This window comes from Symphalangus syndactylus, chromosome 10 (assembly GCF_028878055.3).
Source record: "Symphalangus syndactylus isolate Jambi chromosome 10, NHGRI_mSymSyn1-v2.1_pri, whole genome shotgun sequence".
NCBI lineage: Eukaryota > Metazoa > Chordata > Mammalia > Primates > Hylobatidae > Symphalangus > Symphalangus syndactylus.
This window is the reverse complement of record NC_072432.2, coordinates 130,090,370-130,162,458: the sequence shown is the minus strand read 5'-3', so window position 1 is coordinate 130,162,458 and position 72,089 is coordinate 130,090,370.

The window sequence follows — 72,089 nt, the reverse complement described above, 5'->3', positions numbered from 1 at the left end:
CCTCTCCAGATTCTTGTGAAGACCAAATTAGATAATGTATGTAAAATCCTTAGCAAAATGTCTGGCGTATTAAACACTGGGTAACAGCTATTATTGTTATCATCATAATTATTTTTGGAACATCTCAAGAAAGTTATAATCATTTCTGTGCAGACTATATTCATAAATGCAATTATTACAAATCTTGTTTGGAATGTGGAAGCAGATATCATCATATGCATATACATGTGTGTGTATACCTATAATGTATGTACACATGTGTGTGTATTGTTAATCATATACACTGTGCACACATGTATATGAAATATATGTATACATATGTGATAAGGAGATGTTGGAATGATTAGTGACCAAAGATAAAGATGATGAACTTTGAATGGTTTTCCATAGTATATGAATTTTAAGTGTAGTTTTGACAGGATGAAAAAAGTAGAATTGGTTAGGCAGGAGTGTTATTAGTTTGCATAAATAGACCAAAAAATACAGTTGGCTAGTTTGTTTAATTGATATATTTAGTAAAAACAAGCAAGGAAGCCCAGGAAGGGGCCTCAGCAGCTGCCTTGGCCTGGTAGAGAACCTGTATTTGACTCTCCTCTTTAGGCTTTGGAGACATTAGTGATGGAGGTGGCTTCAAAGTCCATCAGAAGTAGCCTCCAGTGACATCACCATGGACTTGTTTGTTAAACTCCAGCTAGAATCCAAAACTCCCAAGATAGAATCTAATGGGGTGGATCAGTTACCATTCAATATGGCACACCCTTATTGGGCAGAGTTCTTGGGCCAGGTCAGCTCTGAGGCTGTGGAGTTTCTCAGTTCACATTTGGCTGGAGTATTATTAGGGGTTGAACTGTGTTTGCCCAGAAGAGATGTGTTGAAATTCTAATGCCCCTGTTCCTCAGAATGTGACCAGATTTCGAAATAGTGTCTTAACAGAGGTAATCAAGTTAAAATGAGTTTGTAAGTGTGGGCTCTAATCCAATATGGCTAGTGCCTTTAAAAACATGAAAAATTTGGATACAGAGACAGACATACATAGAGGGAAGACAACAGGAAGATACACAGGGAGAATGCCCTGTAAGGATAGAGGCAGAGACTGAATTATGCTTCCATAAACCAATGAATATCTGGGGCTACCAGAAGCTGGAAGAAGGGATCCTCACTCCACAGATTTATAAGGGAGCAAGGCCTTGCCAACACCTTGATTTTGGACTTCTAGCCTCCACAACTGTGGAACAACATATTTCTGTTGTTCTCAACCACCAACTTTGTGGTACTTTGTTATGGCAAACCTAGGAAATAAATACAGGTATCCTTCCTGGTCTTGTTCTTTGTGGCCAGGGTGGAAGTTCACATCATCCAGACCATGCCAATTCCTGAAGAAGGAACAGCCAAAGTCAACTTTTCTGAGGAGGTGGTGCGTATTGCAGGAGCACAGCATTTTGTACACTGACCAACATAGATCTGATTTGATTAAGATGAGGCTTCAGCAAATGTCTGATGAGGTTTTATGCCTTGGTGTTTCACAGTATGATTCACTTATATTTAGATGTTCACTTACTCAATTATATGACTAGGTAATGTCCAACCAATAGACTGTGATGTCCTTGAGGGCTGGGATCATGTCTTGCTGTTGGCAGGCAGGGTTGTAGAGCGTTGTGGCTCTGGAATCACCCTGCTTGGATATGAATCCTAGCTCTTCCAGTTCCTTAACTTACGCTTACGCTTACGCTTAACTTACGCTTACGCTTAATGCTTACGCTTACACTTAACTTACGCTTACGCTTATGCTTACGCTTACGCTTAACTTACGTTCCTTTCCTCATCTATTAAATGAAGACGATCACATCATAATAGTACTAATTTCTTGATCTATGGATCAAGTGAGTTATTTCATATCAGGAAATTAGAATACTGCTGGAGACAAAGTAAATATCCCATCAATATTAGCTATTATATTAGTTTTCATATTTCCCAGAACCTATCATGGGCCACATAATGCATTATGAACTCAATAGATATTTCTTGAACAATAAGAAAAATCGTGTTGTTTTGAGTGAAATTATTACACTTGGCCAGGTGATGTGGGGGTGGACATACCAGGAGAGTGCTGGAGATTGTAATCGGCCTAATCTTTGTCTGCAGCATTAATCGCTGAGAAATCGAAATGTAGGTCCTTGTGGCCACAGAGCCTCGTGTTTTCTTTAGTGGAAAAATTTCTTTGGTACGGGATCAGGACTGAGACCCTCTGAGCTCTCACGTGTCCCTGACTCCTTTCTTGGGTGTCTAAGAGGCAAAAGACACAGGACAGGCCACTTAGAGGAAGCCTGCAACACCCCTGCTGGGTTCACAAAAGAGCCGTTAGCCACCAGCGCTGATGATTCATTGCCTGCAGAGTGATTTGGGAAAGAGGTTTTCAATCCAATCCAGCATAAGACAGAGGGGGAAACAATTAGCATTTACACTACTGAGAAAAGGAAAAGAAAGAAAAATGACCCATTACTTGTTAACAGAGTAAAGGGTGTGGAATCTTTCTGCTTTTTTCTTGCAGGAGAAAAAATAGAAAGGCAAGATGATTTCCTTACTAGGTAATGTCCAACTACTTTCCTCTTCCCACTGTTGTTTCCAAACCATTTCATTGACATTTATTCATTGCTTCAAAACTCACGCAACATTTGTTTAAACTTCTGAAGTGGTGTCAACATTGCCAGGCCACAGAGCCTCTGCCTAATACCACAACAAATTCATATGGACCCCTAGCCAAAACAGTGATATAGAAAGGCCTATTATAAAGCTAGGTGTTCCCTTCTGTTGAAATCCGTGGAGACTCTCCCCCTTTGTGAGCCTCCCACTCTCGGCACTATGTAGACATGAGTCTTTGCAGCAAGTCTGAGGTTTAAAACCTCGCCGTTCAGCAATACAAACACACACTTTTGATTGACAATTCTTACTTTTAAAGGGAATGGGGGAGGCAAAAACATATTCCTGAGTCCCTTTGCAAGGCACTTGTGATGTTGTATTTTTAGCCTGGGCTCAGCCCTCTTATTTAATGACCGACAGGTATGGAATCTTCCAGGTACATGATGCCATATCAGCATGACCGGCTCTGCCCCTGGTTACTACATCATCTCTCTCCCTGGCTGGGGTAGCAAGCATTCTCCCATCCTTAAAATGACATGTCAATGGCAGTTCACTATGTGCCAGTACTTGGGGTCTTGGCTGCAGACACCTTCCAGAGGACAGCACCCCAGGGACCGGACAAGAAAGAGCCATGTTCAGGCCAACCTGCTAATGCACCAGCCCCTTAGCAGAGGAAGTTCCTTTTTCTCGCCCTCATTTTTTCCTTCTGAGAAACTTGCCATCCAAAGTCAAGAGTGCCTCTAACACTTTCAGGAGATTATCACTTTCCTCTTTGTCATCTTTAAAATTTTATTATTGCCTTCAACTCCACCTCAGTTTTCAGGACTTGATCCCATTCTTTTCATTTTGAAAATAGCCCGGGGCCAAGATGGAAAAAGAAACAACCAGCAAACCAATTTTTAAGCAGTTTTTAACTTACCAAAAAAGTCAAGTTATTGCACCTTTTAAATCTCAATAGATCTATTTGTAGAAATTATACCAAAATCAGCAATTTCCTTGTTCTCATCTTCCCTCAATCACTTCTCCAATGAGTTTGGGCAGAAGTACCCCTGTGTCCAGGTGGCTGTGGGAGGCCCTGTAATTGGGTGTAATCAGATCCCAGAGGAGCTTTTCTGATGAGGCTGAGATTCTTTTGACAGGAACTTTTGAGAAGTGGAGTCGATGTAATGAAGTCCAGAATTTTCCAGACTCCTCTTAATATATCCATCATGTCCAGCTGCATCATTGACATGTTGACTCTCTTGTTTCTGATTTCAGCTGTCAGATTCAGTAAAATTGCCCCGGCAGCTTTAGCATATGTGGCAGAACACTGACAAGATGTTACTTACACCTAATTAAGGCTGAGAGCATCATAATGGTCCCGGCATCCTAGCAACCTGATTTCCTCTGGTTTCGAGTTTTCTGGATCTTGACCTCAGCACTTTGAAAGTCAGGAAAATTTGATACAGGGACGCTTAGGAATATTGCCATCACCACACTTTGACTTTTATATCAAAATGGAAAACAGCAGAAGAGAATTTGACAAAAGAGATGGAAACATCACACCTAGAGGGTCAGAATGGGATAGCTGACCTGATAAGAATGGCTGGATGGACTAGATGACCTTTGGCTCTCTCCTGCTGTTTTTACTTTGTCTCTGTGAATGGGGGTAAATCCAGCAGGACAGGTAGTAGATGGATAGTAAGAAAAATCACACACAGGAAAGGGAAAGAGGAAATGAATACTGGGCTTAGTACAATGACTGAATGTGACAGTGCTAAGCTTAATAACAAGCAATTGTTTCGAACAATCATTATTTAAAAGGCTATGGGATATACTCCAGGGAAAAGAAAACATCCCCAGTGCTTGAGTCATTTAAAAGACGTTTTGATGGAACCCTGTGCAGTGGTGTGGGCTGGAATTGCTCTTTTGTGGCCTGGGCTGGGGACTGGTGCCCGCCCCATTCTGACTCTTCAGCCTCTACCTTTGTCTCCTGCTGATGAAAGGCTGCTGTGGTGGACAAGCCGTTCCCTCACATGGCAGAGTGAGGTTACCGAACGCCCCAGGATGTAGAACAGCCTGACCTCTCTTCAACCCCCTCTCCCAACTCCCTGTAAGAATTTACAAATCCAGTTAAGGGCGAAATTTTGCCATTTCCTCTGTGGAACACAGAGGTTTTATGCGATGACAAGTGAATGGATTTCTTCTCTGCTGAAGTCTCCAATTCTCATACAGTTGCCAGAGGCAGAAAAAAAAAATCAGCACTTTGGCAGCAATAAACAGCCTTTTGCCTTCAAAAATGCTTCCAGTTTTTTTTTCTTCTCCTTTCTTTTAAAAAATTTCTTCTTTTATGTATGTGTGCCTGTAGGAGGGAGAGTGATATTTAGTTTTCTTTTGCTTGGTAGAAGATAAGGGAACATTTGAGATGAAATCACAAATTGTCCAGCTCCTTGTCGGATGGATCAGTGAGGTTTCTCTTCTCTTCCCTCTTTGCGAACTCTAGGGTCTCGTGAATTCCTTGGCAGGGGCCTGGTCTTCTCTTGTAGAGGGTTAGTTACAAAACACATTCATAATGTCCCTGGTTAAATGTCCCAGCCAGGAGTCAAGAAGAACTCAATTTCCTGGCCTGACTTTTTTGGACTCTGACCACTCCAGGTGTTGGGACTGCTCAGGAAATAAGAGGCAGAACATGTGTGCGTGTTTTTAAAAAAAGCACAGAGCGCTTGCTGGGGACCCAGATGCTTAGCCGGGCTGTTGGCCTGCAGCACAAAGTAGATCCTCAAAGAAAAAGGAAAGAAAAGAGAAAGGTTAATAATTATTGTAAAAATAAGATGGAAAGTTTCAGGGATTTATGTGATTTGATAGGAGAGGCTGTTTCTGAGCTTCCTATGAAGCCAGGAGACATCTCCCCTGGGCGATGCATGGATGGGTTATTTCAGCATTGGGAAGTTGGGCAGGATGTTTAATCAAAGGGCTAGATGTTTTGTTGACTTCTTCATGAGAAAAAAGATTAAAAAAAAAACAGGTTCATTTGAATGCTTAGCAGACCTAATAAGTTTACGAGAAAATGATTTTACCTTGGTAACAGCCAGGCTCAAATTAGTGCCCCTGAGGAACTGACTGTTATCTACTGGAGAATCCTGTGTTTTAAAATCTTCTTCCTTTCCTTACCTCAAGCTGGAACAGAAGAGTATTATCAAACACAAGGGCCTTGCCTAAGCTGTCCATATAGGGCAAACCTCTGGCTTTTCTGATTGGCACAATCTCCTAGCCTTGCTGGGAAGGCTGAACGTCAGGTCATCATAGAAGTTTTGAACTGGAAGGACTGCAGGGTTTATCTTGTCCACCATCACACTCCTAACCACCACCATTTAAGGGATTAGGAAACGGAGACCCAGAGGAGTTACATGACTGGCTGAAGGTTCGCAGGTGATTAGTGGCATAATTAAATTCCATGACCAGAGGATAATCCTCTTTATTCCTTGCAGAGTTCCTTCCCCTTTACCAACATTTCTTGAAGTGTGCACTGTGGAAGAACACCAATTCTACATAGTATGTTAATACATTTTATGCAAAGCAGCTGTGGGTAGGGAGGAGAGAGAAAGAGAAAGCGATCTTTGAGAATCTTGATTAAAGAACTTTAGAAAATGTTGGATTATGCTAAGTTAAACAGGTTTGTTTACAGTGATATTTCTCTCTTATAATTTGATAACTCTTTTGGTTGCAGCATCTCAAAAGTTACTTCTGTAGAACGCACTTAGGGTAATATTTTCTGGCATTCAGCTCAGCCCTTTTTCTGACTAGTTGAGTTAGCGAGTTTGTGTGCTTTCACTCATCTTGGCCTATAACTTTTCATTTGTCAACTACCAGGAAAAATGTTTTATTTTGGAATGAACATGAACCCTGCTTCCAACCTCAGTCCTGGCACATCTATTCGTACCTCCCTAAATCAACCATTAACCTCTCTAGGCCTTAGTTGTTTTATGTGGAAGATGATGATTTGGATTCTGTGATCCATAAGGTCCCTTTGACTAATTTACTCTTTCTGAGTTTGAAACGTGGTTGTTTTCTGTCTGAGCCTGGAGGAAACATGAGGGGAGAGGAGATATGCCCAGTCTCCCACTCAGGCGGTTGATCTTAAGCTTTCAGGTTCTAAGGGACTTTTGTATGGAATGATTGTTCTCAGCAGTAATAAACAGCCCAAAAAAGTATCCTAATACAAGTATGAGAATAATTTATAATGGATAGCCTGGAATCCTAAAATTCAGTTTCAGGTAAAAATTTCTAAAACATTTATTAGAAAGAAAAGGTATATCCTAAGTATTTGTATTTCAGAGACAGCAAAGGCACTGTGAATTCTGGACCGAAGTCTATGTTGGAGCTTCCCTTCACCACTGCAGTTCCCTCTGTTGCTGTTTCTAATCTGCACATGCCGTCTGCTCTTGGTATCTGGGCTGAAATTCTTTTTTTTTTTTGAGACAGAGTCTCACTCTGTCACCCAGACTGCAGTGCAGTGGCGTGATCTCTGCTCACTGCAACCTCCATCTTCTGGATCCAAGCAATTCTCGTGCCTCATCCTCCCAAGTAGCTGAAATTACAGGCGCATGCCACCATGCCTGGCTAATTTTTGTATTTAAGTAGAGATGGGGTTTCATCATGTTGGCCAGGCTGGCCTCGAACTCCTGACCTCAAGAGAGCTTCCCACCTTGGTCTCCCAAAGTGTTGGGACTACAGGTATGAGCCACCGTGTCCAGCCTGAAATTCTTGAGAGTGGCTGAAAAATATAAAGTATAATCTCAGTCCATTTTAGCAGAATATATGATTGCTTCCTATAAGTAAGAAAGGGGTATTTATAGAAAACAACAACAACAAGAACAAAATCGAATGCTCATCTATGGAAAATTCCCATTAAAACCTATAGGCGTTCCTCTCAGGTACTAAGATTCCTCAGGTACCTGCCTGAGGTCCTGGGGCATCCAGATAATCATAGATCATGCTTTCTCCTCACCAGTTTGCATGTTTCATTTAGGTATTCTCCAAGAAGAGAGGTCCTTTTAAATAATGAGCTTCAAGCATCCACTCTAAAAGGAAGATGGAGAAAGCCAGTGTAAGGCCTGCCTGTTGGGCATCATGTGGATTCGCCCTTGGCTCTTGTGTTCACTCAGAGCCCTCTGGTGTCCCGTTACCAGCTGGGCTGTGCATGCACCCTGGGGAGTCAGTGGAAGAGGTGACATCTGCTGACCCTCAGTCATTAATCAAGCTACCTGAGCAGAACCATTTCCCAGGCAGGGCTGCAGCTCATTGGCTCTTGGGAGCTGCTGAATCAAATGGCGAAAGGCAGGAGCTTATGTCCTGTCCCTGAGTTCTTGAGAGGAATGAGATGACGGGGAAGGAAGGGAGATGATGGTAGAAACCAGAGTAAAGAAAAGGGACTTAGGGGAAGCTGAATTGGGGAGATAGGGTGGTCCTTTGAATTGTGGGAGTTTTGGGGTACCCATTCATCATTCATACTGACTGGTCAGACTACAATCCATTGGCTTCAATACCATGTTCAGTTGAAAAGGACTTATCAGAAGACCTGTACCTTCAGCCTGAGGCTGCCTTGTGACATAGGGTGCCATCTGCCTCCTCCTTAACCCTAGAGGCGGCTTGACCTTGGCTGTTTTCTGAAGGAGACCTTTGAATCCCAAGGGTGGAGGGTGTGGCCTTTGAGTTGTAACTACCAAGTAGCAACTTGTTACTTAGTAATTTGCTGTCAAACACCTGTCTTGCTTCCAGGAGCAATCTGAATCCAGCAGTGCTGAGAAAACCCAAGAGCTACATGGCCAGCATTTCCCATCAGAGAGCCAACAGGCCAGGTAGAAAAGCCGGGTCCCTCCATTCTTAATGTTCCCATCTTTAGGGAACATTTGCATCATCCTGCAACTGGTAACAATTTTCTAAAATTAGAGCTTTTCTGTTTCATTCTCTCCCCTCTCAGGGCCCCTGGTTTTTCGTTCCCGCCCACCAGCCCTGGTTAATGGAGCTTTTGTTCTGCCTGATGCTGCCTTGCTAATCAGGGTGTATCATATGGGAGCTATCAGGAGAGCAGGGCCTGCTTCACGAAGGAACACAGGTAATCTATGAGTAAGCCTTCGTGGTTCGGTGACAGAATGACATCCTAAAGAGGGTGGATGGGGTCTATGGATGGACAACACCAAGAATAGAAACCTGTTAGCTCTCACTTAAGGGTTTTCAGTGGTTATATTAACCATGACTTCCTACATCTCTCGAATATGGAAATGTTTGTGGGTTTTTCCAGCTTCCCAGATCCCTTCCTGCTTTGAAGTGAGCTGTCATTTTCTAGATTGTTGTTGCCTGGGAAAGTGTGGCCCAGTTTTGGCCCCAGAAGGCATTTTAGTGGGCTTGAAAGACTTTCCAATTGCTACCCTTCCAGTAGGAGTCATTGCTCACAAAGCCGTCTCCCTCTAAACAGCTCCATTTCAGCACCAAAAGTAAATGAAGCAGGAGGCTGTGTTTACAGGTTGGGGCAGGTTCGCATCAAATATATTTTTGAAAAATACCTTGAAATTCAGTGTTTTGTTGTAATTTCCTAAAGGAAAGAAAAGCTATCATTCATTCATTCATATATTCAATACATGCTTATTAACACTGTCCTAGGTGCTAGTAACATATGAACAATATGAACAAACTCTCCAAGTTCCTTCAGACTCTCAGGAGAGTCAGACAATAAAAATACCCAGACAAATAAACAAGATGATTGCTTTTATGATAAGAAGCACTGTTTGAGTGCAGAACACAGTAAACTCGTGTCAGAGTGTTCTTTTCTTCCAAATTATGACAAAAATGAGACTTCTGTATTGTGCTTTACAACTAGCAAAGCCTTTTCATCTATATCATCCTGTCCTCACAGTGACCTCATTGGAGACACAGTGAGTATTATTATCATTTTATAGATGAAGCAATGGAAGCACAGAGAGCTTAAGGGACTTGCACGATGTCACATGTCGAATAAACTATGGACCCAGTACTTAAAGCCAGATCTTACTCTAAATTTAGTGCTCTTTTTTCCCTACTTTTCCACGTCTCCACATCTCCAAGATTATGGGGTTCGTGAGAGCTACTTTGATAACAGTCAGGGACTGATGATTGAGCAGAGAGAGGAAGGCAGGTTAGTGGGGAGGTCTGGGGAGCCCTTTAGCCACGAATGAGTTTTTCACAAGAGCAGGAAAGTTCCTTAAGTGGCCTTTGGCTTTGCAGAGGCTCTGCTTCATCTCTTCTTGACGTTGTCCCTGGGAAGAAGGGAGCTGGGGTGGATGCGATGGGGAAGGAAGGGAAGGTTGTCATTTCAATGTTGTCTGTTATTTATCCACATAGCCCCTGGGGCCCTATTTTCAGACTTGTCTGCTTGCCCAGAAAGGGGCAGGCCCAGGATTCACAGAAATTAGAAGCACATACACTTGGCCTGGCCAACATCGATGATGAAGAGAGATGCATGCCGGTTTAAACCAGTACCTTCAACGCTCAGGAACAGCATAGCTCTAGGAAGAGCAAGGAACTCTTTTCTGCCTGCTTAAAAGTGAAGGCCTCTAATCAGAATCAGAGCTTCATTGAATGTTAGAATTGCAATGAATTTTGGCCACGACAGTCCAACAACTTTGTTTCACAGACAAAGGACCGGGAGGTAGTGTGACTTGGCCAGAGTCATGCAGTGATTTAGTGAATACCAGAGCTGGGGCAAGGATGCAGCCCTTCTGACTCCTGACCCTTTCTCTCTCTTCCTCATCAGGTTGCCTTTAGAGCTGGCTACAAAACTTAGAGCTTGGTAATGGCTCAGGCACAAAAGAGCTGGCTGTACTTGAGGCTGACTTCCATTCTACCTGTGACTATTACGTTCAAGGTAGTGAATGCTTGCAGCCTCTGGCATCCCGATCCCATGATTACTGCAGAGAAAAGAGGTAAATCAAGAACTGCTTGGGGAACAGCATCATCATCAGTTCTGGCATGTGCATCTAAGCAAGGCCTGCCTCTCAGGAAGGATCTCACTCCCTGTTGTAACTGTATCATACCTTTTACAAAAAGTCACTTTGAGGTCACTTTTTTTGTCCAGTATTTCAATACATTAAATGCAATTACTTCATTGTTGATTTACCTGTCATTACAGGCATGTGTTTGAACATGATTTATTGAGTGAGTTTTGTGCCAGTTGACTTGCAATAGATTGCACAATATTCAAAGGGGCTCATTTGCTTGGCATTACATTAGAGGCATGATGATTGCAACACAAAGCAATGTAAATGAATTCTGAGAGGCTCCATCATTCATGTTGTCATGTACTGAATCCTATTATTATTTATTACCATAATTGTACTGTGTTTCCTGGGGCGATAAATTAGGACTGATGGGCCCCACTGACAGTCAAGGGCTGGACTCGCTCTATATAATTTAATAGGGATACTGTAGAGTCTGTGTGTTTGGAGGAGATTTTGGTAGTGGTTAAAAAAAAGAAAGAAATATATATATATATATATATATATTTTTTTTTTACAAAAAGTATAAAAACCTTCCAAAGTTTTTTTTCTCTCTCTCTGATGCCTTGGCTGCATTTTAAAGTCTTGATAAAAGCTGAGTTATAAGGAAGAAAAGTTCTGTCTTTCAACACAAGATGGTTAGAGCTCATTGCCTCATGCCACAGTCCTTGCCACATCAAACACTGGCAGGTGGCATTAACTCTCAAACAAACAAGGCATTATCATGCCTAAGGAATCTAGAATCAGCTGCAAACCCAATGGTCAGCGTGATGGCAGCCCTAGGAACTTAGCATATTACCATATTAAGTCTGACGGACCCTTGGGGATCTGATCTGATCTGACACACCAATATTTCTGAAGAAATTGAAGGGTCTGTTTTCCTAGGACAACAGAATAGGAGCATTGCAGATTATAGATACAAAATTGCTGTACAGGATAGAAATGTCTTTGCAAATACCAGCATAATGTGTTATTAAAATCACACAGTGGGGCTGGGCTTGCTGGCTCACGCCTGTAATCCCAGCAGTTTGGGAGGCCGAGCTGGGCGGATCACTTGCGGTCAGGAGTTTGAGGCCAGCCTGGCCAACATGGTAAAACCCATCTCTACTAAAACTACAAAAATTAGCCAGGTGTGATGGCATGTGCCTGTGGTCCCAGCTACTTGGGAGGCTGAGGCAGGAGAATCACTTGAACCCAGGAGGTGGAGGCTGCAGTGAGCTGAGATTGCGCCACTGCACTCCGGTCTGGGTGACAGAGCGAGACTCCATCTCAAATCAATCAATCAATCAATCAAATCAAATCAAATCATACAATGCAAGTGCTGGAAGGGATCTTAGAGATGACTCATGCCAACCATCTCATTTTACAGATGAGAAAACTGAGTTGTAGGGAGGGCACAGCCAACAGGAAAGAAGAGTTGTTGGGAATGTGCGCTGCACTCTAATTCCAGGAGAACTGTAATCAACTGGCCTTTTGATTTGAGTGATGTCTAAGGAGCATGAGGAGCCATGAAGCAGATACCTGGCCATTCCACAGGGGGCAGTCAAAAGAAAAGCCCTGAAACATCACTCTTTTGTCCAACTAGAAAGGAGTGTGACTGTTAATAAGGCACGGGAGTAAGTTGTTAGTCAAATGGTGTTGGCCAAGAATCTTTTAGAATCCCTGTTTTGCATATATTCTGTTGGATCAATTTTATTTCAGAAAATAATCAATCTGTCTTTGGGCCCTGGGTCAGAGGCCAGGGATTTCATAATCCCTGTGGAAATAAACTTTTTGACAGTTTACACATGTGCCTTTTGTCCTCTGTCCTTATCTATCAAAATCACAAATTTGAGAGCTTAATGTATGCAAAGAAGGGATGTCTGTGGAATGAAACTCGGAAAAGAAGTTGAATTCTGTTTAGGGAGTTAGGATATAATAGAAACCAAGGAAACCAGGGTCGCCTTAGCCTTATATACATAATCTCCTTGGTAGAGACACTATCTAAGTGGTTTTATTTTCTATTCCTCAAGAGCTTAAAGGAAAGATTTCATCCTGCTTGTCTACATTCAGCTGTGTTTATATGTGCCACTAAATGGTTTTATTCAGATTGATTCAGGCAGGGCCATAAAATCAATGCATTGCCACCTAGTCGATCTGATTGGGTTGTTAAAACAAGTGAACTAATCAGACCACTTCTTAAAAATCAGATCAGATCATCTGTGTGTGATTTGCCTGTCCCCTGGGCAACTGGCATGGTAATCGGAAATCAAGCCCAAACAAACTCAGCCAAATGCTTCATGGAGTTCTGGCCCGAGCTAGCCCCATCCTTACAGGTAAGGGACAAGAAACATCTCCATGTTTGACCAGTTGCATGCACAATCTGAGTGGCACCTCATGCACCCCACTGGGTTGGAAATGGCAGTGGACTCTGGGCAAGTTCGTGCCTTTCAACAGGTAGTAGAGTCTTTTGTTTTATGGGATTAAGTAGCAGTCTGAGGCAGCAGCAATCAAGACAAAGCAGGTATAAAGCCATTAGGGAGTAGAAAGGAGTGAGCTATTGCTTCTCATTTCACCCCCAAAATGGGGAGCTGGATTTGCAAGCAGACCCTCGTGCAGAGTGGGCCTCATCACTACTTCCTGGCTTCTCCAGGGCTTCAGTCAAGAGAAAGTCTGCATCTAGCTTCCTCACTGGCTGACAGTCATGATCAAAGGGGTCATGACCAAGAGGAGCCTAGTGATCATACCATTAGGAAGAGGAGTCTCCAACTAGGGCTTTTGGTTCTGATTCATGGTTTTTAAAAGACCCTGGCTTGTGGCCTAAGTGGATACAGTCAGTGTTTCTCCATCAAAAAATTGTTCTTGCTGGTGTCCCAGAATTTTGCAGAACTGAGGAAATTAACCAAGTGCTTTTATCTATTTATATCATGGTTGTGGCCATATTAGTCCATGAGAATAAAATCGCCGCTACCAAAACATGGACTGGATAATAGCATTATTAGGAGAGAAAGTCTCAAATTATTAGATAGTAATATTAATTATAATTTTGACATCAAAACAGAAAACCATTCTGCATTGTTTGTGAGATGATGTTCTGGGGTGCAGTTAGATTTCTGTGTGTTTATAGAGGAAGCCCTGGCCTGTCCAGGATCCAGAGGCTCAAAGCCATTTGCTTTGTCTTCAGGCCACTGGCCTGGGATTCACAGTTGCAGCAACTCACCAGACAGGAAAGGGTGACAAAACAAAAGGAGAGTAGTGACACTGGGTGACTATGAATACATTTAAGAAGATAAATAAGGCCAGACATGGTGGCATAGGTCTATAATCCAAGTGCTTTGGGAGGTCCAAGAGGGAGGATTGCTTGAGGCCAGGAATCCAAGACAGGTCTTGACTACTTAGCAATACCCCATCTGTACGAAAAATAAATTTTAAAAAAGAAGGTACATAATGTGGAAGATATTGGGGAAAGTCTACACTTGATAGCCAGTGGCATTGTGATGTGAGTTATTTATGTTCTAGACTGGGATGAATGTACTCCAAATTTACCCCTTAAACATCTTCTGGTACCATTCTTGATGGCTTGTGAAAACATAGTTGAAAATAATTAAAATGTAAACATTCATTGTGTTTAGGAATATTCTTAGCTCCCATTTCCTCTTTCCTCAATCCTTTCCCTCCTGCTAGCGCATGGACAGACACACACACACACATACACACACACACACACACAGAGCAGGAGAGACAAACTTGCTCATACTTGTATACAATTTTAAGTTTAAATCAAGCCAATGGCAGTCAAATGGAGGCCAGGTGTTTTCTCTTAGGTACTAAAATGATACAAAATAAGCTAATTTGCTTCAGGCAACAGGACACCACAGGAGCCCCAAACCTGTGGCCTTTCCCTTGGAAACTCCTGTCTTAGAAGCTGCCTGAGCTCCTGTCCACTGCACAAGCTGATTCCTTTCTTTGCATTCCTGTAAGGCACCTTGCTCCTAAGGTCCAGGCAATGTTTTGATCGGAAGTGCCCCTGCCAGCAAGTCTTACCAGCCAAGCAGAGGATGGAACTTCCCTTTGTTTCTTGGCCACCACAAGGCAAGTTTACTGAAATGCATCCATGCAGTTTTTTTGTTTTTTTTTGTTTTTTTTTTTTTTGCAGTAGCTGACATTGAAGATGGTAGCAGTTAAGGGGTCAGAATGCGGTAGGTAAGAGGAGTGGCAGACATGGAAACCCTGTGGTCAGCAGAGCGCATCTCAGGGCCTTTATTCTTGGAGGAGAAAGCTCTGATGTGGCCAGGAGTCCCAGTGGAGGAGTGGTTGGGCTGAATAAGCGAGCTTGTGTTTTGATAGAAACAAGCCTGCTTTAAAATCATGACTCTGCTCCTTGCTGTGAGATTTAGGGCAAATCAGGGAACCACTGAATGTCATCTTTCCTATTGCAGTGATGAATGAATGAAAGCCCCTGTCATCGTGTAGTTTAATACTGGCATTGCTCTTGGGAGCCAAGGAGTCCTAGACAACTGAATTCTGCTGTGAAGTCTGTAGCTCAGGGAGAAGATGAGACAGGTGGACTTGGAAAGAACAATCTTCCTTGGTTAGTAGAAAAACTGAGTTTTGACTCTGACATTTTGATGTTCTAGAACATCTCCATCCAGTAGAACTTTCTGTGATGATAGAAATGTTCTATATCCACCATTCCTCAACATAGTAGCCACTGGTCACCTGTAGTTATTGAGCCCTCGAATGTGGCCAGTACAACTTGGGAACTGAATTTTTAACTTTATTTCATTTTAGCTGATTTAACTTTAAGGAGCCATGAATGGCTATATGGCTAGTAGCTACTGTATTGGACAGCACTGTGCTACCACAGAGGTTCTCAAATCAGGCTGCACATCTGAATTTTTTTTTTTTTTTTTTTTTGAGAGAGTCTCACCACTCTGTTGCCCAGGCTGGAGTGCAGTGGTGCAATTATGGCTCACTGCAACTTTGACCTTCCTGGCTCAAGTGATTCTCCCACTTCAGCCTCTGGAGTAGCTGGAACTATAGGCACATGCTACCATGCCCAGCTAATTTAAAAAAAAAAATTCATAGAAACATGGTCTCACTATTTTTGCCCAGGCTGGTCTCGAACTTTTGGGCTCCAGCAGTCCTTCTGCCTCTGCCTCCCAAAGTGTTGGGATTACAGGTGTGAGCCACTGCACCCAGAGCTTCTGAAGATATTTCAAAGGTACTGGTGACTTGGTTTCACACCACGCCATTTAAATCTGAGTCTTTGGTGTGGGACACTTGCATCAGAAGTTGTCAAAGTTCCTCGTGTGTGAGTGTAATGTGCAGCCAGAATTGAGAACTGTGGTGAAGTAGGTGCCTGTGCTAACCATGGCTCTCTTGTTGCAGGACAGGGGTGATGGAGAATGGCTTGCTCTGGAAGATCTCTGCTTGGGTTTTCTCTGTTGAGAATTCTAGGAAGTTTGCTCTTGGGACAAATTCTGGGTGCCTTCAACTTGGGCAGGCTAAGAGATCATGTTTTTCTTAGTCTTGGATGTGTATTTCCCTTGGCTGATAGGATGAGGGAGGACACCTTAGTGGGGAGGGTGACAGTTTGGATGAGGGTAAGTGGAAGGAATGTGGACCTATGGTCCACACGGAGGATGAGAGGCTTTCTCTTCAAGTTCTGAACAACTTTCCCTCTTATACTTGCATTTTCCTTAAAGCTTTCCAAAGGAAAGTTTCATTTTATATAGGTGGTAGGAGGGCTTTCAGTTGGACACAGGGATGTCCTATACTTTTACCTCCTTGTAAAGAAACAGTATCATTGATAACTTGAAAGCCAATTAGTTCAAACAGGAAATGCCTTGTTGGGACTGGAGGAGCCAGAATGGGGTTTTAATGAAAAACACATTTTATTTCTAAAGTAATTGGCTTTATGTTTATTCTAGAAAAAGTCCTCAGGGTGCAAAGAAGAGGAATGCAATAAAATGATAATGAGGAGGCCCAGGACTCGCACAAGGGCACCACTGCAAGCAGGTACTCCGAGCAAACTTCCTGCTGCTTGTCCAGCCCTTGGTGGTGGTGCCCAGCAGCCCGTATTCTTATCCCAAAGCAATGTGTGTGGAGACGGCCCTGCAAAAGCTGAGAGATTGCGTGTCCAGAGACATGTTCCAGGAATGGAAACAGAGAGTGGAGGTGGGTTTCCTTCTCTCCTCCCGTCTTCCGCTAGAGTGGGCGGTCCCTTTGGTGTCATCGCACTGTCTTCATGAAGCCCACTGCGCTCTAGGCCTGCTGTGCGCCCATGGCGGTCTTAGACCACGAGTGAGCCATGAGCCCTCCCAAGCCCCAAGGTCAGGTCTGAAGCGGGCTGATGTGCGCCCCTGGCTTTGCTGCCCAGATCCTCACCACAATCCCAGCATCCCACCACTCTACTGCAAGACGAGACAAGGGAGGAGATGCATACCTCAAAGAAGGAGCAGATTTCATCAAAGCCCGAGGGAGGCCAGGGCTCCTGGTCCCGGACTCCGTGTCAATTGGTTCTTCCTGGAAAAGACAATTGGAGGCACCTTCACCTTGTTTTTACTATACGGGTCGCGTGGCAGTGCTGGAGAAAAAGACAATCCCCAAAGAGCACATCGTCCTAAAGGAAGAGTCAACACCCGCTAACAGTTTATCTTGTCATACTAAGCCTCAAGCCCTGAGCACCATTGCTCAGCTGCACTCACGGTCTTGGTACTGTTGCCTGGTGTAACTAAACGACTTCTGGGCTGATGACGCAAAAACACGTGACATATAGTAGCTCATTTAATTCTCGCAACTGTGATTATCCCCATTTCATGACTTCCATTTGACGGAAAGATTAAGTGGCTAATCCTACAACACAATTAAGTGGCTTGTCCCACAACTAGTGAAGAGATTGAGAATTTGAACTCCTCTGCCGAGCTCCGGAACCTGTGCTCCTAAGGGAGGAATGGGCTGGAGCTCCCCCAAGTGGTCATCATGTTAACCCAACACTTCCTACATTCATTGATTTCTGCCTCATTTACATTCCTCTTTTGTTAGTTGCTCACAAGTCCCTCCTCCATCCTCTTCTTCCCAAGCCCTGGTCATTAAAGTCAAAGTCTTAAATCTCGGATACCACTCTCCCCGCACCTGGGCCCTTATTTTCATCCCTATCCAGAGAGTCTTAACCTCTTGTCTTACGTTTGTCTAACTTGAACCTGTACGACCTATTCCTTGAGACTCTATATTTTAAAAACCTGCACAGATCTTGTCAAAAAATTACTTGTACCTCTTTCTGCTTCTACCACTAGGTGACCGTTGCCTTTTCTCTGAAGACACCGTTTCTCTTGTAATCTTCTCAACGTATCTTTCTCTTATTCCTATCCCTTAAGTGAATGGAAGTGGGATCGGCTTTTCCGTTCTCTCCAGTACTTCTCTCGCCCATTGTTTTGTGATTATTATCCAAGAGCTTTGCTCGTGTAGGATTCCATATAGCACTGTTTCTAACACTTTCTTGCTTTCCTGAGTGACCCCAGCATCTGGCTCACAGCCTTTCCTTTCCTTGCTAAAGTCCAAGCGCCTCGGACATCAAAATTGATCATCTTCCCAACGGTGTACTCAGGCAGAGTTCAAGTTCCACTTCCCCAGGGAGCTCTGTCTTGCTTCCATGGAGCTGTCCACCTGGCTGTCTCATTTTTAAACAGCTTTATTAAGACATCATCGACATATAAAAATGTATACATTTAAGATGTGCAACTTGATATTTTAGTGTATGTTATTAAATTATCACCACAGTCAAGCTAACTAAACATATCCATTACTTCTGCATAGTTGCAATTGTTTATGTGCGTGTGTGTGTGTGTGTGTGTCGTGAGAAGATTTAAGATCTGTCCTCTCAGCAAATTACTAGTATACAATATAGTTTTGTTGATTAACATGACCATACTGTACATTTGTTCTCTAGAAATTATTCATATTTCATAACTGAATCTTTGTATCTTTTGGCCAGTATCACCTTATTTCTTCCTCGACCAGGCCCTGGAAACCACGATCCTACTATCTGCTTCTATAAATTTGACTATTTTCAATTTCACATATAAATGAGATTCATGCAGGGTTTCTGTTTCTGTGTCTTGTTTGTTTCACCTAGCATAATGTCTTCCAGCTTCATCATGTTGTGGCTAACAGCAGGATTTCCTTCTTTTTTAATAGTATTCTGTTTTATATACACACATAGAGACACACACACACACAAACACACACCACATTTTCTTTATCCATTCATCTGTTGAAAAACATTTAGGCCATTTCCATAGCTTAGTTTTGTGAATAATCCTGTAATGAACACGGTAGTGCAGAGAACTCTTTACAATTGTGATTTCCATTGCTTTAGATACCAAGAACTAGGATTTCTGGATCATGTTAGTTCTATTTTTAAGTTTTTGGGGAACCTCCATACCATTTTCCATAATGGTTTTACTAATTTACATTCTCACCAGCAGTGTACAAGGGTTCTCTTCTCTCCACAGGAAAGCAGTCCCATTTACATTAGTAACAACAACAAAAAATAAAATACTTAGAAATTAACTTAACCAAAGAAGTAAAGGACTTACATCCTGAAGCTTACAAAGCATTCACGAAAGAAATTTAAAAAGATACCAATAAGTGGGAAGATACAAATCCTATGTACCTGGATTGGAGGAATTAATATTGCAAAAATGTCCATAGTACCCAAAGTGATCTACATATTCAACACAATCTCTATCAAAATCCCAAAGGCACTTTTTATAGAAATAGAAAAAATATTCTTAAATTCCTATGGAATCAAAAGGACCCTGAATAACTAACTTGAAAAGGAAGAACAAAGCTGCAGCATCACACTTCCTGACTTAAAATTATATTACAAAGACATAATAAAAAGTATGGTACTGGCATAAAGACAAATGTATGTACCATTGGAACAGAATAGACAACCCAGAAATAAACCCATGCATCCAAGGATGCTGAAAAATACATAATGGGGAGAGGATAGTCTCTTCAACAAATGTTGTTAAGAAAACTAGATACCCATATACAAAAGAATGAAATTGAACCCCTATCTCACACTATACACAAAAATCTTCATAGTCTTCACACTGAGTAGGCTGAGGAGGAGGATGAAGCGGAGGGGTTGGTCTTGTCATCTGGGGGCAGGGCAGAGGTAGAAAGAAATCTCTGTAAAAGTGAACCTGCACAGTTCAAACCCATGTTGCTCAAGTGTCGGCTGTGTTTGGTTCTGCCTTGCATAATAGTAAGGTCTTATCTCATTACCAGACCACGTACTCTAGAGGAAGAGTAGGCTGAAGCTGCTGCCGTTCATTGTATCTCCTGAAACACATAGCACAAAGTCTTGTGCAAAACTGGAATACAAGACATACACGTTGTTAAATGGAATCATTGTTCTATTGCCATTTCTTATCTTATCTTTACAACTATACTTAAATTCAGGAAGTATAAGGAATTCCTAACAAAGTGCCTTACATTTGACATTAATAAGGGTTTTTGCTTGGTTTATTGGCTTATTGAGCAAGAGAGAGCTAGGTATAAGGATAGTGGAAGACACTCAGGTTCCTGTTTTGAAGCTACCACTCACGTGTTGTGGGATCCCAGGCAAGTCACTGCACATATTTAAGCTTCAGTTTGATCATGTAGAAAAGGAGGGTTAAACTAAATGACTTCCACATGAGTTTCTGGTTCCAAGAAATTTTTCTAAGACTTGCTGACTCCTTCAGGATTCAACCCAGGCTGAGTTGGAAGCAAAATAATTCAGAGGACCAAGTGTGCCAGGCTAGCATAAAGAAGTTAAGAGAGAAAGATATGTTTTGTTACGTTGAAATGCCAAATTATAAGAGACAGAATAAAAAAGAAAAAGGAGAGAGAGAGAGATCCTGGATACTGGGGAGAGAAGGTGAGCTCAGACAGAAGGGTGAGAACTTGAAGCAAGAGAAAGCTGATAAAGCAGTGGTTCTTAATGTGGGACAGGATGGAGAAGAGCTGCCACTCCTAGGGGAGGTGGGATTTTACCCGTCATTGTAATTGGCATTCAGTAAGTGGGGTCAAGGGGAGCAGATGTCTTGCAATACACTGGTCAGTTCCATACATCAAAGTTATCCCATTTCACATGTAATTTTCAAATGTTTCACTGGACATACAGTTGGGTGAAAGACCTATTTGGAATAATCTAAGCCTAAATCTATATTGTGTATAAATTCAAAAATATTTTTGCACTATTTGAATACTCCCTGAACCTTTCAGTAAAGCATCAATCCTGTAAATTGACAGAAAATAGGATGGCATTATATTGGCACAAAGCACACAGATGCTGAGGAATGGATATAAATAGATATCAAAGTGACTTGCTAGAGATCTCATCTCTAGGATACGGTGACACTGGACTCTCTGCTCAATCACACATTCTTGCTGTGTCACTCAAGCTTGAAGGATGGCATCATACAGCACTTCTCCAAGAGTTGTTCACGATTTTAGAAAATATATCACTAACAAAGATGCCACTGTGTTATTTTAAATCACAATAAATATATCAGCATCAGTGTTCATTTGTGGCTGGTACATTCCTGGTGGCTGCATACAGAGGAGAAGGTATTTCAGTACTGCTGCCTCCCAGGGAAGTCATGCTTGAGTACTGACATATTGCAACCCTTTCCTTGAATTTCCCCATTATATGATTAAAAATAGAGTGCTATATGACTTTTAAAATTATGTTTTTAGGTAGGTTACAACTTTGCAGGTTTTTTGTTTTGTTTTTAGAGACAGGGTCTTGCTCTGTCACCCAGGCTGGAGTGCAGTGGCATGATTATAGCTCACTGCAGCCTTGAACTCCTGGCCTCAAGCGATCCTCCTCCCTCAGCCTCTCGAGTAGCTGGGACTACAGGCATACGCCACCATGCTTGGCTAATTAAAAAAAAATTTTTTTTGGTAGAGACAGGGTCTTGCTACGTTACCCAGGCTGATCTCAAATACTTGACTTTAAGTGATCCTCCTGCCTCAGCCTCCCAAAGTGCTGGGATTACAGGCATGAGCCAATTGTGCCTGGTCAGCGTTTACATTTTTTATAAATTTCTTCAGGATGATAAGAAACAGCTTAAAAGAGTTAAACAAAAAAAGGACATTAGATTACCCAGACATGGAATCTATTGTATTTGCACTGTGATCAGGACTGAGTTAGTCTTTGATTCTATTCTGTAGATTTGCAAATGCTTAACTTATACATCGTTCGTAAGTTTCTTGTATCTTCACATAAATTAAAACAGAAGCCAAAATTCCATTCTACTAGTAATTAATATTTGCATAATATTTTATGCTTCACTGAACATTTTATTTAAAGTATTTCATTTGATTCTCAAAGCCATCTCATGAAGTAGGTACTGGTCATTGCTATTATTCTCATTATTTGCTAAGGAATTGATGTAGATGGAGATCAAGGTGACTTGTTAGAGTTCTCGTCTCTAAGACACGGTGACACTGGACTCTCTCCTCAATCACACTTTCTAGCTGTGTCACTCAAGCTGGAAGGATGGCATTATACTGGCACAGAGCACACAGAGAGATTAACATGGATCAAACATTGACTCTGAGCCTCAAAGGAGTTAAGATCTCATAGAATTTCCTTGAGAATAAAACAAAGTAACACACATAAAGTATTAAGAACAGAGATTGCCCTATGAAAGGTACTCAATTCATGAAAGGTACTTATTACTTCCCTTCCATATTCCACGGCTTATAAGAAGGTCCCCTAATTCTTCTCATGGATGCCATAAAACCAAGGCACTAGAGTGTCGTGGAGAGCTAGAGGCATCGAGTCCATAAGTGAAAAACATAAGTGCAGGTTCATATATTAATAGAAAACTTTTTGCCCCATCAGTGGTCAAGACATATTAAAAGACCAATTTTAGCATTCTTTCTAGGCTAGGTTTTTAAATGCTTTTCTTCTTGTACTATCCTTGTTAAAGGGACTATGCTCCCCTCAGCTCATAGCTAACAGGCACTAGAGGATGACCATTGTGGGACATGTATGGATCTGTAGTTAACTCCTTACTCAATGGCCTTGGTGGGAAACTTGGCAAACAGGAAGGTGTCTAACCCAGCCGTGGAAATCTCAGAGGAGTCACTGAGGCCCCAGCACATGGCTCTGAATTTCCTCCCACCCTCATCTTCCAAGCATGGACCCAACCTGAATAAATAGAGCAGGAGAAAAACAGGAAAGCAGTAAAATAGCCCACTGGAAGGTAAACACACAGCAAAGACACGAGCCTTCTTTCTTCATAGTAGGCTCCATGGGAAGCTAAGAAAAGCAGAATCTATGAGGAAGGCTTCTCTTATGATTTTGGCCCACCTCCAATTCTGCCCCTCTTCCCCCCAGCACATCCTGACATGTGCACACACACGTGTGCACACATAACCTGACTTCCCCACTCCCTGTCCTGCCTATGTCATAGGCTGATCCTATGGAAGTTCTGCAAGACTACAATACATTTGTTCTAAATGAAGCTATTGGTGGAATACTATTATCATTTGTTCTGTATTATTCACTTCCCTCTTTGTGAAACTTTCTGCTAATGCCGTGGAATGTGGAATGGCTATTGATCCAATCATGACCCGAAATGAATCACTGTCATAGATGAAAAGCTTTGGACTGGAGGGCTGGATTACAGTTTTAGGTCTGCCTCTGTCACTTTGAAGTCAGGCCACACCTCGCAGCTTCAGTTTCTTGTTTGTAAAATGACAGTGTAGGGCGAGATGATATCAAAGGAAAGAAAGCAACACACCGTGTATCTTAGTCTAAGGCCATGGCCGTGCAGAAACCCTTCAAATACTTTCAGATGGGTGGACTTTTCCACACTGAAAATAGACATAATTCTATGAGGAAACATTCCTCAGTCCAAGAGATAGACTGACAGGTGTCACAATTGAGAGTTTCAGATCTCCTAAAAAACATCCTCATGAAATGTGCAAAGTTAACCTTTAACGATTCTGAAAGTATAATTGTAGACTCATCTATCCCTGATTTTAAAAGAGCAGTGCATAGCTGGTTTTACATATAAGAAAATAAACACTCGATGACATGCATTTACTATTGCGTCTACAGATCTTTGCTATTCATGAAATGATTGTTTTTAGGAGAAGACAGAACTGAGTCACTTCATCCCCATACCTATGTCTTCCTCTAAATATGGCAATAGTCCTAACATTCCTTTGCACATGAGATTTGTTGGAAATGACCCCTGGGATAATATGATTTATAAGCTCAAGAAACATCTAGAAACTTTGGACCATCTCTTCTCTCGCATAGGACCAAGGAGCTAGGGCTATTTGTCTGAATGCCCCCAGAAGTCAACCAGACAGCCACTATCAAGGTCCTTGTCTCCTCAGTGGGTGAATGACCACATACCATGGTGGCCTTCCCATGCCTTTGGGCTAATGCATTTGCCTAGCTACACTCCTGACAAATGCAACTTGCCTTTCCATTCTAAAGCACTGCCCTGTAACCTCTCCTGGGCAGTATTTTATTTTTGGCTTGAAGTTTGCTGCACTATAGTTTCTTGGTGGGGGTGGAGAAGGAGGCAATATGCATTCAGAGCCTTCTGTCAATAACACTGGCTGTTTCTTTCCAGACAATGAGGCCACTGTGCAGGATGAGTGTGCCTGCTTGGGCTGATCCCAGGTAGTCTGATTTAGGAAGTGTGAAATATCTGCCAGGCACCACAGAACCATTGTGGTGCCAATTATGCACCAGAGGAATCTAGGATTCAGAGAGGTAAGCACCTAGGTTTTCAGACTTGCTCTGTAGGGGCATTGCTGGGTTTCTAATTTCCCTCCCTGATGTTAAGATATATATATAATAGTATATGTATATATATTCTTTAGTAACTCTATGGTGTTTTCAGTGTAGTATTAAGCTGCATGGCCTGAAAAAAAAAACACAGTTCTCTAACTTCTGATCCTCCCATTCCATCTTTACCAAACTACAGAAATTCCTGAACTCAGGACTTCATTGACCCATGCATTCTTTGAGCTCTTTGCTCTGGGACTGTGGTCAAACACACAACTTCATGGCCTTGAATGCAATAATTTCCAACTCCCTTTCTCCCTTTGCAGTGAGTCATGGAGTCACCAAAGACACCATTAGGATAGCCCTCTAGTGTGTGGTATTATACTTAGAACAGAAGTATTTATTTACAAGTTGCTAACATAAGCACCCCAAAGAAGTTTGGAGTGTGAGTAAGACACCAACTACTGTTGCTATCAAAAACACACCATCTTTAATGTGATTTAGGGGTCAGGAGGCATGACTACTGAGATCCAAGTGCCACAGTTGTTCTCCTCTCTGCCCTCCTCCCCATCAATCCCCTGGCAGATTAAATTACTGAAATGTATACTATTGAAAATTATATTTAAGAAAAAGTAATCATTTATATATTTGTCTCAGATCTATAAGCAACTTGAGTCAAAGGACTATATCTTTACATTTTTGTTTCTCAAATCAATGTTCAAAAAGTGCTTGGCACATGGAATTTCCTTAACATATATTAACTGATGAATGAGTAGTATTAGCGTATTCTGATCTTAGACATGACATCAAGAAATATACAACCTTAGTCAAATTGCTTCATATTTATGAGCTTCTGATTCCATATCTCAAAAATAAAAGAGCTTCCCCTAGAGGATTTTTAAAGTTCCTTCTAGCTTCAACATTTAGAAATCCTTTTGCTTATTTAGAGATGTCTGAGGTTAGGTTTTACCCAGATTTGATTACTACACAAGGGAAACAGTAAAACTGGAGATAAGACTTGTCTCAAGAAATATTAACAATAAGTTGGGTCAATGGCATTTCTAAGGTGCATTAAGAATTATAGCATCTCTCTCCATGGCGAGTAGTGCCAATAGCATTGTTAATTCATGCATTAATGGATCTATGCCTGGGGCCTAAATTGGAGAAGGAGAGTGCAAATACTGGCAGTGTTCCCCATCTCTGTCAAACATTTAAAAGCAGATGAAATGTGATTCAGATAACTATAAATGGTAGTCTTTAAAGGGAAATATTGGATAAATGTATCACTTTTTTTTTTTCTAACTTGCCTTCTTTGAATCAAGAAGAGATTTTAAGCCAATTATAAGGAAAGAAGAGATGGCTGCTGAAATGCATCAGAAAGAGATGAAGCCTAGGAAAGACAGACTCAGGGTTCCTTAGATGAGATCTTTATCTTATTGCTGCCAACACTTGGAAAGAATTTAGAGTAAAAGAAGTGAAATGCTTTTCTTGCATCAATCCCTTCATTGAAGGTAACAGAAGCCTAACTAGGGGTTGGCTGTGAGAATTCCAGCCCCCTCCATTTTTTATTTTTATTTTTTTTGAGACAGGGTCTTACTCTGTCACCTAGGCTGGGGTGCAATGGCACAATCACAGCTCACTGCAGCCTCAACCGCTTTGGCTGAGGTGGTCCTCTGACTTCAGCCTTCTGAATAGCTGATACTATAGGAACATGCTTCCAGACCCATGTAATTTTTTTTAATGTGGAGATGGGGTCTCGCTATGTTGCTCAGGCTGGTCTTGAACTTCTGGCCTCCAGTGATCTTCCTGCTTCAGCCTCTCAAAGTGCTAGAATTATAGATGTGAACCACCATTCCTGGCCTACTACCCAAATATTTTTAAAGAATCCAAAAGTGTCTAGGAATAGAAAGGAAGTAGTATGGGCTTGATTTGTCCTGTCACCTTTTACAGCAAGTTCCTGCTCCAAAGTCAGTCAGTGGTCCCTACTTTCTCTTTAAATTCCTGCAGCTGTGGTCCCTTCCCCATAGTACTTTCTCCCTGAAAGGGCTTATCCTTCCTTCTTTATTAATCAGTGCTATTGTGTGTACATTAGTCCATTTTCACACTGCTATAAAGATACTACCTGAGATTGGGTAACTTATAAATAAAAGAGGTTTAATTGACTCACAGTTCCACATGGCTGGGAGACCTCAGGAAACTTACAATCATGGTGGAAGGAGAAGGAGAAGCAGGCACCTTCTTCATAAGGAGGCAGGAGAGAGAGAGCACACAGGGGAAACTGCCACTTTTAAAACCATCAGATTTCGTGAGAACTCGCTCACTATCATGAGAACAGCATGGAGGAAATCACCCCCTTGATCCAGTCACCTCCCACCGGGTCCCTCCCTTGACACATGGAGATTACAATTCTAGATGAGATTTGGGTGGGGACACAGAGCCAAACCATGTCGTGTGCAACAGACTTGGTGATACCTGGAGGTAAAATGAAGTACCATGAAAGTAAAATGTACCACAGTACAGCACAAAATAACCTATAGCCTGAAACCATGCTTTCAGCCTTCTTGCCATAGGAAAGTTTTCAGAAAATGCCATGGTTCTTTGGCCACCTATGGCTTACTGCCAGTAGTTGGGGCTACATTCACCATCATTCTAAACATGTCTCTAATTTCCTCTTTTGTTCTCTCTTTCAGGATCTTTGTTCTCTTCTGAATCATCAGAGAAAATATCACCAACATTTTGGGGGGGGGTTGATTTGGCTTCATAATGATGCTGCTATTACTTTTGCAAAACCAGAGAACTGTCCAGAGAGCCTGAGGGGAACTTAGCACCTCCTCTATCATGAAAAAAGGTTTCCACAATTTATTCTTTTAATTTTTTTATTTTTAATTTTCATGGATATATAGGAGTTGCATGTATTTATGGGGTAATGGGCTATTTCAATACAAACATACAATATGTAATGATTAAATCAGGGTCACTGGGATATCATTAAACATTGATCATTTCTTTGTGTTAGGGACATTCCAATTCTACTCTTATATTTTGAAAGACACAATATATTACTGTTAACTATAGTCACCACATTGAGCTACAGAACAGTAGATCTTATTCCTTCCAGCTCTATATTTGTATCCATTAACCAAGATTTGTTTATCACTCCCTCAATAATTTATTTTATAAAATTGTATTTTTCTTTTGCATGACCTATGTATATGTAATCCCTTATATTTGTACAACATTTTATCCTTTGCACAATGATTTCTTTATAATCCTAAGAGGCTTGGGTCATATGTTAGCACCAGACACTAGCACCTCTTACCCAGGCAGCTCTGAGCACTGTTTCAGTCATCTAAATAGTCTCCTTGTCTCTATTTTGCAGAGACACTGTATACCAGCGTCACCTTAGGAACATTTTTAAAAATACTCTCTTGGGGGTCCTATCAAGCCTAATAAGAATTTGGGGAGAAAGGTGGGTGCAGGGCTTATGATTCTGAATGTTTAAAACTCTTCACATGTTGTGGTTAGGTAGCTGGTCTTAGCATTAGTCATTAGAATCCACTGCTGTGAAGTTCAATCTCTTGCTATGGCCAGCCCAGTTTTCTCTGTCCTTTGATTTCTTTTTACCTTTCTCCCACCTATATCTTGCCTCTTTCTCTGCCATCAGCTTTTTTCTGTCTTGCTCTTTTCCTTCATCAAATATTAAGTTTTCAATATGTGCCCAGCACCTGGCCTCATACCCCCACTACCCTGACCAGTTGTGAGAGAATCACCCCAGTTCAGTTCTCCTTTGCTCCAACCACACCAAACTGCGAGGAAACAACCCTTTTCTCAAAGGCATCTAACATTTCATGAGTCGCTATCTCCTCTCTCATATCTAAATGTTTAGGAGCATTTTGGGAGTCATTCCAAGGTGACGATGATGTTGCTTTGGAAATATTAAGATATTAATCCTGTGTCTCATGTGATAATGACCATTACCATTTGCAGTTGAGCTGTTCTTTACTTCTATCTTCTTTCAGAATCACAGCTGAAAATACCTTCATGGCCCAAGGAGACTAAATACAACATTTATAATAATTTATATACAAGAGAGAGTGGAGAAGCTCCGTCCCATAGGAGTTCAGCACAGCATCTCCAGGAACAGTATCTGAGTCCAGGAAGAAGACACCCTATTCAATATTTCTCTTATTTTTTAGAAAGACACTGTAATGCCATAAAACCAAGAACACTATTTATACCTATTTTCTAAAAAGCACATATTTAGGAATTAGTCTAATCCCAGTTTCAACTCCCACCCTTTTCTCCAGTCATGCACGTATTTAGACTTTTTATTCTTTTATTAACACAGGGAAAATGAAGACCGTTATGACAGTTAGCAGACATAATTTTAGAGAAATACAACTTCTTATCAAATAAGCCTGCAATAAGTATTTGATGAACAGGGCTCTTCAATATAACTTCCAACACTAATTTAATAAGAAGTATCAAATGAATTTTTTTATTCTGATATCTCCCATGAGACAAATGATACTTTGCAGGCCTATTTTTAACAAATGAATTATTGACTTAAACTGGCACAATTAATCACAATATAATGGGATCAGGGGATGTTAGGGGCTCATTCATCATAGCTGATGATGAGTACTGACTCTTCCGAGAAATGAAACTCTTTAATCACTCCTAGATTAACAGTTACATGCTTTCAAATTTCAATCATAGGAAACTGGCAGTGTAGAATAAGGAGCCCAGTGCAGGAGGATAATATGAAGGAAGCATGCAGAAATTGTTGTCTGCCTTTAGTAATCCAAATCTTGACAGTACTCTTCAGTGAAGAAGAAAAATGATTCATTAGAAAGGCAGTGGGTGTTAGTGGGCTGAAAGCAAAGATGGCAATTAAAATTCTTGGGATCTGGATTTACCTCTTCCACTAACAATCTGTGTGGTGCCTAACAAGTTGCTCAACTTCTCTGAATTTCATTTCCTTCATCTGCAACATGAATATAATACAATCTCTCAAAGTAAAGTTCCTGTGAAGATCAAATGAAAAAACTTATGTTTTCCTGTTTTGGACAATTAGAAAGCAGAGTTCCTTTCATATAATCCTTATAATTGCTGTATGGAATGTTTCTTTTCTATTGCTAGGATCTATATCCATTAGGTATTTTTGACTATTTTTTTAAAAAAGATATACAATAAATTGTGAAAGCCAAATAAGGAACTCAGAAGGAAAAGTTATAATATATTTGCTAATTCAACAAATATGGCAGTTTCTATCTTTAGCTTCACCAGTATAGAAAGATGAGTAACATGACTTTTGCTCTCCAGGAATTAACAACCACGTTGGGTAGACAGACAAGAGACCCCCATCATTTGTGCATATCAAAAAGTAAAAAAGCAAAAACACTTCATGTCTGCAAAAAACACAAAAGTTAGCCAGTGTGGTGGTGCCTGCCTGTAGTCCTAGCTACTTGGGAGGCTGAAGTGGGAGGATCGCTTGAGCCCAGAAAGCAGAGATGGAAGTGAGCTGTGATCATGCCATTGCACTCCAGCCTGGGTAACAGAATGAGATCCTGTTTCAAAGAAGAAAAAAAAAAGGCAAAGCAATGAGGGTTATTTTTTTTCCCCAATCAAAAGTATGCACATAGAAAAACGAAATGATAGAGAAAACTCAATTGCTCCCTTTCCTGTATGGTGACTTGTATGGTTTGAATGCTTGTCCCCTCTAAAACGCATGTTGAAATTTAATTGCCATTGTAACAGTATTAAGAGGTGGGACGTTTGAGAGGTGATTAGACCATGACAGCTCTGCTCTCATTGGTTGAACTAATACCATTATAAAAGAATGAGTTTTGTGCCTTCTTTCTCACTCAAGCTATCTCCTTTCCTTCCACCTTCTGCCATATGATGCAGTAAGAAGGCCCTCACCACATGCCAGCACTTTGGTCTTGGACTTCCCATGTGTAGATCTGTGAGTCAAAACATTTCTGTCTATTATAAATTACCCAGTCAGTGGTATTTTGTTATAGCAGCATAATATGGACTAAGGCAATGCCCAAACTTCTCAGTTTTCCCAATTCAGCGCAGATTTATGCCTGTTTATTTTTTTCCCTGTTAATTTTTAATAACATCTGCTTTGACTCCCCAAAGTGTGATGGTTTGCATAATACATTTTTGGTCAACCTAACTTTAACTATTTCTTTTCCTTTTTTATTATTGCCAAATATCTAAATATGTCACATCTTTATTTTCTTTGTCACTATTATAGCAGTCTGCATTCTCCCTACCTTTCTGGAGACTGGCATAGCTCATACCTCCCCTGCCTTCTTCCACTTCCTCCTAATATGGTTAAGTAAGAATTCTAAGTTTCCACTTTTGTCTCCACATGCAACTTCAAACATCATACTTAAATGTTCATATCATATTCTGTAAAGGCTAGTTCTGTTGACTCCCCATTTTAATGATGATAACATTAATATCCCACCCCTCCATTTCTATACTTCCTTCTGTCTCTTAACTATTGCTTGGTATACCTTTGCTTTTATATCATCAGACATGATTTTTCAACTTGATATTTATTCTTCTTGCCTGTGCATATGGTGCTGTTTGTCCTTGATTGCTTTTCCCTAACATGTCCCTTTGGGACACTCCTCATTCTTCAAGACCTAGGAAAATGCCTGTTTCTTTGTAATGTTTCCATTCAGTATTCCAGCAAAGCCAATTATTTCAGCTTCCACAGATTATAATAGATTCCACTCTACTGAAATCACGTCTTTATACTGCACGTGTCTCCTACTAAATCTGAGCTCCTTGGGGAACATTTTGGTGTTTCCTGAGCCCAGCTTAAATTCTTGGAAGATAGTGACCATTAAATAAATGCTTTTTGTGGGGTTATATGTCTGTTTACATATCAGTTAATATAAATTCTAACTCAAACTGGTAGTTGGCTTAAGGCTCCTTGTGTAGTTGCTTACTAAAATAATTCTTACTAAAATACTGATTAAGGTATTAAAATAAGATTTTTCAAAAATACCACCACTTGATACTGACAGGTAACATGGTGGCAAATAGTTAAGATAAATAGGGCTGATAGTGTACAGATGCCCCAGAAGTAAGGATTTCAGCCCAGCTAGGGAATTATGACCAGCTGAAGGGAAGGGAATATGGAATAGATAGAGAAAGAAGTTATAAACACTAGCAATAATAACATAACCGAGAAGATCATTTTTTTCTTAGAGGTGAATTTTGATATATATCTATATATAAGTACATAAATACAGTTATATATCTATGTATCTATTTTGATATGTAACTATAGATGTATATATAGCTATATATATACATAACTATTTATATCAATATGTATTTATATAGAGATATATATCATTAGACATATATAGTTCATAGATATATAGTTTTATTTCTGTTTTTCACTCTTCAATTTCCATACCAATTAACATAAGATGTGCTAATACCTTTTGCCTCCTTACATATCGTTAACCTTGTATTTTACAAATATTGGCCCCAAATGGATAAAATGACATGGGTCTTTGGGGAGCTTGGTGTCCTCTTTCTGGGAAGAGGGTTGCTTTAGGTTGTGTGAGGGCTACTTGCATCATACTATGTGGAGCATGGTTTTTGTATTATCTTGATTTAAAAGTTAAACATAGTTTAAAAATGTGTGTATGGATGGCACATTGACAAAGATTGAGCTGTGCTGGATTTTATTATCATCAAGTTCGTTAACCTTTCCTGGAATCCTCTTCCAATTTGGTGATGTATAAAGGAGTATCTGCATGAGATTTGGGAGATGGAAGGTTACGGTGGTTAGTTGTGATAACAGACTTAGAGGGGTCAGAGAGTTCCCCTTGTCTTTGAATGTTTCGACTCTATATTCAATTCTTCTTTCTAGCTGGTCCATACCTAGACACTTGGCTGTGGATCTGTAGATTACTTCCATGTATTTCTTGTCTCCATGGCTTCACTCTAATGATGGATGCACTAGGTTTCTCAAAGTAGCTTGTTAATGATTTCTCTGCTCCTCCAAATCCCCTTATCAGACATGCCCTCCTCCCTAGTTCCTCCCACAATTATATACTGTCTAATGGCTACAATAAATCCCTTGTCTACAATTTGTAGTTATTTTTGCTTATCTGTTTGAAAATTGATAGACACAGATTTCATTGGAATAGATAAAATAATTTTAGAAAATGGAGGAATTGACAGAATTACAATGGTAGTAGAAGACCGTAGCACACATATCTACACCTTTTATAGACCAAATAGAAAAAAATTAAGCTAGTTATGTAAGTCCTGAATAACATAATTAATATGGCTATATGTGTAAATTTGCATATATTGATTTTTGTCCTACAGAGAATATTCTCTATTTTCATCGTCAATGAAACATTTATGAAATATTGACCTACATTATGTCCCAAAGAAAAACTTAAAAAATAATTATAAAAAGCAAGAACTTGGATCTTGTATAAGCCTTGAGTATTTATCACAGATGTCAAAGATTATGGTATCATGTGGGACTAGAAAAGATATAAAATGTAGAAGTCAGTATGACTCAATAAGTATCTGTTTAATACTCTGGCCCAGGTACTGTGCTAGGTGCTGAGGATTTGTGAAGATACGTAGGATGTGACTATATATTCCTGGTGCTGACAGTCTGACACAGGGGCCCAAAGGGGAATTCTAAGTAGGCTACAGGGGATGGAACATAGTTGGAATTGAAATCAAGCATTGCTTATCCCAGGTACTGTACTTAAAGGTGAGAATAATTTGTGTCAAGGAGTGATTGAAATAAGATTTTTTATTTATGAAGAAACCAAATAGTGGGAAACCTGAAAACGCTTGAATTGCATTCAGTTGACAGTGGAAGCCACTGGTGGCTTGAGAAGTTTTGAGAAGAGTAACCTCAGGGACACTGCTATGATTTGAATGGATATCTCAAAGTTCATGAGCTGGAAACTTAATCCCCAATGCAACTGTGTGGAGAGGGGCCTTTAAGAGGTGATTAGTCTGTGAGGGCTCTGCCCTCATTAATAGGTTAATGTTATTATCATGGGAGTGGGTTCATTGTCATGAGAGTGGATTTGTTATAAAAGTGAATTTGGCCCCTTCTTGCTCTTTCTCACCCAGGTGATGCCTTCTGCTATGATATTGCAAGATCCTCACCAGATGCAGCCCTTTGATCTTGGGTTTCCCAGCCTTCAGAACCACAAGCCATACACATTCCTATCCCCATTCATATAATGGCATTCGTTATAAACTACTCAGTCTGTAGTATTCATTACAACATCACAAAATGGACTAAGACAGGTGTGTAGGATAGATTGGAATGAGAAGCAGAACTGGGGATAACTTGGAACGTGAGGTTCCACAATAGGAGGGACTTAGTCTCTGTTAGTTACAGTGGAAGCAAAAGGAAAGATGGAACTGCAAGTAGAGTTTCAAAAACTTGGGACTGCTTTAAGACTGGGAGGGAAAAGTATTCAAAAGTAACATTACCAATTTAAAACCTAGATGATAGTTAGAATGGTGTCAACATGGACAGAAATAGGTTGTATAGTGTTTTCCAATTTCTAAAATGTGTTTCCAGACTTTCAAGAAAGATGGGAACTTAAACATATGCCGGTCACTTCTTGCCTCTAGAGTCCCACAAAAATTACCTGTTGGTAATAATGGGGTTTATTTTGTATTGGAAACTAGTGAAGGGTGCAAGGCAAGTTCCAGAAACTTAGAGAACATTTTAATAAAATGTAGGTCAAAATCTACCTTATCTGGCCAACAACCTATGCACTTTCCTGTGTATGAAAGAGAAGTTTGCTAGATAAGTGAACCAAAGAGACCCAATCAAATCTCTTCAATCCCCCAACCCACCCAAGGCTCTGAGCAATGGAGGTTTTTGTTTGGACATACTGTAAGATGGCCTGAGAAGACATCTGTGTCCCATTGGTTTGTCCATGGTACCAGTCTGGTTCTAGAGACTGCACCAAGCAATTGGCTGATGACAATTCGTAATCCTGGCATAGAAAACAGAATATGGAGAATGGTCCCTAACAATTTCTGACTGTCTCACCTTACCTAAGAGAAGTTCATCAGTGAAAATACCAAGTCACTCTGAACTTACTACCTTCCAGTCTGGCATGTCCATATTCTCCTAATGCTGAAGAATTTCTGCACTGGTAAAGTATAAAACTGTGTAAATCTGTACCTTTCTCTTTTCTTTTTGAAACTTAGAAGGTATTTTTTTTCTTGTAGGGACTCACAAAATCTATGAGAGAAACCATGTAAGTTCTTAATACTTTATTATTTTAAGCTCTTAAGAAGCATATACAAGTCATTTTAAAAATGCACAAATGGGCCAGGCATGGTGACTCACACCTGTAATCCCAGCATTTTGGAATGCTGAGGCAGGCCGATCACCTGAGGTCAGGAGTTTGAGACCATCCATGGCCAACATGGAGAAACCCTGCCTCTACTAAAAATACAAAAATACAAAATACGAAAATACAAAAATTAGCCAGGCGTGATGGTGGGCACCTGCAATCCCAACTACTCGGGAAGCTGAGGCAGGAGAATCTTTTGAACCAGGGAGGCGGAGGTTGCAGTGAGCTGAGATGGTGCCACTGCACTGCAGCCTGGGCAACAGAGCAAGACTCTATCTCAAAAAAGAAAAAAAAAATAGGGAAATTGCTGAACATTTCTAATGTATACGTTCTACAGTACTCAAGCAGGTATTTCATCTGTGAATTTTTAAAATGTCATAGGGAAGTAACAATAGGAAATCATGAAAGACCAAATGGAAAAAAATGCAAGTATAGACTTTAAAATCACAAGATAGCAGTGAGCAACTAAATGGAGACTTCTGATAAACTGAATCAGTGAAAATGAAGGAAAAATCCTAGAAATTCTCCCAGAACTCAAAGGAAAAAAATAAATTGAAGTAGTAAGAGAACTGTGAAAAAACCTGACTTAGGAAATCCAAAATATTCATAGCAAGGATTTCCCAGAAGAGTAAAGCCAACAGAAATGCTAGAAGTTTTTTGAGAGAGTTCATAGACTACTAAGAGCAATAAACGAAAGTCATACCTAGACATGCCTGATGAAATCTGGTATTTAGAACAACTTTCCCTGTCTACGTCTGAGTCTACCTCCCTACTAACATCCAGCCACCGTGTGTTCCTGTTTAGAAATGTCAACATTTTAAATGTGTAAGTGCATCCCAATGACTTAAGTTTGGAAATCAGTTGATAAGTTTAATGCAATTCCAATACAAATTCTAAAATGATTTCTTTAACTTTACAAAGGAATCATAAAGTTCATCTGGAAGGTTTTTGAAACGTTTAAAAAAAGAACAATACGTATGGAGACATGTATTTCTAGACTTTAAAGGATTTTTATAAAACTACTATAATTAAGTATGGATGATAATAAAATAGAATAAAAAGATTCTGAAATAGACTATAGTTTGTAATTAATCAAAGGATAAAGATAGTACTTTAAATCAATGAAGAGAGATGATTATTGAATAAGTTGTTCTGTAACAATTGGATAACTATTAAAGAAAACAGCTAGATACCTGCCTCATATCACCCACCAAAGGAAATTCTAGATGAAAGAAAAAAATAACCATAAAATGTGAAATTATTAATGACCTATAAGAAAATGTAGGTAGGTATCCATCTGACATCACATAAAAGCAAAATAAGAAATTATAGATGAACAGATTGAAAGATTTTAAAACATAAAAAACTCAAAACCCATATTCATCCAAAAACTGTAAGCAAACTTAAAAGATTTATTATTGTGTATTTGGGCATTATTTGCACCACCAAGATAGAGCTATAAATGTATAAATACAAAGCTATCAATGTATTTGAAAAATCAAGAAGAAAAAACAAATTTCATAATAGAAAAATGAGCAAGAAATATAATGAACAGACATTTTAAACACAGGAAGAAATACAGTAGTGAATACATATGTGAAGATAAGTTAAACCTGTACTAGTTTGCTATAGATGCTGTAACAAATTTCACAAACTTGGTTGCTTAAAACAACAAGCCTGTATTTTCTTATAGTTCTATAGTTCAGAAGTTTGAAAGTAGTTTCACTGGGTCAACAACAAGGCCATGCTTACCCTGCAGGATCTAGAAAACAATCCCTTTTGCAGCTTGTAGTGACCACAGGCATTCCGTAGGTTGTGTTCATATCACTTCAATCTCTGCTTTCTATTCAGTGTGTCTAATTTTCTGCTTCCTTTCTCTTTTAAGAATATTTGTGATTGCATGTCAGACCCACCCAGATAATCCAGGATAACCCCAATCTCAAGATCCTTAATTTAATCACATCTGCAAAAATCAATTTTTCAAATAAGGTAACATTTGCATATTTCAGGGATTAAGACCTGATACTTTTGGAGGTATGTATAGCCTACTACACATAACTAATAAATAAATTTAAAACTTTTGATAAAATGTTAATACATTAAGATCTATATTTCATACTGAATGAAATATTTAAAATTATCATCATGATTATATTTTCCTTTTTTTTGTAAAATTGTTTAATGGGTGAAACATTTCAAGGTTGTCTGTCTCCAAACAATGAAATGAAAACCCTACACTCAGAGCATTAGCCATATCTCAGTTAACTCTGCCTGAAGATGTCTATAAAAAATATATTTAGATATATGCAAATATACAGATATATTTATTTTCATTTATTTAAAGGTCAAAGACAATAAAACCCATGTTCATAAGGGGGCTGGATGATAGAATATTGATAAATTGCTTTTAGAGGGTAATTTGGCAACATATATCAAACTACTTAAAAGAATTTAATCTTTTTTGTTTAGATATTTCTCAAATGAAGGCTATTAAAGCTGTGCACAAAGATGATCATTACAGTATTATTACAGTACTATTTATAATAGTCAAACATTGCAAGTAACCTGAATGTTCAAAATTTTTCATAAAGGTACAATATGCCAAGCATACATTAAAATTCATTTCTTGTGCAAAGTACATGTGACAAAATGCTAAGCATGCAAAGCATAAAAGGCCAAACGTTTAATCCAATCTTGTTAAGTATATTTGAAAATAAATGCAAACACACACAACTGGAAGAAAACACTTTATAATATTAGGAGTAGATATTTCTGGATTTCTGAGTTGTGAGATGATAAATGAATTTTCTTTTTATATTTTTCTGTTCTCTCTCTACATAAAATTTTATTTTATTTTTGCAATGAACTTGTCTTTCTTTAATTCTCCTATCCCTGTTATACTGAGATCCTAATCTTATAACCACTTAATCACTTGACCAAAGGAAAATGAACTGAGTGGGCAGTGCTGAGAAGAGAGAGGGTGATGGTGATTTTAGATTTTTATGCTACTGTGCTAACGGGACATATAGATATAGCTTGTATATGAGCTCTGGGCTGTTGGTGATACGGCAGGGCTAAATGTGCATGGAGAAGCCCTAGAGGAGCTTTGTGAATTTTCTCACGCTACAGAATTTCATTCTGATATTTGTTCCTGTGGAGCCCCCACATTCAGAACCCAGAAGTCTTTCTACTTCCCTCTCCCTGAATGTATGTGCATGTGTACTGGCTGCCTGACCTGAGATTACTCATTTCTCAGATAAAATATTAATACATGAAGATCTATATTTCATATTGAATGAAATATTTAAAATTATCATTATGATTATATTTTCACTTTATCCTTTTTATGTGGAATGTCCAATGGGTGCAACTTTTCAAGGTTGCCTGTCCCTAAATAATAAAAATTCAAATCCTGTACCCAGAGCATTAGACATATCTCAGTTCTTTCTGCCTGAAGAGATCCACATCTCTATATATAAATATATAGAGATATAGGTATATATATACTTATATATGTTTTGTATGTGCATATATGTTATAAATATATATGTAAAAATATACCAATGAATCAGTTTTAGACCCTGTGCTGCAAAAGAGAACGTGGGAGGAAAGATGATTCCTGAGGACAGTGAATTATAGAATCATAGACTCCTAGCTCTATGAGAGGTTTACCTTTAGCCTCCGGGAGTGTAATCTTTCCTTCTTTGAGTGAAACTCTTACTGAACTACAGAGTGGCATTTCACAGTAGCTTCAGAGTTGGATTCTGGGCTCTCGGGGGCAAGTAACAAGAATATAGAAGCTAGAAGATCACAGAGTGCCTGGGCCCTGCTTCCTAGGCAGAGGCCTGAGGAAACAAGACAAGTTCAGAAAGGTAATTTTTACAGAAATTCTTAGAACCCAGAAGAAGGGCTTGAAAATAGCAGAAGGAACCCCAAACATCATAGCTTAAATAAAGTTAAGAGAATGGGGCTGGAGCAGAAGGGGCCATATGAAGATGAACGGATGCCTTAGCATAACCTTGCATAGACCACTAGCCAGGGACCAGGGAGGGAGATGTGTGCTTCAGTGGATGCTGTTCTGTGTAGAGGACATCAAGGGCCAGAAGTCTGCCTCTCACACCTGGGCATTGCTTAATGCTATAGTTTGTGTATTTGATTTCCCCAAACCTCCTGCTGAAATGTGATCTGTAGTGTTGGAGGTGGGGCCTACTAGGAGGTGTTTAGGTCATGGGGGCAGAGCCCTCATGAATGTCTTGGTGCCATCCTCAAGATAACATGTCTGTTCTCACTCTATTAGTTCCCTCAAGAGCTGGTTTTAAAAAGAGCCTAGCACCTCCTCACCCACTCTTTCTTGTTTCCTTTCCTGTCATGTGATCTCTGCACACGCCAGCTCCCCTCCCCTTTCTGCCATGAGTGGAAACAGCCTGAGTCCCACACCAGAAGCAAATGCTGGTGCCATGCTTCTCATACATCCTGCAGAACCATGAGCCAAATAAACCTCTTTTCTTTATAAATTGCCCAGCCTCTGGTATTCCTTTATAGCAACAGAAATGAAATAAAACCCTTAATCACCTCAAACTTGGGTGCCACCCCAGGGAGGTGAGAGGCAGGAGAGTTAAAATGGCTCAAATAAGTTTCTATCTCCCTAACTGGATGGAAGCTCAAACTACTACTAACCTAATTTTGTGGACTGAATTCATCCCTGCTGAACCAGTCTGCTAGGTCAACTTTCCAGTGGAAGGCAGTGGGGATGGGCCCATGAAGAATAGAAGTGAAGCTTTTTGGGGTACTCTGTGCACATCATTGTCTGCTGACTATACGGAGGGAAAGGAGATGCAGGGCTGGCCCTTGGTGCCCTTGAACAAAGCCTAAACAGCTCTGGAATTGAGGCTATTTCTGAGTATCTCAAGGGGATCTGGTAGCCAAAAATACCTTTGTTTATATGCATGTCAGAAAGTTAGAATTGAGAGGAGAGGCCTTGGTTTACAGAGGAGAGGAAATCCAGAGACCCAAATATTGAGCTGGCCATGATTTCATTCACTGGTTCCATTTAACAGCTTCTTGCAACATATGCAGTTTACATTATGGTATCCGGCACATGTAGACTTTGGCTGGGATTATCCTCCTGAGTTCAGAATTTATTATTGTGCAAATAGACATTGAAGTGAAGGGTAGGCATGCCAGAATAAGAAGAGGGGAAAGACTTTATTGTGTCTCTTCTGGGTCATGTTAACTCTGTCCTTACCAGCAGAGGAACAAAAGGCTCTCCTCTCCCCAAAGGGAGGCTGGGCAGGAAATGAATACACTGAGATTCTGCTCTGGGCTTGGGGGAATGTAGCTTCTCACTCCTTTTCTTTCAGCTCCCAGGAGTAGGATGCCTAAGAAGGAAAAGGAGGCTGCTGAGCCCTTTTTTGGCTCTAAGAAAATGAGGTCATTTGAGCAAGAAAAATGGCAGACTGGTCATTTAATAGCAGGGCCCAGAAACCTTATAAATACTTCCTCATCAGGGCAACATAGCAATTTACTGCCAAACTCAAAACAGGGTCCTTTGAAGTCAAAGGGAGTTAAAATTGAATTAGGGCTGTGAGCATGTTAGTCAGTTTAACTGATGGCCAATGTAAAGAAAATACATTTTGGGGGTTTGTCCAGTCATTGTGTAATTACATTTTATTATGGCGAGAGTAACCATTGGGTAAGGAAACCTGATCTAAGAAAAGAGAAAAATGAAACATTGACTGGCTAGAGTGATTTAATTTTTACGTAATTATTTGGATACCTTATGCAAATTTTATTCTCATCATCTGATGTTCTCTTCCCGTGTAGCTATTTTTTAAACTATCAATGTATTTCTGTGCTGAAGTGTTTGAAGCAGCATCAAATACAATGGCTGGTTCTTTTTCCATTTGTTTTTCCTTTTTGCTATTGGAACAAAGAAAAGAAGCAATGGAATATCACCTATCATTGGCCAGATACTGTCATAAGCATTTTATTATTTCCACTTTATAATGAGGGTGTTGAGACACAATGTCTTATTCTGTTTTCTGTTGTTTAGAACAGACTATGTAAAACTAGGTAATTAATAAAGAAAAGGAATTTAATTCTTATAGTTCTGGAGGCTAAGAAGTCCAAGGTGGAGGGGCACATCTGGCAAGAGCCTTCTTGTTGGTGAGAACTCTCTACAAAGTCCCAAGGTGGCACAGGGCATCACATGGTGAGAGGGCTGAGTGTGCAAGTTCAGGTCTCTCTTCCTCTTCTTATAAAACCACCAGTTCGACTCCCACGATAACCCACTAAATAATGCATTAATCCATTAACCCATGAATGGATTAATACAGTCATAACATCAGAGGCTTCCCAACACAATCACCTCATAAAGTATCCACCTCTCAATACTGCCACATTGGGGATTCCATTTCAACATGAGTTTTGGAAGGGACAAATATGTAAACCACAGCACACAGTGAGGCTAAGTAATTGTTCCAAGATCACAGAGCTAGAGAGAGGTTGGGCTTGATTTAAAACTTTTTTTTATTTTTATTTTTTATTTTTTTTATTATTATACTTTAGGTTTTAGGGTACATGTGCACAATGTGCAGGTTTGTTACATATGTATCCATGTGCCATGTTGTTTTGCTGCACCCATTAACTCGTCATTTAGCATTAGGTATATCTCCTAATGCTGTCCCTCCCCCCTCCCCCCACCCCACAACAGTCCCTGGAGTGTGATGTTCCCCTTCCTGTGTCCATGAGTTCTCACTGTTCAATTCCCACCTATGAGTGAGAACATGCGGTGTTTGGTTTTTTGTCCTTGTGATAGTTTACTGAGAATGATGGTTTCCAGCTTCATCCATGTCCCTACAAAGGACATGAACTCATCATTTTTTATGGCTGCATAGTATTCCATGGTGGATATGTGCCACATTTTCTTAATCCAGTCTATCGTTGTTGGACATTTGGGTTGGTTCCAACTCTTTGCTACTGTGAATAGTGCCACAATAAACATATGTGTGCATGTGTCTTTATAGCAGCATGATTTACAGTCCTTTGGGTATATACCCAGTAATGGGATGGCTGGGTCAAATGGTATTTCTAGTTCTAGGTCCCTGAGGAATCGCCACACTGACTTCCATAATGATTGAACTAGTTTACAGTCCCACCAACAGTGTAAAAGTGTTCCTATTTCTCCACATCCTCTCCAGCACCTGTTGTTTCCTGACTTTTTAATGATGGCCATTCTAACTGGTGTGAGATGGTATCTCACTGTGGTTTTGATTTGCATTTCTCTGACGGCCAGTGATGATGAGCATTTTTTCATATGTTTTTTGGCTGCATAAATGTCTTCTTTTGAGAAGTGTCTGTTCATGTCCTTTGCCCACTTTTTGATGGGGTTGTTTGTTTTTTTCTTGTAAATTTGTTGGAGTTCATTGTAGATTCTGGATATTAGCCCTTTGTCAGATGAGTAGGTTGCATTTTCTTGAGTTCTCATCCTATCCAAGTCCATCTGGCTTCTGTACTCACCACTCCCTCTGCTCTGCTTTTAGCAGAGTCATCAAAAAAATCAGCTGCCAGACTTGAGTAGCATTTCTGAAATGTTGCTTGTTTTGTCAGCAGTATTTCACACTGTTGACCACTCACTCTTTTTCTGAAATGCTTTTCTTGCTTAGGTTGGTGACTCTGTTCTTCTTATTAAGTGTTAATTTACTTGGCATTATTTTACCTGATATAATTATAACAGATAGTAATGCCCACAGCTCATATTTATTAAATGTTTCGTATGTTCTAAGTCCTTTATGCTGTCTCCTAATTGGATTTGTATCATTCAAATGGGAAGTATCTCAATAGTGGGAATTATCTTTCCCACTATTTGGTGGATGAGAAAGCCGAGGCTGTGAAGAGTTCACTACATTGGATACAGTGTATTGGACACTGTATTGTGGTGCCAGAATAAAAACCAAGGATCATCAGGTTCTAAGCACCCGATGGCTGGATGCTTGTGGCTCTCAATGAGTGTTTTTTGTGCTCTTTTTTTTCACTCTACACACTTTCCTTGAATAACCTCACTCTAGGTCATGCTTCCATCCACCTCCCAAATGCCGATGACTTCTGTATCTCTCTTGAGCTCTAGGGCCTTGTACAGATGCTTCTTGACTTATGACTGGGCTATGTCCCCATAAAGTCATTATAAGTTGAAAATATAATAAGTTGAAAATGAATTTAATATACCTAACCTACTGAACATCATAGCTTAGTCAGACTTACCTTAAACATGATCAAAGCACTTTCAGCACAGTATTCAATAAGTTACATGAGCTATTCAATCCTTTATTATAGACAGGCTTTGTGTTAGATGACTCGGCCCAGCGTCTTGGAAGAGTATCATATTAGATATTACTAGCCATGGAAAAGACTAAAATTCAAAATTTGAAGTATGGTGGCTACTGAATACATATCACTTTCCCACCATCATAAAGTAAAAAAAAAAATGTAAGTCAAACCATTGTAATTCAGGGACAATCTATATTCAAATGCCCACACGGGCATTGTCACCCAGGTGTCCCCTAAGGCCTTCACACAAGTTCCAGACTGCCCCATTCATCTTCACAGTGTCACTTGATGCTGTCACCTTCTGTGCAATTTGTCGAAGCCAGAAACTGAGAGGAGTTCTTAGAGTCCTTCTTCTCTTTACCTGCTCCACATCCAAACCTAAGGATTCTTTCTTCTAAAAATCCCTCTCACTTATCTCATCCATTCCTAATTTCTCCCTGCTTCCCCTTGAATGCAGGCTCTCAGCTCCTCTCCTGTAGCCCAGGAGGACCCTCCTTACCTGCCTTCCCTCCTTCCAGCCTTAGGGCCTCTGTCTCATCTGCACCTTAGGATCTCCTCAACGTCAAGTCGGTCACATCATGGTGCTTAGAATTCTTAGAGGCCATCATAATGGTTTCCTTCTATGCTTGTTTGTTTAAGCAGTGGGATCTGATTTGCATTGAAAACTTATAAGGAACCCTGATGTTTAAGACAGGCAAAGACCGTAGAAGGAGGCACAGAAAGCTTTCTCTTTGGCCTTCCCCTTCTTCCCTGATGGGCTTCATTCAATCATGCTTTGTATGTGTTTACTGAGTGCCAAGTCTGCATGAGCACTGTTCAAGGAACTGGGAATAAACCAGTGAGTTGAGATAAACCTAAGCAACTCCTTCACAGAGCTTGCATTCTAGCCATGGTGGACATAGGAGAAACAGTTAAGAATAAATTAAACAAAATTTAACAGACACATGAAATCATTTAGGACAGGCTATTCCCAACCAGCAGGAGAGAGATGTTGGCCTGACCAGGAGGAGTCAAATGGAGGACAGACTCTCAGCATACAGCAGACAGGGTTTTCTGATGGAGTTGTGGAGCAGATCCAAAGCATAGGTTGAAGACTTGAGGGCATGTGAGATAAACCTCTGCACACCTTTACAAAGTGGAGAGTGTCCCTCATGACCAAGTCCTCCGCACGTGTCCATCCTATGGGCTTTCCTAGCCTCTGCACATCATATGCTGCCCTTGTGCTTGTGACATGCGAAGCCCAGGCCCCTCTTCCCAGCCTTTCTGTGGGCTGCTCCATCTTCCTAGATCTTGACCCCTTTGCAAACTCCACCTTTAAATCCCAGCTCAAATGCCTCTCCTTCTTTTCTTCTTCCCCAGGTCTGTCCAGATGCTTCTTTATGCCTCAATTTAACTTGTTCTTAACTCCATTAAAATACGTACTTGGTGTATAGTATCTAGTTGCTCCTTTCTCCCCTAAGGCATTGAGCTTCTTGAATGCCAACCCTGAGTCATTTCAGCTTGTTACTATGATGCTGGTATGTAATGAGTGCTTTATAAACACCTATGGAACAGTAGATAAATGCGTTCAAACTTCAAAACCCACTTCGGAGTGTTAGTGGTACTTTAAAATATGAGTTCAATTTTAGTAATAAGACCCTCAGGGTTAAATTTTTCTCTAAGTTTTTCCATAGTGAGAGTGAAATTTTGGAATGTGACTCCAGTGGAATAATTGCACCTTTGCTTTTATAAGAGTGTTACAAATAAAGTATCCACCAGTGAGTACCCTGAGTTGGGAGAACAGGAGCCAGAAGAAGCATCACATGGAATGAAAAATGGGTCATCTCTTGCTTGGGACCCATGGGCCACTTGGGGAGCTTTCTTGAAGTGAAATGAAATAGTATGAATTGACTTTTTGCTATAAAACCTTTAAATTTTACAGCATATGAAAAGTATATGTAGGACAACGGCCAGTCTCAGCATACCAGAAATTATCTTGTATTAATAGATGTATGATGAGACTCATGGTCTATGGTTTACACACTGGACACTTTTCCTAAACTGGGAGGTTTCTTTAGGAATGGAGAACTATACTTCCAGGGCAAACCTTGGCTTGATACTATAGCTGAGGTGTGATTTGTATAATCACTTGTCTTCTCAAAGGTGAAAACTAAAACAACACTAGGATCAAATACTCCTTTTTTTTTTTCTATTTTCTTTCTTTTTTTTTTTTTTTTTTGAGATGGAGTCTTGCTGTGTCCCCCAGGTTGGAGTGCAGTGGCGCAATCTCAGCTCACTGCAAGCTCCACGTCCTGGGTTCACGCCATTCTCCTGCCTCAGCCTCCCGAGTAGCTGGGACTACAGGTGCCCGCCAACACGCCCGGCTAATTTATGTTATTTTTAGTAGAAACGGGGTTTCACCGTGTTAGCCAAGATGGTCTCGATCTCCTGACCTCGTGATCCGCCCGTCTCAGCCTCCCAAAGTGCTGGGATTACAGGCGTGAGCCACCGCGCCCGGCCTTTAGTTTTTTGAGATTGAGTTTTGCTGTTGTTGCCCAGGCTGGAGTGCAATGGCATGATCTTGGCTCACTGCAACCTCCACCTCCTGGGTTCAAGGGAATCTCCTGCCTCAACCTCCCCAGACTAGCTGAGATTGCAGGCATGCGCTACCACGCCTTCCTAGTTTTTGTATTTTTAGTAGAGCCAACTGTCCATTGTTAGCAAAAGCTTGGTTGCAAATTAATTTTCAAGTGCATTTGTAGTAGTTGTTTATTTAAAACCAATGAGTAATGTCATATCACAGATGTGAGCTGGGGCATCTGCATGTTCCTGAGAATGGGAAAGAAAAATTCCGATGTGCCTATTCTTCCCAGGCAATGTGTCTGACACTTCACATGTTTTATCTCATTTAATTCTGACAATAGCTTTTCAAGGTATTTTATTCTCACTTTTCCAATGAGAAAGTAGAGGCTTAAGGTCACATAGCTAGTTGGGAAAGAGAGCTGGTTTTAAAACAAAGTGCTGTCAAATTACAAAGTTATTTCTATTACACACTGCTGCCTTCCTGCTTTGGTTATTTCTCATAATGAAACCTTTTATTCCACAGACACATGCACTGTTTAAATAAGCTCTTTTGGTGGTGTCTATAAATCATCTTTGACTAAGGTGACCTGATGTCTATGTTTGGCCTGGATACCACTGGTTTATGCCTGTTGCCTTGGTGAAATTATTAATAGCACTGCCTTCCACTCTCAGAATTTCCCAGTCTGGAAGGTAAATTAGATGGTCACCCTCTCTTTGAACTTGCCGATCATACCACTTACTCAATTGCTTCACGGTGAATCCTTTGCCAAAGCTCTAGGGGTAATTTTTTCCTCCTTTACTTCTCAGCTCCTAGAATCAATAGATCTTTAGAAATGTAGGAGAAAATTCCAAACAGTATCATTATACCATAAAGTCAACATGACAATGTAAGCTGATTTTAGTTCACTGAACAGATTGACTGAAGATTTTTCCAGTTGTTCATCTGGAGAACCAGATTTAAATTGTGTTGTGTTAGAAACATTGATATGTGAAAAAAGATATATACACATATCTTTTTGAGTATATATATATATGTGTGTGTGTGTGTGTGTATAAAAATTGTATGTATACACACCAGACATATACACACACATATCATGGTGGAAAGCAGTTCTCTGTAGGGCTGACAGTTGTCAGGCAGAGACCCTATGAATTTCAAATAAGGTACAGGTTGATTCTCTAAGCCCTATACAAAAATAACTTATTCTCTATTTCTTGAGATCTGGGGTTTCCCTTTGATGGTAAAGCATGCTCCTGTTTCAGGTTGTCCAGGTGTGAAACTAGACAAGCCGACCTTTCTTTTGGCTTAGTAAATCTGGTCATGAGGATACAGATCTGGAGATAAACCTTTAAAATGTGGGCTAAGCAATACCCCAAAGCCACTCCCTGCTTCCCAGCCTTGTAAGGGTAGCCATTCTTCATCTGTATAAGTTATTTTTGTGGGAATCCTCTTCCTGTATTGCTCTTGTTAATTGAATTCCCTAGTGGGATGAAAGCATTTCTGTGCTGGCTTGAGAACACAAGAGCCCAAATGCATCAACTGTAAATACTGATGACAACAGAATCTCATCCCTCCTGTTGTTATTTATTTTGAGATTTTTGCTGGGGCAATAGTTTTACATTTGACATTTATGTAGGTCATGGTGAGCTAATAGCCATCTGCCATCTGGGGACTCTTTTATAGTAAACATTATGGAAGACTATGGAAAAATTCTCTGGCATTTCTGATTTGCACACAAGCTGGGATGGGGTTGATCTTGACAATATGCTATTCCAGCTCACATTAGTCATGTGCTTGACTAAAGTGCTCACTCAGCCTCATACACACAGGCATGGTTTCCTAGGAGCCTGGGCTGGGGTGAGTCAAACCTAGTTTTTTCATCAGTCTCAGATACATCTTTTGGCAGTGAAGATGAGCTCTGACCTTAAGTTCAGAACTTCAGGGAATCTCACAATGGATCTAATGGCACCTGGACAAGACAATGTGCTTTCAATGAACCTCCTAAGTTAGTGTTATGATTTCAAAAGAACAATGACTACAGGAGACCATCCTGAGTGTGTTGCCTGCAGACAGCCTGGTTCCATTAAAAGAGCATATACTATTTATTTAGAAGACCTGAGACCATTCAAATCTAGGCATTCACTTGAACCCTTTCAGCCTCCATTTCTTCATCTATGAAATAAAAATAAAATGTCAACTTCATTTGTTTTGAAAATTACAGGAAATTATAAATAGCAAACACTGAGCACAGGCCTTGGTAAATAAAATTCTGCCCCCCTTCAACACTGAATTGTTAGTTTTCCTTTTCATTCTTCGTCTACTCTGTCTTTCTAGTAGCCAGGAAAGGTAGACATAGGTGGGGAGGAAGGAAGGAGAAAAACTTCTTTTTTTAACCCATTCTGCTTCTGCAGTTCTACCAGGAATACCCTGGTCAGTGAATCTAGTAATTAAAAGGGTCCAAGCAATTCTGGATGGTTTGTGGATTTTGGCAAGGTCAGCTCAGTCTTTCCCAAAGGTGTGGGTTCAACAGCCCATGGAGTAGAAGACGAGAATGCGTTCATACTCTCCATGACCAATGAACAAACCTAGGCTACTTGGTGAGGCCATAGAGAAGAAGATGAAGGTGGGTAAGGAGTGTCAGGCCACATCCAAAGGAGGTGTGTCTTACAGTGAAGAGGTAAGCCTATGCAGGTGGAACCTCTCTCTCTCTCTCTCTCTTGGCAACTTCATGCTGCACAGTGGAGGATATGCACATTGCTAGGGTCCATTCTTGCTGTTTTTAGGTAACTTCAGTTCTTTTGAATATACAGTAAGATGTTTTCCAAATCATTCTGAACCCAAAGATGGATAAGAAAAGAAAGACTGTAGACTAGCACACACCAGATTTTATTCGCAGCATGAGAACTGGCTTGTTAGACCAGAAAACTCTTTACCATATCTCCATTCCACCTGCTGTTTCTTTGATGATGGAATGAATGCCCCTTATTCCATCTAAAGTGAACAAAGGTATAGCATTTGGATCTTCTGTTACCAATTATGCCGCTCAGATGAGATTTCTGATGGGACCATTTGCTGATCCTAGAGCTTAATGGTTTTTGTTTTGTTTTGTTGTTGTTTGTTTACCGATATAGGGGTGAAAGAAAGGCTTCCTTCTACCTGCTAGAGATTTACAAAAATAAGATAAAAATAGATTAACGGAAGAAAAGGCATACACATTTATTAACATGCATGGGGGAAAATCACAAGTGAGTGAATACTCCACAGATCAAAGAGACTCAGAATCTTTTTTTTTTTTTTTTTTTTTTTTTTTTTTTTTTTTTTTTTTTTGAGACAGAGTCTAGCTCTGTCACCCAGGCTGGAGTGCAGTGGCACCATCTCGACTCATTGCAATTTCCACCTCCCAGGTTCAAGTGATTCTCCTGCCTCAGCCTCCTGAGTAGCTGGGATTACAGGTGCGCACCACCACGCGCAGCTAATTTTTGTATTTTTAGTAGAGAGGGGTTTCACCACATTGGCCAGGCTGGTCTGGAACTCCTGATCTCCAGTGATCCACCCACCTCGGCCTCCCAAAGTGCCGGGATTACAGGCTTGAGCCACTGCGCCTGGCCGAAACTCAGAATCTTCTATGCTGTTCTATGTATGGGAGAGGGATATGAGGGCATGTAGGCACTCTTGAGAATAGTAAGTGACTTTTAGGAGAATTGAATGGGCCCAAAGAGCAGATAAGAGTTTGAGGCAAAGTTCCTCTGAGCTCTGGGAGTGGTAATGACAAGTTATGGGAAGGTGAGCAGTGGAACTTCACTGTGAAAAGAGTTGTCTTATTATGTAGATAAAGCCTCCCAGGGAATCTCTTGGAGCTGCCTTCGGAAGAATAGATAAAAAGTCAGTCTGGGCATGGTGGCTGATGATTTTTAGTCTCTTTTCTTCTTCAGTGGTTAATCTTTCCTGGTTGTTTGATGAAATTTATAGGGAGGAGGTTTCAAGATAACTGCAAAGAAGTTTTTCTCAGTTAGATAAAAGAACTTCCAGAGAGAACCCCTTCCTGTGCTTTGGAGGTGGTTGGGTAGGAGCTGGAGAAGGTGAGAAAGTCCTTGATTCAGACGTATCATCTTAAGCCTTCCAGTTTCTTTAATTCATAAGTGCTCAGCATGACCAAGCTCCATTCTTTGGGGTATCACTCTCTGAGCGCCAACACCAATGATGTTACTGGAATTGAATTTTAAACATCTCTGCCTCCGCAGTATTAATCTAGTAACTTGAGACCAGTCATCTCCAGCCTTAGCCAGAACCCAGTCCTCTCCCTCTTTGCTTTATATTTATTCTCTTTTGTTATCTCTATATTTATGTATTTCCTCCACCAGTCTACAAACTTTGCTTAGGACAAAGGCACATCATTTCAACTTGGTATGCCCTTAGCAGCTAGCACAGTGATTTGCACATAAGAAAGTATTTAACGAAAGTTTATTTAGGAAGGAAAGAAGTGACATGGGGTAGCGTAAGGTTCAAGTGCCCTTGAACCACTGCATCTTCCAATCTCAGTATAAAAAGCCACCCCTCAGAGAGGCCTTCTTTCATCATCCTTCTAAAGAACCCCACTCTTGTATTTTTTTGTCCATATCACTCTCTCTCTCTCTTGCTCTCTCTTTCTCTTTCTTTTTTCTATATGGTATTTAGCATCATCTGTAATTGCGTTTATGTAGCTGCCTCTTGACTTATTGCTCATCTTCCTCTGTGGACTATAGTAAACTCCATGAGGGCAAAATCTCATCTGTTTTTTGTTCATCACTGGATAGTCATACCAAGCAGTTGCCTGGCACATAGTAGGCGCTTAATAAAAATAACTAATGAGTAAACAAAGCACCTGTTTAAAATGCTGATCTAAGAGCATTTTCTAGTGACTATGAGACCTAGTGTAGCCTGGTTTTCTACTCTTGGTGAGAGAGGAGGGAAGGAAGGGAGGGATCCAAGTAGAGGCTGTGCTCCTCTGCAGCAGGATGAGCTAGGCAGTCGGGGACTTGGGTTTCAGCCCTGCTTGCCCCATTAACCAGCCAAGCATCCTTAGAGAACTCACCTCTGGATAAGTTTCGCTCTGGGTCAAGGAAGGGTTCGGAGTAGCTTATATGAAAGGAATTCTTCAGCACTACCACACCCTTTGGAGCAATAAATATACCTAGGGATGACTTTTCCCTCAGGGCTAAGCATTCCTGTGTCTTTTAATACATGTTAATAAATGTAAACAAACACAAACTATCTACTCCAGACACATAAGGTTCTTTAACCTTTAGAGCTTATTAGGCAAGGATGGTGCTCTTTGGGGACGTTGGCTATAATACACTTTCCCCTCCCGCGAGCTCTTATACACAGTGCTTATTTCCTACCACCAAGATAGTAAAAGGCACCTCCTTGTTATTATGTGTGGATAGAAGGAGAAGGGGGTAAGTATGAAGGGGAGCGTGCAGAACTGACTTCTGATTCATACAAAGGATGTGAAAACTGCATGTAAAAATCCAGGCTTTCTATTTTCCAAAGGAATATAGATATCTGTGGTATATCAGTGAGTTTCAGACACACAAAATGATTAGGGAGATATTGAAAAGAAAGAGGCTGGAGGCATTTAGCAACAATAATTATTAATATCAAAAAAGAGTGAACGCCTAATATTCTGTGTTCCCTGATGAAATAATGCAACAACGGCACTATAAGCTTGCCAAAAGGACCGAACAAGAGTCTGATCAATCTTTTTGGTCCAATTTATATTTGTATTCCCAATTTATAGGGAATACAAATTTCCAGAAGAAACATAACGAACTGCATCCTGAGTTTGCAAAACTCAAACTTTAAAAACTCTATAGATCTAATAGGCCCAAGTTCTTCAATAGATAACTATACAGAAAACAAAAGGATGGAGAAGAAGTCTGTAGATTAAGTGAGATTTAAGGGGAATATAAAAAATTGTTTTCATTGGCAAGATTAAACTTTAGCGTCAAAGAATGGACACATAGTGTTTGAATATAAAGAAAGGCAAAGAGCTGATTACTATGGATTTCAAGATACTGGCTACTTTTGGAATGAGGGAGGGAGCTGTGATTGGAATGGAGCGCATAGAGGGGTTTTTGGTGGGGCTGACCAAGTTCCATTTCTTGACTTGGATACAAGACTATTTGTCTTATAATTCTTTGAGTGTTACATTTGTTTAGTATGGTTTAATTTTAACATGAAATGGTTTTAAAAAAGAGGAAAAAATGTACACACACACATACTGAATTCACACTTTAAAAAATTAAGCATATGAAAAAATATTCATTGTTTTTGGACAGAATAGTTCAATATCATCAAGATAGTAGTTCTTCTAATTAAAACATTGCCATTGTTATTCTGGAGCTAGAGAGGTTAATACTAAAGTTTTATGGAAAAAAATCATGCCACAATATTTAGCAAAACAACAGAAGGAAGATCTCAGAGGATGACCCCAGATGTTGAAAGATACTATAAAATCTCTGTAATTAATATATTGTAGAATTAGCATGGAAAAGAAAAAAGCAAAAAGAAAAGTAGAATGCAAAAGAAAGTAAAAACAATAAATCTGAGTACATCTGGAAATTTAGAATATGATAAAGGTGGCATATCAAATCATTAGCGCTAATATGAACTTTTCTATAATTGATGTTAGGATAACTGAATAGCCATTTAGACAAAGATAAAATGAATCCATTTTAAAAACACAAATGTAAACGTTTAATTATATAGGTATTTTTAATGGGTCAATTTCTTTTTTACCTGGTTTTAGGGAAAGGCTTTATACCATAATTCAAAATCAAGATGCAAAAAAAGTTTAATAAAATTGCCTACATTAAAACAATACATGGCAGAAAACAATGTGAGCAAAGTCAAAAATAAGTGAATTGGCAGAAAATATTTGAAACATATACAACAAATAATGGACTAATAAAGAACTCTTAAAATTGAAAAAAAAGACCAAGGTTATATAGAAAAAAAAGCAAGGCGTACGAATAAAATACACACAGAATACCATTATTATTCTTCATAGAACTAGAGAAAGCCATCCTAAATTTCATATGGAACCAAAAAAGAACCCACATACACAAAGCAAGACTAAGCAAAAAGGACAAATCTGGAGGCATCACATTACTTGACTTCAAGCTGTACTACAAGGCGATAGTTACCAAAATGGCATGGTACTGATATAAAAATAGGCATGTAGACCAATGGGACAGAATAAAGAACCCAGAAATAAAGCAAAATACTTACAGCCAACTGTTCTTTGACAACCTACAAAAACCCTAAAGTGAAGAAAGAACACCCTATTCAACAAATGGTGCTGGGATAATTTGCAAGCCACATGTAGAAGAATGAAAATAAGTCCTCAACTCTTACCTTATTAAAAAAAAAAAAAAAACACTCAAGATGAATCAAAGACTTGAATCTAAGACCCCAAACCAAAAACCTGTGGAAGATAAGATTGGAAAAACTCTAGACATTGGCTTAGGCAAAGTGTTCATGACCAAGAACCCAAAAGCAAATGCAACAAAAATAAACAAACAAACAAATAAATAAAGCTTCTGTGCAGCAAAAGAAATAATCAGCAGAGTAAATAGACAACCCACAGAGTAGGAGAGAATATTCACAAACTGTATCCAACAAAGGATTGACATCCAGATTCTACAAAGAACTCTAATTAGCAAGAAAAAACAACACCATCAAAAGGTGAACAAACAACATGAATAGACAATTATCAAAAGAAGATATACAAATGGCCAAAAAATATACGAAAAATGCTCAACATAACTATCGGAGAAATGCAAATTTAAACCACAATGCCATATCACCTTACTCCTGCAAGAATGGCCATAATTTAAAAATAAAAAACAATTAATGTTGGCGTAGTTGTGGTGAAAAGGGAATACTTCTACACGGTTGGTGGGAATGTAAACTAGTACAACCACAATGGGAAACAGTATGGAGATTCCTTAAAGAACTAAAAGTAGAACTACCATTCCATCCAGCAATCCCACTACTGGATATCTACCCTAAGGAAAAGAAAGTTATATGAAAAAGACATTTGCACGCACGTTTATGGAAGTACAATTTGCAATTGCAAAAATAGGGAATCATCAACCAATGAGTGGATAAAGAAAATGTGGTATATATACACCATGGACTACTACTCAGCCATAAAAAGAAACCAAACAATGGCATTTGCAGCAACTTGGATGGAGTTGGAGACCATTATTTTAAGTGAAGTAACTCAGGAATAGAAAACCAAATATCCTATGTTCTCACTTATAAGTGGGAGCTAAACTATGAGGATGCAAAAGCATAAGAATGATATAATGGACTTTGGGGACTCTTTGGTGGAACTGTTGGGAGTGGGGTGGAGAATAAAAGACTATACATTGGGTACAGTGTACACTGCTTGGGTGATGCGTGCATCAAAATCTCAGAAATCACCACTAAAGAACTATTCCATGTGAGCAAAAACTAAAAATTAAAAAAGAATTCAATATACATACATACACCCCCCACCCCGCGCACAGATTAAACATGTGAAAAGATATTCAACTTCACTTACAAAAGTATAGTGAAGTACACTGATGGACTCTGTTGGCAAGACTGTGGGGAAATACACACAGATTGCTTTTGAGAATGAAAAGGGTCTTACCCCTATAGAATTATCTAACAAAGCTACATATGCACTTGCCTTTCTACCTGACAATTTGTCCCGAAGATATAGCTCCAATAACATAAGAATACACCACCACAAGCTTATTTACGGCAGCATTATTCATAATTGCACAATATTAGAAATTACATAAATGCTCAAACATAGGAAATTGATTGAATAAACTGGTACGTCCACATGATGGAAGACTAAGAAAAAGAAGAATTAAGAAGATTTCTGGCCAGGTGTGGAGGCTCACACCTGTAATCCCTGCACTTTGGGAGGCTGAGGCCTCACTTCAGGTTGGGAGGCTGAGGCCTCACTTCAGGTTGGGAGTTTGAGACCAGCCTGACCAACATGGAGAAACCCTGTCTCTGCTAAAAATACAAAATTAGCTGGTTGTAGTAGCACATGCCTGTAATCCCAGCTACTCAGGAGGCTGAGGCAGGAGAATCACTTGAACCTGGGAGGCAGAGGTTGCAGTGAGCCAAAATCACACCATTGTACTCCAGCCTGGGCAACAAGAGCGAACCTTTGTCTCAAAAAAAAAAAGAAGATGTCTATGATTTATTATTACATGAATTTCAAGATATGTTAAATGAAAAAAGAAAATTCAAAATAATGCATAGATTATATGCTACTTTGGGATAATAAGGGAAATAAGGAAATTAAAAATATCTGCTTTTTTTAAAACTTTTTTTGGAAGTAACTTATACTTTTCCTGTTTGTTTGGGAGAAAGGATATTCAGAAAGCATAAACCAGAGACTAATGGAATTGGTAATCTACCAGAAGCGCAAGTAGAGGGAAAACAGAGTGGTTGGATAGGATGAGGAGGAACACTTCTTTGGATATACCTTTCCATATAGTTTTGATTTGTGAAATCATATTTTTTTCTATAAATGTAAACATTAAATGTGGATGGGGAGAAAGCCTTAAAACTGCTTGGAAACAGAAATAAATAGACATAACTACATTTCAATGAAATGATATAATCACACCAAAGAGAGGAATACAAATTATTCCAAGTAACTTTTCAACACAGTGCCTTGACTATATATGTCTTCCTCTGAAGAAAAGGATACAAACATATCTTGAATTTTTCTTAGTCATTTTTTGTAATGGTATGGATGCAACCATTTTAAAACTATTTTGCTTTTGAGTCTTGTAGGATTGAAGAAATAAATTTTTTTTGTTTGTTTCATGAGCCAGGATTCTCACTGTGAAGTAAGAATATAAAAATATAAAATAGAGAAAGACAAGAAATATCACTGAAGAGTTGGTTTGTATTGGATATATCAATATAAGCAGATAAGTTAAAAATGTATATTCACCAATTCTATCTATCAATTGCCCCTTAAAACAGTGGTATCTCAATGGCAAAATAAGTCACTTGATATTGGTTCCTAAATGTTATTTTTCACTTAGAGGAATCAGGAATCCTTGGAGAAAGACTGATGTCATGGATAGGGCAGGGAAACACAAAGGAGCCTGCAACATCTGGTATTGTCAAAAAGCAAGAAAATCTCAAAAAAAATTAAAGAAACAAAAAGAGAGCATGCCAAAAGGACAAAGGAATGCTCAGTGTGAGACAACTCTATAACCCAATGGATAAAAGACAAAAAGTTCACTGGTTGCTTAGTTCATTGTGGGGGTTGATGAAGAACAGGCCATTGACATGGCCTCAAAACATTCTTTGCAAATTGCTTATTAATTACAATAGGAAAATAGTAACTGTACAGCAGAGAAGCCACTGATCACAATTAGCATCATGGATAAGAGGCAAACAAACTCAGCGTGCATCCAGATGTGCCTCCAGAATGTTTGCCTCCAGAATGTTTGGATTATATGCTAATACTGTGATTATTCAGTCTACGTCAGCAATTGAGGAGTAGGCTAGGAATTTTCATAGTTGTGTCTGGTTAAGGAGTAGACTAGGAGTAGGCTAATTAAGGAGTACACCAGGGCTTTTTGTAGCTGTGTCTCCTATACCCTGAGAAAAACACAGCACCACTCATGTTGTAATTCAGCCAAAATGGCACTATCTGAATCTAATACTGTGGAACCATCAGGCAAATCCAAAATGAAGGTCTTTCTGTGAGAGAAATGGCCTGCACTCTTTAACAATGTCAATTTCAGAAAAGACAAAGACAGGCTGAGAACTGTGCAGATCAAGGTAAACTAATGAGATGTGATGATTAAGTGCAAAGATGGGATCCTATATTGGGTCCTCTATGACAGTGATCCCCAAACTTTTTGGCACCAGGGATTGGTTTCGTGGAAGACAGTTTTTCCATGGAAGGGAGCTGATGGTTTTGGAATGAAACTGTCCTACCTCAGATCATCAGGCATTAGATTATCATAAGGAGTCCGCAGCCTAGATCCCTTGCATGTGCAGTTCACAACAGGGTTCATGCTTCCGTGAGAATCTGATGCTGCCACTGATCTGACAGGAGGTGAAGCTCAGGTGGTAACGCTCACTGGTCAGCCTCTCACCTCCTGCTGTGCAGCCTCTTTTCTAACAGGCCATGGCCCAGGGATTGGGGACCCTTGCTCTATGGGGAAGATGCCATAAAGGACATCATTAAGACAATCGGTGAAAGTTGAAAACTGATTAGATAAAAGTATTGTGTGAATGTTAAAATTCCTGGATTTGATAACTATGAAATAAGGTCCTTGTTCTTAGTGAATACACATTGAAGGAATAAGGGGAAACAAACACAGAAAAACCTACTCACAAATGGTTCAGGAAAAATGCGTGTGTGTGCATATGGGCAGATATAGAGCAGAAATGTGGCAAACAATTACAAATTGATGAATCTGGGTAAAGGGTATACGGAGATTTTTGTACTATTCTTACACGTCTTGTAAATTTGGAATTATTTCAAAATAAAGTTAAAAATATTAATACATCCAACCTTTTTTTGTGTGAAGTTGCCTGGGGGCAGAGAAAATATGGGGTTATATTATTCCCTGTGTGAACTCTTACTTAACGTTATTTTACTAGGTGTTTATTGTCTACTTTGTGCCAGGAAATGTGCCAAGTTTTAGGCTTTGCCCTGCCTGTTCCTTCATGCTTTCTTTCATCCAGTAAGGAGAATAGGGCACTGAACAATTTTTCGCCCCCTTTGCGAGTCAAAGTCTCTCTGGGTCCCACTCTTCTGATTTGTACAATCTATATAATGAACCAGATTATTTCTAGTTCTAACTCAATGAACTCTCTACCCAATTCTTCTAGTTCTTATCATTTCCTTCTCTTTGTACTTTTCACTGTCTTTTCTGGACTTTTCTCTAAGCTGTACCTGAATGGCTTTATACCAGGTGTTTCCATGGTTGGATCAAAGAGGCAGACTGCTACAATGGCCTTTCTTGAATAGGAAGAGCAGCTGGAATCCATTCAAAAAAGTATAAGCTGGCAGAATCCTCTTCTTCCCTCCTGAGCCATTGTCTGTTTGGCTCTGAAAATGCCCAGCACCTATGCAGCCAGCAGCCCATAGCAGTCTCTCAACCACAGTCCAGACATGCTAGTTTGAAACACTGGCGCTTAACATCCCAAATTCATCAATATTTGCAAATGGCTTAGAGAAACTATAACTCAAACGTCATGTTGGGCATCACACCTCTCTCCTTCCACAACAGAATGGGAAGGTGGGCACTGGGGAGTTCCTCTATAAGCCTAAGGCTTGTAAAGAAAATAATAAAATGAAACTAAAGCCCAAACCAGCAAAAAGCAATTGGGATATTTAATTTTATTTCCTTTATTTTGAGTTTAACAGCTGGTCACTGTTTCTGATTAAGAAACTTCTGAGTGGGAACAAGGGCCTTTAAAGAGAAACACGTTGTGTTTTGGCAGAAAACCTTAATGACTTAGAACATAAACTTCTGTCAAAAGAGCAGAAGGCCCTGACGCTAGAGAGAGCCCAGGCTGAATGAGGCCATAACTCATGTTAGAGCTCCTCATCTTGTTCTCTCTGCTTGTTCTCTTCTCCAAGAAGCAGGGGGCCTAAAGTCGCCTCCTCAGATAAATTAGCTGGCAGTATTGTGTCTATGGAGAGGCCTATTTATTTTCCTAGACTGAAGCCAATCCTGAACTTGATGAGAGCCTTATTCAGAGGCATAGAGAAGAAGGCAGTGGTATCCGAGAATTAGTTGAATTTATCTTTTCGGTTTGGGAAATGATGCCTAATGGAGGATTTGGCCAGCTTGTGGGGATCATGGGGGAAAATGCAGTGCCTGGAGTATGTTATTCTCATTCATGCATCCATCATTTTCTTCAACATTTATTGAGAATCTTTCTTATTTCAGACTTGATGACAGAGGCTGGGATACTGCGGTTGAGTAAGGCCTTCACGGTAATGCAGGCAGGTGAGCCCCCAAATTGGAACTTAGTCCAAGAGGGGTCTTGGCTTCACCCAGGAAAGAATTCAAGTGTGAGTGGTGGTGTTAGACAGCAACTTTTATTAAAGCGACCATGCACAGCAGCAGCAGAGGTACTGCTCCTTGTGAAGCAGGGCTAACCCATAGGCAGTGAGCCCAGAATAGCAGCTCAGAGGCAGTTCTGTAGTCATATTTATACCCAGTTTTAGTTATATGCAAATTAAGGGTTGGATTATGCAGAAACTTCTAGATAAAGGGTATTAACTTTCAGGCATTGCCATGGCAATGGTAAACTGACGTGACACATTGGTGGGCATGTCTATGGGGAGGTGTTTTCACCCTGTCCCTGTTTTAGCTAGTCCTCAATTAGGTCTGGTGTCCAAGCTACACCCCCAGAGTTGAATTCCACCTCCTGAGTCAGGCGTCACCTCGTACCTCAATGGGACATAGAGTCTGTTCAGGTAGACTGTCTCATAGCTAGACAACTACAACATGGTGTGGTAGGTGCTGCTTTTGAAGTTTTATGGAAATACAGGAGAGGATAGACTTCATTCCACCACAGCTGAGGTGAGGACTAGGCAATGGAAGTCTTTACAAAGGAGGTAGTATTTGTGCTGGACCTCAAAGAATGAGCACAAGTTCATAGTGAAGAGGAAGAAGGACATTTTAAGCAGGGGAAAATGTTAGACCCTTAGGAAAAACCAACATATCTAATTCCATTGGATTAAATTTTATAGGATTCCATATAGTGAGGGTACAAGGTAATATAGGGTGGGTGGATTGAAGTAGGATCTTGGAAGTCCTAGTGCACTATGTTGAGAAGTACAGTCTTGATCCTACCCATGGGTAATAGGAAGCTAGGAAGAGCTGTAAACTGGGAAGTGACACAATCACCCCAGGAGCTATGTAGAGGTAAATTACAGAGGGGATCAAAAGTTATAACAAGCCTGGTCAATATAGCAAGACTCCATCTTTACAAAAATAAAAAACAAAACAATTAACTGGGCACAGTGGCCCATGCCTGTAATCCCAGCACTTTGGGAGGCCAAGGCAGTAGGATGGCTTGAGGGCAGGAGTTCAAGACCAGCCTGCACAACATAGTGAGACCCTGTCTGTAAGAAAAAAAGAAAGAAAGAAAGAAAGAAAGAAAGAAAGAAAGAAAGAAAGAAAGAAAGAAAGAAAAAGAAAGAAAGAAAGAAAGAGAAAGAAAGAAAGAAAGAAAGAAAGAAAGAAAGAAAGAAAGAAAGAAAGAAAGAGAAAGAGGAAGGAAGGAAGGAAGGAAGGAAGGAAGGAAGGAAGGAAGGGAAGGAAGGAAGGAAGGAAGGAAGGAAGGAAGGAAGGAAGGAAGAAAGAAAGGAAGGAAAGAAAACTAGTTGGGTGTGGTGGCGCATGCCTGTTGTCCCATTTGCTTGGGAGGCTGAGGTGGGAGGATTGCTTGAACCCAGGAAATGGAGACACAGTGGGTTATGATTGCATCACTGCACTCCAGCATGTGCAATGCAGTAAGACCCTGTGTCAGAAAAACAAAAAAGTTTTTAAATAATAGTAAAGATTGCTGTAACATATGGTAAATTATATTATGAAAGGTAAGTGTGGAAGGGGCATAGATTTCTAAAATAGAACTCAAAGGGAGTAAAGATGGGAGTGTGTGTGTGTGTGTGTGTGTGTGTGTGTGAGGGAGAGAGAGAGAGAGAAAGAGACTGGGTATATTGGAAATGTATTTACACTCAGATTTTTTAGGCAAGAAACAACTGCAGCCAGAAGTGGAAGCTTATGGATGCATGAGCCATTCACAGGCAGACCTCAGCCTCCTCCTGAGCCCTAGCAGAGAGGCAGCAAACACTGAGATTATAAAGCAGTGCTCCTTTCCACGTGGCTACTCAAGTCCGGAAGAGAGAACTACTTCTGGTGTTCAAAGGATGCAAAAGGTTATGGAGCTTATGATTCACATAAAGGGATTGACCAAGGTGACTTGAACTCTTTAATCCAACAAAATCAGTTGAGCACGCACTTATGGCAGTTCTTATATTAGTTGTAGGGGATACTCCATCAAACCAGACAGAAGGAATGTTCAAGGCTCTCCTTATGGCTGCAGGGGTTTTCCCTTGCACAGGAGCACCCAGCTGAGGGGCTCAGTGGGGAACTACGTTTAACCTGAGCTCCACTTCCTGAGTCCTGGACCTGAGGGCAGAGACCACCTAGGTGGGGTAGGAGTGGTGCCATTTTCTAATTCTTACAAATATTTCTTATGATTCCCTGGAGGTCGTGCAGATGGAAGACTCTCCTCTCCTGGAAGAATCTCTGCTCTAAAGTGGAGGTGAGAGAGACATTAAACAAGTGAACATCTTATAAATAAGGAATTTCACAGTTAGTGTTGTAGAGACACCTCTGGTGCCCTTGTCAGTCCCTGTGGCCCAGGAGCCCTTTGGCCAGTAGCAGGCCAGCAGTGAGGGGTGAATATGCTTCCCAGAGAAACTCTCCACTAGCAGGGATAGCTGGGATTTGGCATATAGATGCTCTAGTCTCCTAATCTTTTAGGTGAACAGTGCCGGACTGTGTTCTGAGCTCTTCTCATCTTCCTCAGGAGCCTGAATGGAGCCAAGCCCCATTGCCTACAGCAGGGCCTGTGATATGCATGTGAATACTAGCTTTTCCTCTTTTTCCCCTTCCTCCCTCACTTCTGCTTCCTGGGATCACCTGCCAAAAAAACTTTCTACACCCAAGTCCTTGCCTCAGGTTCTGCTTTTGAGGGAACCCAAATTTTAAGACAAGCTTAATGAAGACAAAAACAAAACCAAAAATACAGGGAAAGCAATATAGTGAGTAGTATGTGGGAGGGAATGACTTTGACTAGAGAGGCTTCTCCTAGGAGAAGATACATGCACTGGGGTGATCACTAGCCACTCCAGCAAAAACCTGCTTCAACTGTCATCAGGGCCCCATGTGTTTTTGGTATGGGGAGGTAATTATGACAGTAACTTCCAGGTTTGGGTTCACAACCCTGACCTCCCCCACTGAACACCAGTATCATCAGTGGAGAGCAGCAGCCTTGCTGAGGACTTAGTCACCTGCTAAACAGGACCTGTGCATCTTTGACAGGAGCAGGAGTAAGGCCAATCATTCAACTTTCCCCTGCACCACATGTCCCTAGACATAGTATCCCCAGGGACAGCAGGGATAGCAAGGAAAGGCTCCTGACATGACTTTATATTTCACATCCAGGAACCTGCCTCCCAAAAAGGATTTAAGGCAGCTTACAACAAGAAAGTCAGAGAAGGATGCATCAGATCTGGCCTGGAAGGCAGGATGCATGATTGACTAAGATGATAGGGAAAGTCGACCTCAGGCAAGTGGAAAAACCTAAGTGCTAAAGAGGAACAGAGGCAGGAAATCCCAGATAGGTGTGGGGCCAGAAGTGAAACCAGCTCTTGTTTCTGGTTCTTTCCTTCATTAGGACTCTATAGGAACATTTCAGGGAATGCCTACAGGAAAATGGCTTAGTAACAGAAATACTCTTCATCTCTGCAGTTCTTAACCCTTCGCAGCCAATGAAGTCACTGTTTCCAATGATGATACAATTCCAGCAACATTAGCAAGGCCAGAGCATTCAACCTACTCTAGACAGGGGCATAAAATCAGGCAGGGCCGTTTTCCACACCACAGTTCTCCACACCCTGGAACAGCCAGGCCTTTGGAAACAGTTCAGTAACTAGGATTTAAAATTAATTTTCCATTCCACTGTTCTTCTCAGTATTTATTCCAATGTGTTCACCCTGGCATCTTTCGGGTGACCTTGCTTAGTGCCTCAGCTATGGGATTTTGTAGTCTGTGATGAATGACCTCCATTCAGACAAATCAAAACAGGCATGCTCCAAGGTCAAGTTGGTGCAAATGTAGCTCATTTTATACAATAAGTTGTTTCCCGCAAGTTGTGTATAGTTTGCTTTCCTTGGCTTATTATTTTGGAGGAAGTGAGCATTTGCTGCCTAACCTCGCTATCCAATTGTTCAGCATTTGGTCAGATGGCCCCTAAAACTTGCAAATGTTAATGTTCCTGCCCTGCTCCAGCCCTTTGGTTTCATATACAAATGTCTAAACAAATTTCAGGGGATTACCAATGAATCACTTGTAACACGAAAATCTTCTTATAATTGCAAAACATCCCACAGTCTCCTCTGTTTTGTGACCTCTCCTTAGCACTCAGTACTGTGGGCCAATGACTGCCTTTGCCCACTGTCAACCCTGTTTCCCACCATCTGACCTTCCTTTATTGCCATAGCTGAGCCAGGTTCTGTGCTGCATTTCTTCTGATATTTGGGTTTTTGCCCACTGAATTTTCAGAAAGTGGGGCTCATTTATATTGCGAAATTTTCTTTGGCTTGATGATTCTCCAGTAAATTCTAGAACATTAGAAAGGTCAGTGTTTTAAGTCGGGGGTAGTTCAGGAAGTAGGTTGCTTAAGTTGGCCTCTCCACTTCTTTTTCTTTTATTTAAAAATTGGTTTTTAATATAAAAGTAACACATCATTATGATAAAAAATCCAACCCCTTGGAGGTAACCACTCAGCAGTATCTCTGCTAAATCTCTTATGTATCTTTCCAAACATTAAATACATGAATTATAAAAACACACATATTTAATAAAAGTTGGATTTTATTACACATACTCTTTGCAACTTATTTTTATCATTAAACAGTATATTTTTTCGCCTTTGAGGAAGCAAACTACTTGAGGAGTTTGTTTGTTTTCTTTTCCCATTGCTACCACTTGTGAAAATCTCAAGTGGCTACTTAGTGGAGAAATGTGTGTGGATGCGAGACCCAATAAACACTCAGGATTTGTAAGGAACGGGGTTAAATGGGTAGACTAAGAGGCCGAAGTTGGGGAATGTGCTTGCCACTGAGATGGGCTTTGAGAAGTCCAGGTAAGGATGAGACTGGTACATATATACTCAAGATTGTTGTATGTGAACTCGATTTAAATGGGTAATGATTACAGGGACATTTAATTTCTGAGACATTTTGATTTCTGTTTCTACGTAATCATAGTAGCATAGTAGTAGTTTCTGCATCATCCAATGTTAGGCAGTGGGACAAAATACGTAATAACAATTGCTACCGTATTTTTGCCAGCTGGCTTTTAGAAAATGCTCAAATAAGGCCTAACACATAACTTTGCATTGTGTATGCATGACCTCAGATGCTACCTGGTAGATCGTGTTAGCCACATTTGATAGTTAAAAGAAATGAGGCTCAGAGGGTAAGCATTTGCCCAAAGCCTCAACCCTAGTGCCAGGCAGAGCCTCACTCAGATACCAACAGGCCCATCTCTAGAGTCCATATTCTTTCCGCCACATCACATTGGCTCACATATGGCAACATCCTTTTTAAATTTAAAAAAATAGCAAAGGAGAAAAGCATGTTAATAAAATAGGAAAAAACTATAAGAAAGAGAAGTCAACTAAGCCTATAACACTTTGACTAGGCTTTGAAGCTCAATCATGCTGCTTGCCACCTTTTAATGGGACCCACAACCTAAGACCTGAAGCCAGAGACCTTATCCCAATAATCCACTGTACTCACAGAAATGAGGTGTAGAAGGCAAGCAGAGAGCCTTTTAAAATGAATTTTAGCATCTCTTTGAAGTTTTTTTTCCTTTAGTGGAAGATTCTTATGACATGGTTAAGATTAAAATGCAAGCTGGTAAACACAGGAATTTTATCTTCCCAGTCTGAGTGATTTGACAGTCCCCGCTGCCTGATTTTGATTTACCTGATTCCAGTGTGTCCTTAGCATTTAACTGCTTGAGTTGTCAAGGGAATGTGGTCCCATTTTAATTCCTAAGGGAAATATAGATTGCTTTAATGTCGTAACTCCCAAAACAGCCTGGGAGATTTTTCTCAAAAAAGAAATACGTGCATATGTACAAGATCTATGTGACTAGGTTAACTATACACAAGCATGTCCACCTTTGGGCTGGGACCGAGCATCTATGTTTTGGCCAAGGAACAGCTCTGTTTCCTGGAGCGCTGGTGGAATGACGGGGAGTTCTGACAGTCCCTGTCCATACACAAACTTCTGAGATCAAATTAGTCCAGTCAAAGCAAAGAGGGCGTCCGTCTGGCTGGAGCAACTGTGTAGGCTGACAATTCTCAGCAGCTTTCAGCAGCCCCAGTATGATAACGGCTGAGCCCAGCAGTGAATAACCTAATCAAGCCATTAAAGGAAACAGAAGCCCTCTGCCCTGTTTGATTTCTTCCCATAATGATATAAAGTACAGTTTAATGAAGTCAAAGAGGTCCTGGGCCTCTCGGTGTGTCCAGGCCTTTGGAGGCAGCACTATTGAGTCTGCCGCTGATGTTCATTACCAGTCTGCTGCTGGCTGCCCCAGCCCACAGACCCCGCTTGCAAGCTGCATTGTAGCTGGGGTTTTCTGGGGCAGTTTTCCAGTTGCCGCAGCCCCGCCTGCATTTTGTCTACATAAATTAGACCTTGTGCAGCATATTGGCCTGTCAGGGGACTAGGAAGAAACTGTATATTGTTTCTGGCATCCCTGAGCCCTTCTGCCCCTGACATCTGCTGCGCCTGTGACAGGGAATACATTCTTGACTCATTATCCGAGCAAGTGGAATCCCACCCTGACAGGACCATTAATCAGAATCAAGCAGTCCGGCAAATAAAAAAGAGAGAGAGTGAGCAAGCATGTGTGTGTGTGAGAGAGAGCGACTAAAGAAAAGAAAGGAGACACTTTCTAACTTTGGCTTTGGTGTCATTCAGGGGTCTGGACAACTAGCAATCTATCTTTCTGAGTGACAGTCCTGATGGATGGCATTATTTATGCTTTTGTGTATTAAAAGACAGCTCTGGCACTGGCTTGTCATTTTCAGAGAGGTTTACAAAAAGTTGAAATTTAATTTGGAGGAAAAGGAGGGCAGAGATCAGAAGAGGCTGGTGAGTTGACAGTCTGCAGTGGGAAGAGAGGGAAGTGAGGGCATTTGAGTGCAATGATTTGCTGGACAGAGGTGGGTGGTAGAAGTGGTGGTGTGAGTAGGTGTGTGTAGTGTGTTGCGGCTCTCACGTATCTGGGTAGCCTATGGGTCTCTGGAGCTTTGAAATTAAATTCAGCATGTGGTAGTCATTTTATTGAGATGAATGTTTGGGTTTTTGTTGAGAAAAGATGCAAATGGAAAATATACTTGAGTGTTTGGGAACGTGTATTGCGCATATACGTGGAGAAACTTTAAATGGTTATTTTCACCATTGGAACATTGCCTGAAATTGGAACTTCATAAATATAATGGGTACATCTATTACCCATACACATAAAGTATTGGATAACAAGGACACGTAATTTACCTAATCTTATTGATTAAACCATCATGGTAGGTCTACGAATGTGTATGAGTGTTGGGTAGATGGAGAAAGGCATTGAGATGCATAGGGGATAAACAATTCTGTAGAACAAATTTCTTGCACTCTGTCATCCCTGTGACCTAGAATAAGATGCAGGATGGAGAATAAAGGATATAACTAAGAGATTACAGCAATGCATATTTATAACCTTCATTTATAACTCTATGCTCTTGCATGACCTTATACTTCCACAGACATCTGTTTTTGAACCCAACAGCCAGAATGCATCATTTGCTTTAAATTAATAACATAGAAAACCTCTAGTCCTTGGTTTGTTCTCTTTTTCTATCCTGGCCCTGCTGACGCCTTCCTACCTTCTCCCTGAGGGTTCCACACACCGATGATGTCATGTGTGGGACCCTTAGGGTGTGTGGGTCCCACACACTGATGATATGCTTTGGCAAGGCAGCAAAGCCCAGGCCCATGTTCATGAATCATGAGAGGAAAAAGCCTACAGCTCAAGTGGGCCCAGCATCAACCTCCAGCCCAACCGTCAGCTATTCTTCCTCTCCCTGAGTCTTTCTCTTTCCCTGGAAAGACGTGTATGGGGAGCCTACTCATTAGCCTTGCTTTTGCCAAAAAATCCCTATGTGTTACCAGCTCTGGGCCTTGACCCTGGGGGATCATGAGGTTCTCAAATCTCTAATAACACCTGAGAATATATAGATGACATGGTAGTACAGGGCATAATATTCTGGAAGGTAGACCATTTCAAGTTAGGGTTAGATTTAGTCTTAATGGGAAGGCTTGGAACAGGGTAAGGGTCTAACATTTACAACTGTATCATAATAACAGCTTTTCTCATTTAGAATAGGGCCACATGCTCCTAATTTGCATAAACAGGTTAGTCAGAGACATCAAAATTCAGTATTTAGATTAACAGGCATTAGGCTGGGCACGGTGTCTCATGCCTGTAATCCCAGCACTTTGGGAGGCTGAGGCTGGCGGATCACGAGGTCAGAAGTTTGAGACAAGCCTGGCCAACATAGTGAAACCCTGTCTCTACTAAAAATACAAAAAATTGGCCAGGCATGGTGGCACATGCCTGTAATCCCAGCTACTCAGGAGGCTGAGGCAGGAGAATCACTTGAACCCGGGAAGCAGAGGTTGCAGTGAGCTGGGGTAGCACCATTGCACTCCAGCCTGGGCGACAGTGTGAGACATCATCTCAAAAAAACAAAAACAAAAACAAAACAAAACAAATAGGCATTAGACCAACAGTTGGCTGGCCAATAACTTGATATCAACTATCAAGCTAAGTGGAACGAATATGACAGTCAAAGAATCCTCTTGGGAGAAGTTGGAATTTAGAACTTCTGAGCTAACCCATATACAAGTTGAGTACCCTTATTTTGAATTTTTGGGTCCAGAAGTGTTTTATATTTGGAATGTTTTTAGATGTTGTAATATTTGTATATACATAATAAAGTATCTTGGGCCTGGGAGCCAAGTCTAAACACAAAATGTATTTATGTTTCATTGTATACCTTATACACATAGACTGAAGGTAATTTTATACAATATTTTAAATAATTTTGTGCATAAAACAAAATTTGTGTTAAGTACTTCTGTGTGGAATTTTCCACTTGGGGTGTTATGTTAGCAATCAAAAAGTTTCAACTTTTGGGGCATTTTAGATTTTAGATTTTCACATTACACTCAACCTGTATTGGCCTTGCTGTGAGATGGTACCAGGTTCCACTGTTGCCCCCATTATTTTTAGCCTTTCACCTCTCAGTGTCTTATCAATAAAATAAGAATAATTATAATTACACCTTTGAATTGTGAAGTTAAAATATGATAACATATGTAAGTTATATTTCAAAAATGATGGAACATCTCTTACTCAAAGGATCCATGAATTTAAAAGGAACTCAGTTTCCTATCAGGAGTTTCAACAATGTTTTCAGTTTCCTATGCCTAACTGGGAAACCATTACTTTGAAAGAATACCTTGAGCTTTCATTTATCATGATAAAGTGTCATATACTATAGTATTATGGACTATACCTCAATCGGAAACTAGAAGTTCAAGGATTGGAAGAGTGGAGGATCAAGTGATGTGTTGGTAAGTATAAAAACCAAAATACACAATGGAGGCTTTCTAAAAATGGCATTTTCTCTGCCAGAACACATCTGATCATGTTATACTTGAGGTCATAGAGAGCAGGGCTGACACATCCCTCAGTGGCCCTGCCAGGGCTTGTAAGTCTTGCTTCTTCCAAAAGAAAGGTTACCCTCAGGGATTCCCTGCAGAAGCTGTGGCTAACCATTCCAGGCACACTAGCATGCCTCTGCCTCTCTGGTATAAACAGATGTTTCATAAACAAAATGAAGAGAAGTGAGCTCATCTCCAACTAAGTAACTTTAAGTCAGGTCAATTAACATTGATGGACATCAGTTTCTTCACTGGTGACACGGAGATGATAATTTTTTCTCCAGAGGGTCATTACATTACAGATACTGTATGGAAAGTGCCCAGCCCAGCATATCGCTTGGAGCATAGGGTTGGGCGTTCAATATTATTCTATTATTATTGTCATCGTCTGGCATGCAGAAAACAGGTTTGCACAAATGGACTGGGCTTGACCCGGGGAAAGAATCTATACGTAGTAACTCTCCCAGCCACAAAGGTCCTTTAAGAAAAGCCTAGTTAAAATGGGCTTACTCCTGTATCCTTTTCTTCTATTTTGATTTGAGTAATAGCTGAAAGTTTTAGTCACTGTTAACAAAGATATTTAGAAAAAGAGGAAATTTCTGGTTGGGAAGAGAAAAGGGGCATAAAGTGAAATAGATGACAGAAAGAGTAGACATAGAGATTTTTCCAGTGCTGCTTTAAGAGAGGAAAAGGAATTGGAGACAAACTGAATGGCTTTAGGACACATTATTGTGTTCATAGCAAGGTAGGGGCTGAGGCTTAATGAGGGGAATGGGCAGAGTGAGGTCGGAAGGTTCTGCTGCATGTGATGTTATCATCAAGGGTGGAGGAAGGCTCCAGCATTGGTGATGGTGTCGGGGTGGGGGTTTGGTTGATAAAGTCTCACATTTTCCAGTGCAGAACCCTGAGTTCCAGTTCTTCTCCAGGTCTGTGGTGGGACCTTGGAGAAGACAGGGGCCCAGGAAGAGGGAGCTAATGACTGAGTAATCATAGACAAGATTCTGAACACCTGGATGGAGGAGCCACAGGAAGGCAATCTTCTTAGTATCTATATTATCTTTGCTACTAATTAAAAGACATTTCTATGCATCCTTCACTGTATCTGAGAAGAATGAGAGAGCCTGAAAACATTCTAGTATGGTGGGAAGGGGTAGGGTACATGGAAATCAGTGGTAGACCATGGTAATAATCAAACATCTGTAAATTGCTTTCTGATAGTCTCTTCAGTATATTGTCTTCATTATTTTAGCAAACCTAAAAATCACTCATAATGGCTTCCTTTTATCCTCTTGTATATCCTATTCTGCTTTTCTCAAAATATTTTAAACTTTTATTTACAACTTCTTCTACTACGGGAAGAAATAGTAGAAGAACTCCCCCTGCGCATTGGCTTAGGTAGGAAATATACAGACATTTGACCTTTTTTTTTTCCTGGTGGGTTATGGGGGTGACTTCCTGCTGAACAGATGACCCGATTGCTGGCAGAATGGACAGACTTTCATCAGCTTGTCTCTGATTCCCATTCTGGAGCTTCTCTGGGCTAGTCCTACCATCTTAAGCAAATTACTTAAACTGCTTCCCCATCCATCCCCAATCCTTGGTCATGCATTTAAAAATCTCAACATACTGCTTTCAAGGGTTGTTGAAAACTGTATGCAAATTTATTAGCACAGTGTCTGGCCCTTGCTATAAATGGTTTCTATTCATATTATCACATTTCTATGACAGCAGTGATCAAGTACAAATGACAGGTCTAGCGCTCATACATTTTACTTGATCGAGAGGGAGAGAAAAGCCATGTGGAACTGGAAGATGAAGCAAACCTCTTCAGGAACACATTCTATCATCAGTTATTTCCAGACAACGGTGGAATGATCTCTCTATCAGGTGCCAGAGACACAGAGGGGAAAAGACAGTCCTTGCCCTCATTGTCCAGTGGAGGAAATAAACACACAAACATATACCCCAGTTATTGAGATAGGCACAGAGGAAGAGAGGGATCTGCAAAGAAACAATCTTTAGGAACCCCCTTGGGCCTGTTAGCTGACCCCACATGGCCAGCTCTTTGGAGAGCTAAGAGCAATGGAGTCATCTGCAGTCCAGAGAAAGAAACTCTTTTGCTTTCAGCTCAGAAGTTCCAAGCCTTCAGCAGCCTCCCAGGACAAATCTCTATTAGGCAGGCAGTTTGCTTCTGAGTCCCTGAAGTTCATTTGGTGGACTCAGCTGTTTGTGGAACCCAAGGGAATTATTCATTAACATCGGTAAGAAATGCCTGACTAACATCTGGCTTGTTGGGGGCTGGGCTTGGTTAATTCTACTTGGAACAACACCAATATTAGTTCTGCTTGGATTAACACCAGCACTAATGATGACATAAGACTCTTACTTCATTAGCCTGATGAAGGGAAAATCTTGCACGTTCAGCCCACGCCAAAGAATAGAGTCCAGGTCCCAGACTCAAGAGCTGAACCTAATGAGTGAATCAAGCTAACTGGACACAGGAAACAACCCAAGCATAGAAGGGGGCTGTGATGGCGTGTTATAAGGGATACCCTGAACCGAGACAGATGCAACGGGAACAACTAAGTACTTAAGAACTTATAGAGGCTGGAGGAATACTGATCTGAGTCTTATTTTTTATGGGCAGTTAAAACAACCAGAGAGCTGCTTCAGGTTTTATATCTCACATATTCAAGTGCTTACTGATAAGGCAGAGATGGCTAGTGCTCAGGGAATGAAAGCGTCCATAGTTTGAGTGGAAGTTCTTTCTCTTCCTTTCTAACTCCCACCAGTGGCCTCAAACATGTGCCTGCTTATAGACACACAACTTCTCTGTTATCCACTCAGATTGCAAATATGTAAGAAATACATGCTGTAAAGCTGGCGAGGTACCAAGGATGCAGTAGTGGACATGGGAGACATGGCCTCCACCACATAAAATTCAGACTGGAGTTGGAGGAATACTAAAAAGGAAGCAGACAATGAAGATATTAAGGAATTGCTGAGGGAATGGCACTGTGCTCAGACTTGGGCAGAAGAAAGAGGGTTGTGGAGGAAACCCCTGAAGCCCAGATGTACAGGAGCTATTCAAGAGAAGAACACTGGAAGCTCTGGCTAGGAGGATAGCTATTAAAAATCCTTCAGCAGAAGGAGCATGGGGGTGCAGTGGCTGGGAGAGGTTTGGAATAGAACTGGAAATCGTGAGAGCAAGAATGCAGAAACAAGCAGAAAGCGAATCCTCATCCTCACCGGCAGCTGGATGAAGGCAAGTGTCAGCATCTCTGTCTCAGATGACACTTTTCAAGCGCTCTAACCTGGAAGTGTGAGGCAGAAATTCACTTCAGAGAACAACTGCAAAGTCCTACCAGCCAACGTGTTCCCACTATTCTTTCTTAGATCTGAGCTATTCCACTAAGCTTATGGCTTTGTGGTTTGAGTTCAGATTCCTCAGCACTCGCCTGTTTCTCCCATCCCGGAAAAGACCAATATGGAGAGCAATGACTGTGTTTCTGCTGTCACTCTGACCCAGGCACAACCAGGACACCAACTAAGAGCTGCTGGTCCAAGAAGGCCCCAGGTCTGGAGAACATTCTTGGATCAGGACCTCCTGGGAAGAAATCGGCTGATATGGTTTGGATCTGTGTCCCTGACCAAATCTCATGTGGAGTTGTTATCTCCTTTGTTAGAAGTGGGGCCTGGTGAGGTGATTGGATCATGGAGGTTGTATTAGTCGGTTCTC